At 38.3% G+C, this 72,089-nt stretch overlaps 4 protein-coding genes and 1 long non-coding RNA gene across 5 annotated transcripts; 1 reads left to right on the top strand and 4 right to left on the bottom strand.

Moving 5' to 3' along the window:
- The first annotated feature begins 20,085 nt into the window (after positions 1–20,085).
- LOC149751119 (uncharacterized) lies at positions 20,086–30,367 on the top strand. The gene is made up of 2 exons (XR_016398619.1): positions 20,086–20,523; positions 26,740–30,367. It is a non-coding gene; the product is annotated as an uncharacterized LOC149751119 (long non-coding RNA).
- Positions 21,197–22,701, bottom strand: LOC103695739 (uncharacterized). The gene is made up of 3 exons (XM_008777134.6): positions 22,348–22,701; positions 22,066–22,141; positions 21,197–21,847 (listed from the first exon to the last, which is right to left on the bottom strand). The coding sequence occupies exons 1-3, from the start codon at positions 22,363–22,365 to the stop codon at positions 21,534–21,536; spliced, it is 408 nt and encodes a 135-aa protein (XP_008775356.1). The 5' UTR covers positions 22,366–22,701; the 3' UTR covers positions 21,197–21,533.
- Positions 30,368–38,972: 8,605 nt separating the features above from the next.
- On the bottom strand, positions 38,973–40,591 carry LOC103718948 (F-box protein At3g56470-like). The gene has a single exon (XM_008807965.5). It carries the CDS (start codon positions 40,423–40,425, stop codon positions 39,208–39,210), a length of 1,218 nt encoding a protein of 405 aa, XP_008806187.1. The 5' UTR covers positions 40,426–40,591; the 3' UTR covers positions 38,973–39,207.
- Positions 40,592–49,140: 8,549 nt separating this feature from the next.
- LOC113463529 (Rhodanese/Cell cycle control phosphatase superfamily protein) lies at positions 49,141–56,499 on the bottom strand. Its single transcript, XM_039114764.3, has 6 exons — positions 56,078–56,499; positions 55,825–55,871; positions 55,096–55,188; positions 50,550–50,688; positions 50,341–50,443; positions 49,141–49,476 (listed from the first exon to the last, which is right to left on the bottom strand). The coding sequence occupies exons 1-6, from the start codon at positions 56,259–56,261 to the stop codon at positions 49,359–49,361; spliced, it is 684 nt and encodes a 227-aa protein (XP_038970692.1). The 5' UTR covers positions 56,262–56,499; the 3' UTR covers positions 49,141–49,358.
- Positions 56,500–64,834: 8,335 nt separating this feature from the next.
- LOC103719074 (ras-related protein RABA3) lies at positions 64,835–69,113 on the bottom strand. The gene is made up of 2 exons (XM_008808145.6): positions 68,755–69,113; positions 64,835–65,557 (listed from the first exon to the last, which is right to left on the bottom strand). Exons 1-2 carry the CDS (start codon positions 68,994–68,996, stop codon positions 65,095–65,097), a joined length of 705 nt encoding a protein of 234 aa, XP_008806367.3. The 5' UTR covers positions 68,997–69,113; the 3' UTR covers positions 64,835–65,094.
- Between the last annotated feature and the right edge of the window lie 2,976 nt (positions 69,114–72,089).

Here is a 72,089-nt window from a genome sequence, read left to right as displayed (position 1 = left end):
TAGAGGTTGGTTGGTGAGCCTAGGTTAAAACCAACGTGTAAGGGTTCGATTGTGATCCCGGAAAAACAATCGGGGTGGTTCTAGTTGGTGAGCCAGGAAAAACCGACCGAGTTCGTTGTGAGCTCGTAAAACAACAAGTTTGGTTGTGAGCTTGTAAAACAACCGACTGTAATCCAGGGGGTTATAGTGAATTCCCAAGTGAGACTTGGGGAGTGGACGTAGGAGCAAGGGTTAGCTCCGAACCACTATAAAAACCTTGTGTTTGTGATTGTTTGTTCCTTTCTCTTACTCTCATCTCACTCACAGCACATAGCAACTAACTAATCATCTTGCTAAAGTCTTAATTAGTCTTCCACAAATATTTTAGTTGCAAATTATTTTAAAAACCCAATTCACCCCCCCTCTTGGGTTGTCTATCTGGGCAACAAGTGGTATCAGAGCCTAAACTCTTCTACCCTAAGAGTCAAAGATCAAAATGACAACCCCATTTGGATCTTCCCACATCGAGGGTCAGTCCACCCAACGACCCCCATTCTTTAATGGATCCGACTACTCATATTGGAAGGCTAGGATGAGGATATTTATCCAAGCCCAAGATTATGAGATGTGGACCATCATATTGAATGGACCATACATCCCATCCATCCATGTAGAGGGTGTCACAGTACCCAAACTAGAAAAGAATTGGGATGACCATGACTTTAGGAAGGCACAACTCAATGCCAAAGCAATGAATGTGCTCTATTGTGCACTAGATAGGAATGAATTCAATAGAGTCTCTACTTGCAATTCTGCAAAAGAGATTTGGGATAGACTTGAAGTGACCCATGAGGGCACAAATCAAGTCAAAGAATCCAAAATAAATATATTGGTTCATAAGTATGAACTATTTAAGATGGATTCTAATGAAACAATCACATGCATATTCACTAGATTTACTGACATTGTTAATGGCCTAAAAAGCCTTGGCAAAAACTATACTAACAGTGATCTTATCAGGAAGATTCTTCGCTGCTTACCAAGGTCATGGGAAGCCAAAGTGACAGCAATCCAAGAAGCAAAGGATTTGAACAAGCTTCCTCTTGAGGAGCTTCTTGGATCTCTAATGACGCACGAGCTAACCATGAAGCAACACAACGAAGAAGAGTCCTCCCATAAGAAAAAGGTAATAGCTCTTAAATCTACTTCAACTAATAAAGATTTGTCTTGCAGTAGCAGCAGTGAAGAAGAGGATCATGAGGGAGATGATGATGAGGCTCTTCTCGTGCGCAAATTCAGAAAATTCATCAACCAAAAGAAGACCTTTCATCAAAGGAGAGGCCCCTCAAATTCCTATCGCAAGGATAAAGGTAAGGAAAGGGAAAATTAGGGGACTGGGTGTTATGAGTGCAAGAAGCCGGGGCACATCAGAGCTGAGTGTCCCCTACTGAAGAAGGGGAGCAAGTACAAGAAGAAGAAAGCTCTTGTCACCACCCTATCGGACTCCGACGCATCATCGTCATCATCGGATGAGGAACTAGAAGAAAAGGCCAATTTCTGCTTCATGGCCAATGACAATGAGGTAACATCCGCACCACATTTAGATTTTACTTTCGATGAACTATATGATGCTTTCAATGAATTAATGGATGAATACAAAACAATAAACGTTAAAAACAAAGAACTAAAAGTAACTAACCAAACTCATCTCCGTAAGTATGATTCATTAGTTAAGGATAAAGATGTTCTTATCAAAGAGAATGCAGAACTTAAAATAAGCAACCAAATCTTGGTACAAAAGAATAATACCTTAACTAAAGAAAATGAAAGGCTGAACAAAGAAACATTAGAACCCAAAAACAATAAACATATAAATGAGAGTATCACAAAAGAACTAAATGATCTAAAAGCAGAAAAACAAACACTAACTAAAGAACTTGAAAAATACAAACCCTTGGTTGAAAAATTTACATATAGTTCAGAAAAATTGAATATGATACTTAATAGTCAACGAGCGGTATTCAATAGAGCAGGTTTAGGATATAAACCAAAAAATAAGCAAAAACTTCTTAGTAACTTCTTTGTTAAAGCAGGAGAAAGCAAAACTAAGAAAATAACCTGTTTTTGTTGTGGAACTTTAGGACATAAAGCAAATGTGTGCAATTATAGAAAAGGAAAAACAAAAAGAAAAATTAAAAGGGTATGGGTTCCAAAAGGAACCAACATGACTAACCATGAAGGACCCAAGAAAACTTGGGTACCTAAGATTATATGATTTGCTTGTGTAGGAGTGTCTTGCAGCCAAGGTCAACAAAAATTGCTGGTACTTGGATAGTGGCTGCTCAAGACACATGACGGGTGACAAGGATCAATTCTTCACCCTTGAAGCTAAGAAGGGAGGTGCTGTGACTTTTGGAGACAATAACCAAGGTCACATCATTGGTATAGGTAAAGTTCAAATTACCCCTTCTACTTTTATTGATAATGTTCGATATGTTGATGGTCTTAAGCATAATTTATTAAGCATTAGTCAATTATGTGATAGAGGTTATAATATTATGTTTAAACCATTACTATGCATCATAACAAACCCAAATGACAATAGCTTAGTTTTTAAAGGAATAAGACGTGGAAATGTGTATGTTGTAGACCTTGAGGAGCTTGCCAAACACAACCCGTGTTTAGTTGTTAATGAAACTAAGGATAATGATGCTAGTTGGTTATGGCACCGTAAGTTAGGTCATGCAAGCATGGACACAATATCTAAACTAGTTAAAAGAGATTCTGTGATAGGTTTGCCAAAATTAAAGTTTGAAAAGAATAAAATATGTGAAGCATGTCAATTTGGCAAACAATCAAGGAACTCCTTTAAATCTATAAATTGTGTCTCTACCTCTAGACCTCTAGAACTACTACACATGGACCTATTCAGACCAACTAGAACAACAAGCCTAGGTGGAAATAAATATGGTCTAGTTATTGTAGATGATTATTCTAGATACACTTGGGTCATGTTCTTAGCTCATAAGGATCAAGCTTTTTCAGTTTTTAAGAAATTTCATAAAGAAGTAACCAATGCTAGAGATACTTCAGTAGTAGCTATTAGAAGTGACCATGGTACCGAATTTGAAAATCATTTATTTGATGAGTTTTGTAGTAAAAAGGGGATAACACACAATTTTTCTGCACCTAGGACACCACAACAAAATGGAGTTGTGGAGAGGAAAAATAGAACTCTAGAGGAAATGGCTAGAACTATGTTATGTGAAAGTAACCTCCCTAAGTACTTTTGGGGAGAAGCCATTAATACTTCTTGTCATATATTAAATAGAGTTTTATTGAGACCTATTATAAAGAAAACACCTTATGAACTTTGGAAAAACAGAAAACCAAAGGTAAACTACTTTCATATCTTTGGATGTAGGTGTTTTGTTCATAATAATGGAAAAGATAATCTAGGAAAATTTGATTCTAAATCTGATGAGGGCATATTCTTAGGGTACTCTACAACTAGTAAAGCATATAGAGTCTTTAATAAAAGAACCCTAGTTATAGAAGAATCCATACATGTTGTCTTCGATGATTCTAGTGATATCTCTTCTAGTAAGAGAGTTAATTTTGATGATGATACGGAAATTCTTGAAGAAAAGATTGACGAGATGACATTACAAGATAACAGTCAAAAAGTAATTGAAGATGCATCATCAAGCCAAGAGACTATAGTAGATCATGGGCTAACCAAAGCTTGGAGGTATGCTCATGGGCATCCTAAGAAATTAATTCTAGATGATCCGTCTCAACCTATTAGGACTAGAGCATCCCATAGGAACTTAAACAATCATCTAGCTTTCGTTTCACATTTTGAGCCTAAACGCATAGAAGAAGCTGAAAAAGATGTAAATTGGATAAATGCAATGCAAGAAGAATTAAACCAATTTACTAGAAACAAAGTATGGAATCTAGTTGAAAGACCTTCTGAATATCCAATTATAGGTACCAAATGGATTTATAAAAATAAACTTGATGAAAATGGAATTGTCATAAGGAATAAGGCTAGACTAGTAGCAAAGGGCTATAATCAAGAAGAAGGTATAGATTTTGATGAAATCTTTGCTCCTGTAGCTAGACTTGAGGCTATTAGATTATTATTAGCATATGCATGCTCTAAGGACTTCAAACTATTTCAAATGGATGTAAAAAGTGCATTTTTAAATGGGTATATTAATGAGGAGGTATATGTAGAACAACCTCCTGGTTTTGAAAATCATCAATACCCTAATCATGTATATAAATTGAACAAAGCACTTTATGGTTTGAAACAAGCACCTAGAGCATGGTATGAGAGGCTTAGCAAATTCCTATTAGAACATGAGTTCTCTAGGGGTAATGTAGATACAACACTATTTCTGAAAAAGCAAAACAAAGATATGTTATTAGTGCAGATTTACGTTGATGATATTATTTTCGGTGCTACTAACAATCGCCTCTGCGAAGAATTTGCTGATTTGATGCAGAGTGAATTTGAGATGAGCATGATGGGAGAGCTGAACTACTTCCTCGGGCTTCAAATCAAACAGTCTGAAGGAGGCATCTTCATCAATCAAGCCAAATATTTCAAGGAGATACTTAAAAAGTTTGATATGGAGGGGAACAAGTCAATCAGCACCCCCATGAGCTCTTCATGCAAATTAGACCAAGATGAATCAGGTAAATCTGTAGATCAGAAACTATATAGAGGTATGATAGGATCTTTATTGTATCTTACTGCAAGTAGACCTGATATCATGTTTAGTGTTTGCATGTGTGCTAGATATCAGTCTAATCCTAAGGAATCACATCTAATTGCAGTTAAGAAAATCTTTAAATACCTAATAGGAACTAAGAATATAGGTTTATGGTATTCTAAAGAATCTAGCCTGATCTTAATAGGATATACAGATTCAGACTTTGCTGGATGTAAACATGATAGAAAAAGCACCAGCGGGTCATGTCAATTCCTAGGAGAAAACTTAATATCATGGTTTAGCAAGAAACAAAACTCGGTTGCATTATCTACTGCTGAAGCTGAATATGTTGCAGCCGGGAGTTGTTGTGCTCAAATCTTGTGGATCAAACAACAATTAGAAGATTATGGCATTAAACAAGATAAAATACCCATTAATTGTGATAATACAAGTGCCATTAATCTAACTAAAAATCCAATTCAGCATTCAAGAACTAAACATATTGAGATAAGACATCACTTCATAAGAGATCATGTACTGAATGGTGATGTGACACTACAATTTGTTTGCACTGATGATCAATTAGCTGACATTTTTACAAAACCCCTAAGTGAAGAGAGATTTAGTGTGCTTAGGAGGGGATTAGGAGTGATTGATCCATCCTAGTGGTATTTTCCACTAGTTCATTGATTTTGATGATTAGATCATGGTTAATTTAGAGTTTCTTTACAATGATCATCAAATCAGATCATAACTTAGTGATTTTCCCTCATTCGGCACGAACATAGCATGATTTTTGGGTGCGTGCCAGAGTTCGAGACGACTCGAGCAAGTTTCAGAGTCGGCTCGTAAGGAGGAGTCGACTCGCACATTTACGGAAGTCGACTCGAGAACGATGGCAGCAGAGGGGGAGTCGACTCGCATACAGTCGGGAGTCGACTCGAGGTAAACAGGCGCATAAGGAGAGTCGACTCGCGCATATTTTAGAGTCGACTCGAGGTCGAGTCGACTCGCGACTCAGTGGAGTCGACTCGCAGTCGGGATCCGACTTTTTAACCCTAACTCCATCGTTTAGAAAACACATCTTTTCACCGCCGCCACTGTTCAAAACCCTAGAGTCGACTCCTAGAACGTCTCCGGCCGCCTCTAGGTCCTTTTCCCGTCGATTTTTCATCGTCCATTAGGTTTTCATCCCGTTCTAGGTCAACCATGCCTCGCAAAACCACTGTCCCAAGCCGGAAGAGGCCCCATTCCGCGACCGGTGCCGAGCGGCGTTCCAAGGCCCGGAACGACCCCGTGAGGCCACAACCTCCGGCTCGTTCCCCGCCGAGGGCCGTTCCCTCGAGGCCGTGTGCCGGGAAGGCGGTCTCCACCGGGAGATACGTCGATTTCGACTATCTCTCCCGGGAGGGCTTTACGATAGGAGAGAGGTTGCGAGTCTAGGGACTAGAGTATTTCCTTACCCTAGATCTCCCCACATACCCTGGACTAGTTAGAGAGTTTTATGGTACCGTCCATAGGGGAGATGGGGGTATAGAGGGCACGGTAGCCGGTGTTCCTTTGTTCGTCTCGGAGGATATCATTGCCCAAATCCTCCACCTTCCACAAGTAGGGGTGGCTCCCACACACCCCGAGGATAGGACTGAGGCCCTTACGGCCATTCTAGGTTATCCACCTCAGTCCCCCTTAGTTGAGGTATCCGCTAGCTCACTTCCAGTTGAGGTGCGGATCCTCCTGAGCATCCTGTCTAGGTCCCTCTTCCTGAAGACTGGCCGCTTCGATTTTGTTTCTGAGAGGGACCTCGCCCTTATGTTCTATATTCTCCAGGACACCCCAGTCAACTTCCCAAAACTTATTTATAGATATCTATGTGAGCCACTAGATAGACCTAGGCTCACCCTCCCCTACGGCATGATGTTTACCCTGTTGTTTAGGGAGGCCGAGATCCCTATTCCTGAGGGGGAACCCTCTCGTGCATTGCGATGGACAGATCGCACGCGAACGGGAACCCTGCATAGGATGGGCTTTCGGAAGGTAGAGGGGACATGGGTTAGGAAGTCTTCTACCTCCACACATACCACCAGACATTCTTCTAGTCCAGACCCTGATTCTGATTATCCCACTCAGCCTTCCACTCCAGTACCCTCCACCTCAGCCGGACCCTCCTCCTCAGCTCCACCTACTCAGCCCATGGAGGTCCGGATCGCTCCTGAGCAGCTCCGGGAGTTGCGGCAGGAGATAGTTAGAGATCTCCGGGACGACCTACTTAGGGAGCTCCGGGGTTCAGTGCCTGCTCCTTCTCCTGCACCTTCTTCAGCGTTGGTCCCTTCCCTGTCCGCCGTGGCTGAGATGACGACCCATGTGCGGGAAGAGATCGACAATGTAAGGTTCCTGGTCCAAGCCCAGTTCCATAGCATGAGCGAAGTCTCGAGCACCACTCGGAAGATGCGCGATAACGTCCGACAGGATATGGGCACCACTACCCAGGGGGCCGAGCGCTTGGCGAATGTGCTCATCGACAAGCTGGACACACTTCAGAAGTCGGTGACCGAGCTCGATACGATACATAGCAGGGCCACCTCGGCCATTATCCGACAGCTCGAGCACGTCACCAATGCAGTCACACTACTTGCAGAGCGCATGCCTCGGGGACCCGCATCCTCCTCGAGGAAGCCTTAGATCATTTTGTGTTATTTTGACATGTTTTTTTTTGTTTTACTTATTGTATTCTAAAATGTCTTTACATACAAATCAATACAATGAGTAGACATATTCTCTTCAATTCTGTGCAATTTGATCTATGATTGATTGTGTGTTCTGCTTACCTCCTTTTTGATACGATGACAAAAAGGGGGAGAAATACTTAATAGATATGTAAATGGAATCAACATAAAAAGAATCAAAATGAAATTTGTTCTTAGTGGATTTGGTACCTCGAGGCTCATTATCTCTCTGTTGGGGCTCCTAATGGAGTAATCTCCAGAATCTATTCAAGGGATATTCGAAGATTAGTTGAATCCAACTCAAGAACAAATTGACAGATTTTCCCTCTAAAAACCAAAAATTTCAGTCCAAAAACTTCAATGCATTAAAAGGAAATTCAGAGAACCAAAATAAAGATGAATGCATATGTTGAGGGGGAGAATCTGAATTTTCTTAAGAAAGCTAAATCATTAAATATATATAAGCCAAACAATTGTTTGCATGATATGAAGGCTTATATAATTCCAAATGAAAGGAGGAGCTTTAACTCCAAAATTTATTGTTTCACATCTTTCAAGCTTGGATAAATTAAATAACCAGACACTTGAATTCATTTATGGATTTTATTTTCCTGTTTATTGAGCAATTCACTTTACATATACTCAATGTTTTGTCATCATCAAAAAGGGGGAGATTGTGGAGTGATTGATTAAAACCCTATTTGATTTTGATGAGCTCAAAGCATTTGAGTATATCTTTTGTTTACTAATGAATTCAATTGAGTGTTTCAGTGAAAATCTTGTCTAAGTGTCTCTAGATTTGGTTCAAGATAGTTTGGATAAGTTAAGAAGTCAATTTGAACCAAAATCTGAGACTCGAGTCGACTCCAGAATATTACGAGTCGACTCCAAGCGTATCAGAATCACTGGCACGGGCTCGAGTCGACTCCGGATCATTACGAGTCGACTCCGACTGAGAACAGACAGACGAACAGAAAGCATCAACTCAAAATCTGAAGTGCGCGAGTCGACTCCTGAAGTGCGCGAGTCGACTCCGATGCTTACCGAGTCGACTCCGGAGTAATATGAGTCGACTCCAAGGAGTTACAGACAGAAAAGTCAGAGAGCGATTTTCGACCCTGAGATTCGAGTCGACTCCTGTGAAACGCGAGTCGACTCCGATGGTTGGCAGGTCGACTCCAAAGAAAGCGAGAGTCGACTCTCAGTGGTTCACAAGGCAAAAGTCAGAGAGCAGTTTTCGGACTCTGAGATTCGAGTCGACTCCCGCAATGCGCGAGTCGACTCCGAGACAGCGCGATCCCAAAAAGACAGAAGACCAAATTATTGTCTCTGAGAGCCGAGTCGACTCCCAGACAGTTCGAGTCGACTCCAAGGCAGAAGGGTATGTTTCGGAAACTGAGAGCCGAGTCGACTCCGGAACAGTCCGAGTCGACTCCAAGACTGGACGAGGCGAATGACAGAAGATCGGGAGTTCGGGCTCTGAGCGCCGAGTCGACTCCCAGGACTGTCGAGTCGACTCGAGTGGGCCAAGTTGAAAATTAGCTCCATGGACTTCATGGGATGAGCCGACTCCGAGAATGCCAAGTCAGCTCCAGAAGTTGGCGAGTCGACTCCAGGTTAAGTCGAGTCGACTCCCAGTCGAGGAGTTCACTTTAATTCAAATCCGGAACAGTTGCCGAGCCGACTCCAGAAAAGCATGAGTCGACTCCCGCTACAGCCGAGTCGACTCCAGATCGCGCGAGTCGACTCCGACCCCCAACGGACATATTGTCAGGTTATGCAGAGTGTGCAGAACGGGCAGAAAAAGGTGTCTAACGGCTAGTTTCCGTGGGGGATGGGTTAAATAGCCACAGAGGACTGTAGCAAGGCAGAGAACTACCATTCCATTCAAAAAGATCAAGCATTCATTCTCTGCAAGTGGTTTTTCAACGAAAAGAGGGAAGAGCGCCATTAACTCCTTCCAACCACATCTTCCCAACATTGGAAGAGATCTCCTCTTGCCTTCAAGTCGTCCAGAATTTCAAGAGGAGACCCGAAGTTCAAGAAGCCCTTTCTCTTCTCCAACTTAAATGCGTTTGAGGGCTCTTAACTTTGCTTTTATTAATATTGCTGTATATTTGCTTTTGAGAAGCTCTGTTTTTCTGTTTGTCCTCATTATTAGCATATTGTCTTAGCTTGGTTCAATCGGGAGATTGAATCAAGGGTGTAGAGGTTGGTTGGTGAGCCTAGGTTAAAACCAACGTGTAAGGGTTCAATTGTGATCCCGGAAAAACAATCGGGGTGGTTCTAGTCGGTGAGCTAGGGAAAACCGACCGAGTTCGTTGTGAGCTCGTAAAACAACAAGTTTGGTTGTGAGCTTGTAAAACAACCGACTGTAATCCAGGGGGTTATAGTGAATTTCCAAGTGAGACTTGGGGAGTGGACGTAGGAGCAAGGGTTAGCTCCGAACCACTATAAAAACCTTGTGTTTGTGATTATTTGTTCCTTTCTCTTACTCTCATCTCACTCACAGCACATAGCAACTAACTAATCATCTTGCTAAAGTCTTAATTAGTCTTCCACAAATATTTTAGTTGCAAATTATTTTAAAAACCCAATTCACCCCCCCTCTTGGGTTGTCTATCTGGGCAACAATCATGTTCGACATTTCCCTTAAATGCTGCTTCATATTATTATTAGTGCGTTTCTTATATGTGTCGAACTTGATGGTCAGCTGCCTAAGTTTGGTGACAGAAGTTCCACCAAACTTTTCTTTTAATACTTTCCATATTTCCTTTGCTGTCTCAAAAGGTCTGAACTCTCGCATGATATCATTTTCCATGCTACTCGGCAATGTAATCCGAGCAATTGAGTTCTTCTTTTTCCAGGCAATATATGCCTCCTTATCCTTTATGTGTTGAACCGTTATTCCATCCTCAGGCTCATTCATGGTATGGTTTAAGGCTTCCAGCGCCTCTTGTTCCTCCAATACATATTGGATTTTCATTTGCCATATTTCATAATTTTCACCATTCAATTTCTCACCCTTATTAAGTTCAGCTACTATATTCTTAGATTCTGAAGCCATTGCAGAAAACTAAATTTCTACATAAAGACAAACATGCACAGAATTAATGCCAAGCACAACACATATTTTTCTTTGCCACTAAACACAAATAAAATTAATGCTAATTCACATAATGGCATGGAATTGAAAATTCACTATAAACATTAATTTTGATTCTTAGCAGACAAAGTTCTAGTTTTTAAGACAAATTATATAGTAAGTCTTAGAACTCCCACTTTAAACATGTATACTAAAACATTAAAAATTATATAAATATGGAGACATTTATTATCATAAAAAAAATTTAAATAATTAATACACAAGTAAAGAATATAAGTCATTATAGCTTCGACTAGTTTTCAACTAGTGATTTTGCCATCTAAGAACCCGAACACTCCTTGGAATAGTATCCTCAATTTCTTTTTGAATCATAGTTGATGTTATTTGTTCGATCCAAGGAACCATTATTCTACGAATGGTATGACCTCCAGCTACTGTTAAAATTCCACTAATCTCATGCATTAAGTACTCTTTTATAAATGCTCTCACCAATTAAGCATAACCTCTCACTGCTAAGGAATTCCAAATATCTCTTAGAACTTGTTGCCATGATCCAAATAGAGAATCATACAACACTTGGTACCGTTGATGTTGACATAACGCATGTTCTAGATGAATAATATCTTCCATCATATAATGAATAGTTTGTATATGTAAAATTATGTCATCATTAGGATCCGTCCTTATAACTCGTAATGTGTGCAACAAATCTCTAAGCCTCGCCCTTTGTTCCGGGGTCCTTGCTGCCCTCGGAACCCTCACTAAGAGTGGTACTCGTGGCATTATTTTCTACAACAAATGTGGAAAAAATGCTTAGGCATAACACTGAAATATAATAACACACAATTAAAGGATGCGGAAAGATTCAATTTCAAAATTTCCAAATGTCTCACATACAATCACAGTATGATTGGAAAAATTTCAGAATTTATTTATTTCTTTTACTTAATTCTTTCTCTTTCTTTTCAAAGATCTCTTTAATGAAAGCATTTTCCTCCTTCAGAATCTTCAGTCGTTTTTTATCGGCTTTTCGGAAAGGGCGGGGCGCAAGAACAAGTCTTTCAATCGTCCCACGGCTTCAGATCAGGTAGAGGTCTCTTGTCCTCAACCCTCGAAAGAAAAGATCAAACTCGTCGAATCGAGGATCGGAATCGTACCTTCGGGCAATCTCCGCTCTAGATGGGAAAGGGTGGAAAGCAGCAAGGAGAGCAGCAGGTAATTGATTAAGGAAGCAAGAACTATTAGGCAACGAGGGGCGTAGCGCTTATCGTTTCAAAGGCGATTTCTCTTTCGAGATGCGAAGAAGAGTAAGGGTAAGGCAAGCAAGGAACTGATTGACCTACATATGCACATTCCTATTGGGATTTTCCTATAATTTTAACTCATTTTCGAATATAAAAATAATAAAAAATTATTTTATATTTGAAAAATATTTAAAAAATTATAGAAAATTAGAAAATTAATTATTATTATTTTGAATCCAACGATACAAACTACGTTTCAATATACTTCTCCAAACCACGTTTGAAAATTTTCTCTCCAGAAAAAAATATCACGGATTCCATGACTCTAGAAATAGCCCATATTATTTAAACAAGTGAATGTAATTATTGGTGGGCAATGTGGGACTAAACTCTTTACCCATATCGACCTTTTTGAGAATGGAGGAGATAGTGGGAACACTGCCGTTCCGTTGGTTATACTAAGACCCATGACAACCCATCCCTTCACTCCGACCGCCCAACTTGGAACCGGGAGAACCAGCCTCCTCCCATAGGCCCCACATGCAAGTGATTGGGAAGTCAAAAAGAGAGCCAACCTTCTTTGTTTAAATATTATATTCTTCCCAACGTAACCCATCTCTCCTCCTTTCTCTTCTTCAAGATGTTCGGATGAAAAAACAGTAAGAAGAAGATGAGGAGGGGAGAAAAAAAAGGGTTTGGGGCAGTTGGGCTTCCCTTTTTCATGAGGTGGCCGCGTGGGAGACGCCATCCATGAGCCGTTTAGAGGCTGCGCCAGTGTGCGAAGGGGAGGTCTTCTTCACATGAAACTTTTTTTTTTTTTTCAGAAACAAGCCTGAAATTTTCGGGCCTTGTTTCTCCCTCCATAGTGAACGAAATTGAGTGTATTATATATGGATAGAAAGCCTGTTTCAAGGGCTTTCCATTGATATAAATTTCGTTTCCCAAAACAAACTGTGGAGAAAGTTATCAAGGTTCAAAGTTCCGGGTTTTGATCTTTATAAATTTATATCTCTCAAACCAGTGCACCAAACATCACCAAACTTTCCAGATATCATCTACATATCATATAGTATCTTCATGCAAAAAATCAGAGCCTAACTCTATGTTTAAACAAAACTGCCATTAATGGCCATTCAAGGTGGTGAGTGCGAGAGCAATGGATTTAAGATGTTAAAACATGTAATATACACTCCAAAATATTTCAGAAATCGAACAAACATGCTCTGATACCAATGAAAGATAAACACATTAACATAAGCAAGGATTTCGGATCACTTACAGATTTTTCTCTTTGGTTCGATTCACCGATCAAGGAGTGGATTTTACCAATGAAAATCTAGTGTTTTCCACAACTTAAATGCCCAAGACTCTTGCAGAGAATCTCATTAACCACCCACACTTTTTAAATGAAGCCTTATGCATAACTGTCAATAGACAGTTTTAGGGTTGGAGAGATGTCTATGGAAAGATATTTCTTTTGGACTGAGATCATGTCTTTTGGTTACCGGTTTGGTTGAACCATCATGGGTAGACCAAACCGGTTTTTCCAACAAGCCTCATCATCAATGACCGAAATCCACTAGAGCTTAGGCTAAAATCTACTGTGCAAGAAAAATCTTTAAGAGCAAACATGAGTTGACATACACTCAAGAAAAAGTGAACTTCATTAATATGAAAACAGGGGTACATAGGGGATATTTATAGGCTTTGAGACCTCTTACATTGATAGAGAACAAATGGGTGTCCATAGAGTTTGAGCAAAATTGGAAAATGAAGTCCTAAGACCACTAGGACAAGTAACTTCTTCATAGAGGTGCTTCTAGAAGCAAAATAGATTTGATAGAATGCTTATTGGTGTCCAATTTGATCTGATGGCACACTATTGCTGTTAGATATCTTGCACCTGAATCTGGACTATAGATTGTGATGATGTAGAGGCTTCTAGTACTCAATTTGGATCTGATGGTAGGTTCCCTGCTGATAGAATAATTCAGATAGCATATTAACTACCATCCAATATTGGATGATTCTGTTCTACCCTTGCTATCGGATTCCTGATCCCTGATTGCAGTGAGATTGTTTTGGTGCTTTGCCATAACTTCCTCATCCAAGATTCGATTGAGGAAATTCAAATTGTGTTGGAAAGCTTAACAATGGATGTAATGGAAGTGGCTTGATCTCAAAATGGTATATATTGGACTACACTTAACACTACGACTTGACCTAATTTTACAATATGTTAAGCCATTTAGACACTTGTGAGTCAACTATCACCTTGTATCCTCCTCTTAGCTGGTCTAAGGGTGGTTAGCAGGTTGCCAGGGGGTCTTGTGACCATGAGGGGTGCTGTTTTGGCCTGCATCAACCGAGCGGCTGGCTCTTGTGAACATCAATTTTAAATCCAAAATAGAAACTTTTAAGTAGTATAAGATGATCTTGAGATGATTAATACACTAGGGTTATCGCTGGAGATGATTAATTATGTCATCGATGCACTGAAGACACATTGTTTGCTGTTGTTCGAATAGCGAACCTTTGCCTGAGATGAGACAGTTCTTGACTATGAGTTTAGGAAAAATGACCAAGTTCAGGGTGACAAGAGGCTGCCCTATTTGAGATCTCTTTTGCTATGAATCCTGCATGTTCCTGGTTCCCCATTTAGGAGAATAGCTGATTTAGTGGATTGAAGATAGTGTGATCCAACTTTCCACTTGGAACCAAACCCCTAGCTTCAAGTATATCGAAAAGGAAGCTCTAACTCACTTGGCCAAAAGCTTTCTCAAAATATTGCTTGCTTATGGCTCTAGATCCATGAGATCTCTTGCAACAAACAATTGTTTCCATATCACAACATAGCTATCAAACATTGGTTTGCCTTTGATAATGGCAGATTTGAGTATTGTCCACCAAAACATCCATGAATTGTCCCAGTCAGTTAGAGAACACTTTTGTGATGATCTTTATGATTCCATTGGTTAATCTTTATCGGCCTGAAGTCTTTTACAGTGCACAAGTGAGATTTTTTTGGGTCTGAGAGTCACAAACAAGTAGTTCAGCTTGTTACAGGTGCACATGCCATTATGGATTCCCTTAAACTAGTTGAGGAAATCTTGTTTCATTAAGGTCCAAAAGCATTGATAGAAGGATATGGGGAAGCCTCATGGTCATGGGGCTTTATCCCAGCAACTCCAAATTAAGATGAGAGGTCCAAACTTATTCTCAAGATATATTGCTTTCACAGGTACCCACAAGTTTGTTGAAGAAACTGTAGAAGGCCTACTTTTTTTCATTAGGTTGGTGAATAGCAGCTTCGCCAATCTCTAACTGAATATTGTTCTTGTTACTCATGCATCCATGAAAAACCTCACTTCTGTCACCACTTTTAGGCCATGAAACTCTAGTTCTTTGCTGCTATAGTGTCTCTTCTTGTTAGAGAATTTCCTCGAGCTCTGCTTTGAGATCAGTGAACATTTTAGTCACCTTGATTCCTCCAATATGTCTAACTCATGCAACCAGTTATAGGTACTAATTTTTAGCAGGCCAAATTAGCCTTACCCTGGTTTCTTGAGTTTGGTATGAAGATACCTAAGTTTGAGTTTAAAAGAAGTTAATGAAGTTAATGAAACTAGAGGCCGGCAGGCAGTGCCGGCTCGAGCCTTAGGCGACCGGCCTCGGTCGCCTAAGGCCCCCAGCCCAGGGAAGGCCCCCACCCACGGCCTTTCCTCGGGTCGTCGTTTTCCGGCGTGAAGGTGGAGCTGCAGCAGCTGGTGCTCGCCATCCTCGACGACCCGATCGTCAGCCGGATCTTCGGCGAGACCGGGTTCCGGAGCTGCGACATCAAGCTCGCCGTCCTGCACCCCCCGCTGCCCATCCTCCGGCTATAAGTAAAAGATTTTAGAAGTAAAGTACATCGATCTCCCTTCCACAATCCTCAAAGATCCTTGGGACAATCAAGTCCTCTTGGAACCGGGAGGTGCTGCTGCTGCTATACAAACACTCGTCCCCCCCCCCCCTCGTCTTCCTTCAACCATCCTCAAAGATCCTTGCGACAGTTGATGCACGCCTGAAGCCACTCTTATCTTTCATCCCTTCTCTTTTTTGGTTTTGGTCTTGGTTTGCCTTCCCTCACATTACTCCTGATCCAGCTGGGCCATCGGGAAGAAAGATAGGGGGATTGGAGAGGACTTCTTGGAGGGTGGAGATTCTTTTAATTTTCTCCTCTCGGTTTCTTCTCGCCTCTTGGGTGGTAGAGAGAGAAAAGGAGCGAGAGGGGGTTGAATGGCTGCTGTGCTGTGATGTTGCAGTTGCTGCTTGGGTACTCACTTGAAGAGGAGATGGTGGGATGGGACTTTTATTTATTAGATGGAGTGAATTTTCCATAATGCCCCTACTTTCTCTAATAGAGAGGATCAATTCTTTTCTTTACACCATGAAGTGCCATAGGATGACCCTTTCCTATTCGGCTCTTGGTTGGCATGGTAAACACTATTGCTAAGCATTATCTTAGTTATTTAATCAGTTTCATGGCCCTTCTTTTAGAGTAATTACTTTTATGTGCTTTCATTTAAAAATTACATTAAATTGAAAAAAACTTTTTGCCTATCTTTGTTAGATTTATGTATCTTTGAAATAGTGTACTTGATAACTATCTATTCCTATATCATTTTTTAAATATTTTATATTTATTAAAAATTTTTATTATTAAAAAAAAGAGGCCTCATTTGGATTCGCCTTAGGCCCCCAAATGTATTGGGCCGCCCTTTAAAAGAAGAGTTGTTCGTGTTGAATGCAAACCGAGTAACATTTTTTTTTTTTTTTTGATGATAAAAGGGAGGCTAAAAGAAGCTAGCAGGCATTTACTAATAAAAATAAAAGAATTTACATCTTGGAAAAGAGAACAAGAACGGTTAGAGAGATAAAGAGATGAATAATAAGAACCCCAATGAAAATCAAACAATAGAAAGAGAGTAAGCAATATTCTTAATTTTATTCCAAATTCTCCCGAAAGCTGGTAGCTTTTTTTAATCGCATAGAATAGACCATTTATTGAAATTTTGAAGACCAGCATAAGCAGTAGAAGTGATGGAGGATTTCTTGCTAAGAAAAATCTAAGCATTTCTCTTCTTCCAAACAGCTCAGATCATTGAGGTCATTGATGGAGTAACATTAAAGTTGCCACAAGCCAACCATGCCTACAGCCATCGAGATCTAACAACATTCAGCTCGGCCTTAAACTCATCTCAATAATGGCAGTCATTGAGACAATAGAGGAGTGTCCACAAGTTTTGGATGTGAATTTAGCACTATAGGAGGTAGTTTTTATGATCACATCAACTATTATCCCTTCCAGATATATGTTTGTATCATACAATATATGGCAACAAATGCCTTCAAAACATGCCAATATAGCAAGATGTCAATTTACGAGAAACTATATCCTGCATTGCACCGTGCCAATCATCTTGGTGATTGGCCTACAAGAATGCACTTCAGTGATTGGTGTGGTGTACGACCATATTGGTACATGTGGTACAGAATATATTTTCTCGTTAATTTACTGTAATCCCTATTGATTCATCCTTTCTCACTCTTCCAGATAAAGCTTCAAAAGTGGCTTACTAAACGACCCTCCAAATTACTGAGCTCAAAGGCCCAGTATGGCAAGCGTAGGGGATGGCTAAAAGCCACCGGAATAGAAGTCTTTGGAAGTAGATCAACGCCTCTGCTTTCAGTGGTCAAACTCATCTTTTCAAACGTCAGCCAACTTGTAAGAACGGATGAAAGCTTCGGTGCCCTCTTAACTATTCCAACTACCAAGAAAAATTGAGTTGACCTTCAAGACTTCAGCCTAACATGTGAATATTGACTTTTAGTTTATGAACTTATTTCATATTGCCTCAGAAGTATCATGTCTGAAAGCACTTCTAGTTCATCTGACCAGTCTATTGATACCTGAAGACTTTTATTTCCTATAATATATCACCAATTATTCTTTTAAATGATATCATACATCTAGTTATAGTCATTGGCTTAATTATCTCTTCCTCTCAAAAGAAGATCTGATTTTTTGTTTCTTCTTCCATTGCTATCAATCATTTGATAAAGTAGTAGGTGGAAATTGGGAACGAAGCAACTAGACCAAGGTTCTTTAGTCCAATTCCTTCTCATCTTAATCACCCTAGACCATGTACAAGGTGATCATTGACACTAGGAAAATGGAGAACATAGGCAGATTACTCAATATTCTAATGGACGCATTTTGAATCAAACTATTGTTCTTAATTAATCAATGTGTTCTCCAGTAAAGGCTTATAAAGCAAGACATACCATACCGAGATGCATACCCAACTGCACTATATTGAATCGGTACTAAATTTTTATGCGGTACGAGAAGCGTATCAAGTATCGATATGGTCAACTGGTCTCTATATCGAGCATAATAATAGATTAGTACCAGTGGGGCGATACTAAGACGGCACACTTTGCTGCAAAGCTTTATTCCATGCTCAGAAGAAGATATATGCTCCAACATTGGATTTGGAGGTCAAAATTAAGGCAACAAATGACATTCTAGTGAATATTAATAGATTAAATCATTTAATATGTGAGACATACTTTCCATTGTCCTCGACCTCTTTGTTTTTTTTTTTTTTTTTTTATATAAGCAAGTGATTGGTGATGGACTGATGGTGACGCGGAGCCAAAAAAAAAAACCTGGAAATTAAAGCTAATGGATCTGATCATTTGATATTATACGAAAAGAAAAATAAATATCTACTTTGTAGATGCCGTATGAACTTCATAACAAAGATATAGGCGTGACGTAATCATGACATCCAACCCAAGGCATCCTCCAAGGGCTCATGCTAGTCTTGAATCACAAATAAGGCAAGCTCAAGCTCAGCTAAAATATAAATGCAATCTCAAAAAAAAAAAAAAGCATCCCAGACCAGCTCAATAATTCTAAGCCAATCAATAAAAGTTTTAAGTTATTAGAACCTGATCTATCATTGGCTGTAGCCTTTACCAATTAATAAAAATTTATGATTCTAGGTTGACAATGATATAAACAAATTTAAATAATAAACTAATGTTAATTTCACATGAGCAATAAAAAATATATATCATACTTAACTTAAATCCATAAACAAGTGACACACATAATTCTCATGCTAGGAAAACTATGTTGAGATAGATTGGATCCCAAGAAGATTTACTCAGCAAGCCCATATGAAGTCAATGTCAAGTTGAATGAAAGCTGCCTATAAACAACTCATTTTACTTAATCATGGTGAGAGCCATTACTTGCAACCATCTGCCCATGCTTAGGAGAGCAATTTTCTTGACACCATAAACATTTGTTTCTCTTGCTTTGAGAGTTAGCATCCTGATTAAAATGGTATATTTTGATAGAGACCCCTTTGATGGAGCTTTAGGTCATATCAAGTGAGGTGGAGTTCTCTTACATTCTCAGCTATCAAATGGCTACGTTTCGTTTCGAACACAACTCTCAGACAAGTAACTGTTTATATTGTTTAATTAATTCACTCATTACAAGAATATACTCGATATCAACCATGGTTTTGTATACTTGTATCTAAGAAAAATGGTGCTTACATCAGAGATGAAGGTGACAAATGATGTGAGCCTTGAACCATTTTTTGACATTTTGCATAAGCCGGCGAGAAGGTTGCGTATGGAAACCAATGAGATGTAGCAGTTCCCATCAAATGAATCTACAAGGATAAGACTAAAGAAGCAATTGGGGTTTGCAAGAAGCCACTTGCTAGCAAAACATTAGATGAACGTGTTTGCCTCATGGAATGGCTTTTTGTTTCTTAGGAATGTAGGGCCACCAACAACTAATTTTGTTTTTTAAATACAAAATTATGAATAATTTGCAACGGCGTGCGATTTCATTTAATTGGCATGGACATTGCTTGCAGCAATGAAATGGACAGGAGATGACGATTTTCAGCAATTAGTGGCTAGGGACAGCTTACTTAAATGATTCATATAAAAAAAAATTCTCTTGCATGGATGTGCTTATCTTCAATGATGTCTCTTCCTTCTCTATCTCTTCATTTGGTCAAGGGAGCAGCGATATTATCTTCGATGGAATCTCTTTGACAAATCCATGATTAATTAATTGAGTGGGTGTGAATTATGCAAATTGTTATATCCATTATAACAATTCAAGATAGGTTATGCTATGAATATTTTAAGTTGATTGACAATTATAAGAAGGCATATGTCACAGTGTGAGGTTAAATTTATATGCTATAAAAATTGTGCTAAGCCACATTGCTGGCCGTGGTGACAAATGAGATGCAGCCATTACCTCCTGATTAAAAAAAAAAATCAAACAAAAGAATCAATCAAGTGTTGAAAATTACCTGTTGGAAATGGTCGAGCGCCCATGACGGCATAACCAAGTCCGGTTCGAGCCATGGTTTATATAGGAGTTGCCACATGATGATAACTACTTAGTGTAGTTATCACAACTTCTATAAACTCTCCAAAAATTTTCCAGGAGAGATTAGATAGAAATCTCCTCTGTTCTCTCAAATCTCCCTCCGTCATCCATGAACCCAAAAGACTCTTGGGTTATGGGAAAGAGTTTCCATTCCAACTGTAAATGGATTCCCAATAACAAAGAGGATGTTCAAGAGTACAACAAGAAGTTCAAAGCAATTGTTCCTAACCAAAGAAAAATCCTGAAAATATCGATCATGCAATTCCACAAGGTATGCTACCGATCTTTCTTTCGGTTGGAAGTTTTGATTTCTTTCAGTACCCAATGCCTGGTGAGCCATGCATTCATGATCCAAAAAAAAAAAGAGCTGACATCGATGACAATACATTTCCATTTACCAAAGCATGTTCTTTGATGGTTCAATTACCTTGGAGTTTCTTTGACATGAATTGTTTTATATTAACCTCCTCCATGCTGCTGGAAAGCATAATCTGATGCAACAAAAAAAAAAGGGAAGAAACAAGACGAGGAGTAAAGATGTTTCCTTGCTTTATCTATAACAAAAGAGTTTTTGCACTCTTTCTTTTGGCAAGAAAATTAGAATTCTATTACTTTAGTCTCAAGCTTAAGGAACATAGTTTGCCGTACCAGTCCGAATCGGATAATACAAGGTATACCATACTATATCAGCTCGGTATCGGTACCCAGTACGGATGGCATACCAACATTCGATGTGCTGAAAAGACTCTATACCGATACAATACTAGTATGATATAGATACAGAATTAGGTACCGAAACGGCAGAAAAAACACATTCTTCTGAAATATCAAGAAGAGGTTTGGTTTATGCATGTAGACAAAACACTAATCAAGAAGAGGTTTACTGCCAATTAAAAGGGTAAATCTAGATCATTTGCTTCAAAACTACACACAGTCCAAGAAAGTGAAGGGTAATGGAAGCAAATTTCATCAAAAAGACTCCTAAATAATCACTACCAAAACTCCTTTTACAACCATAGATCCACTCATCTCTATTCACACACTTCCATCTTAGTTCTCACCATCCACTCATCTCTATTCATACATTTCTTCCATCTTAGTTCTCACCATCCACACTACATATCCACTCTAATATTTATAGTCCTTCATTACGCCAGCACGAACTCATCGGCATACTATTTTTTTTTTTTTTTTTTCGCTAAAACAAGCGCCCATACAGTACGGATACGAATACACCCAGCAGATCCGGGCATACATTTCTTTCCACCAGCGAAGCAGCCATTAACAGATCACGCAAGCGTTCGGATTCTCCTCGGCGCTCTGCACAAAGTAGTGTGTGGTCATATGAGGATTGTAAGCCTGGTATGCCTTGACAAGCTCAGAGATTTGCTCGTTCACATCTTTCTTCTTCTCGGGCTCCTTCTTTGGCTCCTCCTTCTTTGGCTCCTCTTTCTTCTTCTCTTCTTTGGCAGGCCCTACCGAAAGGATTTGGGTGTAACATAATTTCCTTAGCTTTCTTACAACATCAACCGGGTCGACAGCTCCGATCACCGTCAATTTCTTATCTTTCATGTCCATGGCAATGGAATCAATCCCTGGTGAGAGAATAGATGCTCACATATTCAGCAACTCTTATTCACACCAAAAGGAAACAAAGAAAGAAAGGGCAAACATTCTTTTTGATACTTCTTTTACTATGATTCTTAACAAGAGAGCCCTTAACAAGACTTATGGCCTTAATCAATTAATTATGAGCTCAAAAAGCTAACTCCTTGGGGCAAATTCACAAAGAACAAGAGAAAGTGATTGATACCTTGAAGGGCGGAGACTGCTTTCATAGCCTTCTTCTTGTCCTTATCATCATGCAGATCCAATTTCAGCACAAGCTTCTGCAATTACACCATATTTTCAATCAAGTCCATTAGTTCCAAGCTCAATAAGAAGAACCAGAATCATCCGCTAAAAGATAGAGATGCAGGAGAATCCAACCAAGAAATATTCTTTGATTCCAAGAGAAAAGATCAAAAGCAAAAAAAAAGAAGAGGAAAAGGACCCATGTCCTCAAAATTGATGATGCGAATGACAAAGACCTCACCTTCATGTCTCCAGCCATCTCAGAAATGGGATCGGAGAGAGAAGAGGATGGCAGAGTAGGAGTCGGAAGACGGGAAGACGAGAAAACTCGAGAGATGATGACCACGATGTCTTGCAAGAAGATAGAAAGGGGGGCTGAGTAATATAGGAGAGGATGGATGGATCTCAAGATTGGTGTTGGAATCGAGGTCTCTGGACTCTACTTGTATGTGGACCGGAACAGCCGAAGGAAGGTGGGTCGATGGCTCGTCCGTCTTGACGCCTTCGTCTCGTGACCTCAAGTCAAGCAGAGGCGCCCGCCAGCCATTCAACTTTTTTTGCACCCAAATGGAAAATGAAACGCGCTTTGATGCATGCAACCTATATAAAGAAAGATTTCCAAATTTTGTATTGGATTCTGCGGGTCCAGTATCGATATTTCTAGCATAAAATTGATTCTACGTACTCATACTTGGTATATTTTTAAGTATATTTATCGAGATTGAAGTATTAGTATTTCTAGCATCGTATCGATGCTCGGTATATTTTAAGTATATATATCGAGATAGAAGTATGGATTTTTTTCGGGCTCTGGAAAGGTCTAGGTTTTTTTGGATTTTTTTTATATATACGAAACATATATAGATATAGATATATGATATGCATGTCAATAGTTGGTTGGCAAATTTTTTGACGATGGCATATTGTGACCATGTTTCGAAAATTGAAATACTTTTAATCTAATATAGTAGGAAATTATTTTATAAATAGGGCATGGTAATTTGTCACGCCCCAAACCCGGATCCGTGACACGGCCGTGCTATTGCCGACTATCGCCCACAGTAGCACGCAGCCTCATACAGGGGTAACAGGTAGCCAAAAGGATTCAAACTTTCATATATTAAAATATTTACAGTACAACCTTGAAGTTCGATACCAAAAATACAGAACTTCTATGCTATTCAAATGTACAAAAGTATATAAGCTTCTCCAAAAATAACGAAGCTCTGTAACAAAATAAAAATATATCTGATAGCGATCACTGGTGAGGATCTGAAAGAAAACGAAGCATAAACAGACGTGAGCTACACGGCTCAGTAAGTAATCCTGCATAATCCTACCGGATCAACTAGTAGGCTAAACATGAATATCAGGGTTTGAGAAGCTGACATGCATATTTATCAGATAATCATCATGGCATAATATGTATGCAAATTAAACAAAGCAGTAGTGCAAGTCACAAAAATTTTCATAAAATATGCATATGAAACCGTGCCCCCGGCATGCCGTGGTCCATTCTCTCGGATGCTCCTGCGAAGTCCATTCGGCCACTGGCGGGGCCAGCTAGTCATTCTCGGCCACTAGCAAGGCCAGCGAAGTTATTCTCGGCCACTAGCAAGGCCAGCTCAGTTGCATTCGATCAGTAGCATCTTTGAGCCCATTATAATAGCGCCTCTTTGCTAGATAGTATTTCATTATACCAACTTGCATGCATGATTAAAATATCAGCATCATCATGTTGCATACATAGCCATAGCTTCTGAGATCATGCAAGTTACTTATGCATTGTAACATCTCATGCATGAAACATATATGCTTAAAATAAATGCTTAGGAAACATTAGTAACATGACATGATCCCTAACAGGATTAGAACAGGTTACTTACAATAAGTAGTATTTCAAGTTCCCTGGGGTTCGGACGACGGGTCTTTGATTCCTAAAATCACATTGCAAGACCCACATTATCCTCTAATCATAAATTTCGTTCATCCTACCATGGACTTGTTTGTATCCTAACCAAGGATTTAGCCCAGTTCAATTCACCCATCTTGAAGCCTTTGGGTTTAATTAAAGTAGATTTGGTTCTACAAGGTCTAATTGGGCCTTTAAAGAAAGGGTTGGGTCGGATGTTAGCTCACCCTTTTTTTTTTAGCCAATTTGGCCTTCTGCCAATATAATTGGGTTTAAATTGGGCCTGATCTATATTCAATTGGGTCTGCTGGATCTAATCCAACTTAATTGGGTTCAAATTTGGCCCAATTTGCTTGATTTGGGTTCATTCAGGCTTGGTCGGGTTCAGACCCAACATCAATTAGGCTTAATTGATCCGTTTAATTCAATTGGGCTTGGATCAACCCTACATTGGGCTCACCCAAACCGATTGAATCATTTGGGCCTAACGGGTTTCGGATCTGGACTTGGATCCGACCCGCTAGCCCGTTAAGGCCCTCCTTTCTCTTTTTTTTTTCTTCTTCCGGGAGCTTCCAGAGGCTTCGGCCTCCCCTTCGCTCGTGTCTCTCCCTCTTCCCCCTTCCTCCGGTTCCCTTCCGCCTCCCGTCTCCTCCCTTTTTTTTTTTTTTTTTGTAGGCGGCCGGGGGAGATGAAGCGCCCTCCGATCTGCCGGCCGGAGTGGTGCTCCTTTCTCGGGGCAGCGGCGGGGGAGGCCGGTCCCCTTTCTCCCCTTCTCCAAAGTGACGCCGGAGAAGAGGGGAAAAGCCGAGAGGGATCGACGCCGGATCTCCTCCGGGGGTCTTTACCGGCTCCGACCACGGCGAGGTAAGGCCGTGGTCCGAGGTAAGTACTTATCCCTCTCTCTCTCTTTTTTTTTTTTTTGTGCGTGTGTGGGAGCCGCGCCGCCATCTCTTCGCCGGCGGAGAGGCGGGGGCTGAGGCTGGCGGCCTTGGGGCCGCGTCTGTCGCCGGCACGGCCAGACCCGGCGCCTCCCCTAGGCTGCCCCTCAGCCCCAGGGCGGCGGCGGCCGCGACTGTCACCCGCAGGCCGAGTCCGGTTGGGCTCGGCCCGGGTGGCAGTTGGGCCTGGGCTTGGGCCTTTCTCAGGCCGGCCCGCGGCCTGTGGGTCCGGCCCGCAGCTCATGGGTCCGGCCCGCAGCCCGTAGGTCCTCCTCTTATTTCTCCCATGCCGGTCTTCTTTGTGCCGGTCTCCTCTGTGTCGGTCTTCTCCCCTCTGCTTCATGGGTGAAGCAAAGGGGAGAACACCCCACAGAGGGGTTTCTCTCCCCCCCATTTTCCTACCTAAACCCTACTTACAGGGCCCTTACCTTGATTCGGTTGACTGGAGTTGGGCAGTATCTCTTCTCGGCAAACTCCTTCCTTCCTCTCCTAGGGCTGCAGGGTCCCTTCCGCCTCCAGCTCCAAGGCTTGGCTCTCTGGTGCAGTAGATCCAGAGGGTTAGACGTTTAGGGAGGGTACATCCAATCCGGGGTTAGCAAATCTTAGGGGTTTTAAATATAGGGCTTATGACTTGACCCCAAAGGAGAGGTGGCGTTCTCTCCTTCCTCACTGCTCCGGGAGCCACCAGCTGCCCCTCCTCCTCAGGCCAGCTCACAGCTCAGTTGCCGAGGGGGAGGAGGTGGCGGGCTCCTGTTTTGCATGCCTATGGGGGTTTCTCCGTTGGCCATCTGGTGGTCCTGTCCTTTCAGCCCTCAGGCGGGAGATCATTGTCATCTTGGGCCAGTGTGGCCTGCTAACCCCTCCCTGGCCCAATACTATTCAACTGGGCCCTACAGTATTGGGCCCGGTCTGTATTGGGCCCGGACATTACATAATTGATTATGTACAATGTGGGGATAAAAAATGCCATAGAAGAGGGGGAAAAGAAAAAGAAAATAAAGAAAATGAAATATCAGACTCGCATTATGAGTGCTACACAAAAAGAGGAAAAGAAGGAAAATACAAAGGGAGTCAAAATTTAAGAGGGTGGATCTGTAATATTACATAATAAGAGAATCTTCAAACTTCTAATTCCTCTCCTGCCTACATCAACATCTAATAAATTCAACACTCTTTAACTTCTTATCAAGTTTGAAAATTATTTTGATAAATAAGGCACAAGATATTATTTGCTTATCTACTTCTTGCATCCGTTGTAGAACCGTAATATGAAGTAGTGCGACAAAAGTAAGGGAAGAAAAGAAAGGGAAAAAAGTCACAAACTCGGGAGTGAAAAAAGAAAAAGACATTAACCACTCTTAAAAGCGGAAGTCAAATTTTTAGAGTGCGTATTTATAAAAATTTTATTGTTATTCAATAAATTCAACATTCTGTCTCCATTTGGTTGTTAAGAAAGTGTAAGAAAAGAAATTAAGTTTTGCTGAAAGATTTTTTTCCATCATTTGGTGGCCAAATGAAAATTTATGAAGAGAACATAAAAGAGAAAATAAAAGATCTTTTAAGAGAATGAAGCATAGACAGAAGACTTAAGATAACTCATCGTACCTTGTTTTCTCAATAATTTTTTTTTTCAAAATTTTCTTACCTTAACCAAACATAAAAATATACTTGATTTTCTTTTTCTTTTCTTTTCCTTTCTCCTGCCGATTTATTTCCCCAAGTTCTATAATATTGACAACTCCTATAAAGTTTTTTGAATACCAACAGAGGTTGCTTTTCTTAGATTGTATGCGAACTCTGGAACCTTGAAAGCAAACAGCCGGTCAAATGAAATGATATTGCCGTGGCTCTGGTCAACGTCCTTATGCACTGAAAAGTCTTTTTCTTGCTGGCCAAACCATTGACTACGTCAACGACTGACTTGTTTGATGAGCAGAAACATAGAAATAAGAAAGCCAAACGGAATTCGACAATACTCGAGCGTATCCCTCTATAGCTTAGCCATATTACTTGGCCAACATTGATGATATGTAACTTGAACTTCAAGAATGCTATGTTATATCCATTTCATTTATATGGAAAGTTTTCTGTAATATGTGTATGAGGAAATTAATTAGCATAATTTGCAAGAATATGATAAACCCAGTTGCTAAGCCGGCATTGTAGAAGTCCAATGAATATTTTATATGTACTAACAAACAGATGCTCCAAAGTATTTTCCTTCTAATCTTGGTAGCAATAGTGATTTGTTAAAGAAAACAACACATTTTTCAGAATTGCGAATGATTAGCTACATAGAAGGCCATTTAATCCGCAACACTATTAGCTTTTTTGTAAATGTGGATAGCCTCAAATGCTGCAATACAAAGCTTGATTCTTCGTATATTAGCTAGTAGAGGATGAGCACTATTGACCTAGGTTGTCGGATCAGTTACATCACTCGAGTCCCTTTCCAATATAATATTGGTTGCTCTCAGAATGATAGTGGATTAGATAAGACCTTCTCATGTCGCTCTCAGCTCTGTCAATAAAGCAGTGAATATCATATAACTCAAAACTACTCATTGTTGCAAAGGATGACCTGAGACTTCTAATTACAAAGCCTGCACTATTAATGGTTCCACCCTCTATAACACTACCATCAAATCTTGAGGAAACTAGGAAGAACTTAAGAGAACTAGATCACATGGTAAAGCATACAAACTACAAGATAAAAGTCTTAGGTTACGCTAGCTGTCAAAGATCTCATGATAGTTAGCTCAGCATGTTTTCATCGTGAGCATTAAACTAAATTTTTTTGTTGGACTTCTAGGGCAAAGTAGGTACTTTGGCCCCAAAGAACACATCAATCCATTATGGTTTGAACCCTCAGCATATAATAATTTTGGAAAGGCCAGTTACATTATACATATTAATAACAAGTATTTAAAGTATAGTTGTATTCGACTTTTTTTGAGAGAAAAAGTTCATATTTGACTGATGTTATAATGACTACTATATCATCAAAAATAAAAGCAGCATTGTAGCAATTGTATTGTTTTTCTAGATAATTTTTTTTTTTTCAATTTTTTTAACCTTTTTGAAAATTAGAGAAAAATATTTTTTTCTAACAAAGAGTGATTTGGACAATAACATCATTTTTTTAAAGAAATCAAAATATCCAACCAAAAGGCAGATCGGTAACATAACTTGTGAAAATGCATGATCAATATTTCCAAAACCTTTCTTTGTTTTGACTCCTCATTGTGTTTTTGAGCATCCTTTTCCTCATTGAAGTACAAATTCACGTTCAGAAATGCATTTACAATTGAAACGGAAACTCTATCCCACAACTCTTTCCCATGTCTCCCATTTCTGATCCCCTTCCTATAATCACTAAGAATTGGAAAAGTTTTTGAAAATTTATGGAGATATGATTACCACACTAAATAGTTATCACCATATAATAATAGTTATCATCATAAAATAACTCCTATGTGAACCAAGCTTGAACAAGGCTTGGACAGGCCCTCATGGGCGCCCAACCATGATTGTCAACATTTTTTATTCTTCAACCATCTGCGTCGTATATCATTAGGGATTGTATTCAGGTAATCTATACAGAAATGATTCCGTTTACATTATCCCAGAATTCTCAAAATCTTGCCCCAGCCAAATATTCCCCCAAAAAAAGAATCACAATATTTGTCGAACACTAATTAACATTTGCTTTTGTACTCTTTTTTGGCACTTCAAATAAGCAGTGCTGCTTGGTACTTTGGAAAAAATCAATACAAGAAATAGGTAACTTCACCTCCGGAAATGTATATTCACAACAGTTGGTTGCATGTATGTCTGCTGGATGGAAAGAGCAGATGGTAAGTTAAGGAACAGGAACGACGAAATTCTCTTTGGCCTGCCATCAGAAACACCAGCCTCAGGTCCTGTACAAAAGAATCAAAGTCTTAATTCACTAAGCAAAGCACCAGATGGATTCTGAAACAGCTTTAATACTCATCACTGAGTCCGTTGTAAAAATGAGTGATGGACATATTGGCACAGTGATGATAATTATGTCTCGAACTCACGTTAGTGTCCGTCAACTAGCAGGCTTATGAAAGTACACAGCAGAAATTGCAAAATAGCATGAAGATTTCAGGTTTTCTTATCAGATTATTTGGGTAAAATGCTCACATTTTGCCGGGCTTTAATAAAGAAAGCAGTAATGACTCCAATGAAAGAGTGAAGAAGCATTGATGGGAATATTCAGGACACATCCATATAATGAAGAACAATAGAGTGGTATCTGTCAGCAAAAATGTATTACGAAATATGAGAAAGCAGTAACTGATGGTTGTTAGAGAAGCTGAACACGAGTGGTAGTTGAAACACAAGCATGAGCAAGTTTACAAAAACAGAAAAGCACAAGCAGGCGCCTCGTACCAGCATAGGATGAAAGAATCAGGTTATACTATTCACAATATTACCTATTAAGGATTCTCCCTAAAACTTTGATCAATTAGTCATCTGAGGTGTACCTGATTTTATCTTGAACTTGAGGACATTCGGTTGCCTCCTTGAGATGACATTTACTCGATGTTCAGTGGAGGATCTATGGCAGTCCATTGCTGAAATCAGCTACAAAAGGACAAAAGCAACTATCGGGTAACCGTTGTAACATAATTGTGACGATAAAAACCACTAAACCTACATGTTAACTATCTCTTACAGAGCCAGACAGAAAAAACTATTCATTATTATAAGCATTATAACAGCGTCAAAAACAAATCTATAACACGAAAGAAATTCCTAGACTTGTGATTTGTACTCTAATTATCTGACAAGCCACATCCCACCTTAGGAGCAGACAGAACTGACACTACATGGATAAAAAAACATGGAACTTAAAATCATAAATGTGGGAGTGTACGTTTTCTGTCAACTCAAAAGTTGGCATAAACTGATTTACTTTTATGGGACTTAGTTTAACCATGAGTTTGAGACAACAAAGTAATACTAATATTGTAATAAAGGGATACCATATACCAAGAAATATCACATCTACAGCAGGTTAACAAACAAGATGATGTCAGGTTCCGATAGAAACTGCATAATTTATGATGTACAATGCTCCAAAATGGTAAAATATGTATACAAACACACATATATATATGCTCATTAAGTAAACTCATCATTTCGATTATATGGTTTACCATGTCTCTCTTAATGACTTCTTCCCATACTCTGAAGATAGCAATTGGTGCTACCATAGCATGTGTAGCAGACAAACGGAGTGATCGTCAACAGAAACATACATATGTTGCATAGCAAAAATTCTACTTAAGTAGATCAAAAATTAGAAGACTATCATTGTCAATTGGACCTAACTATTTACCTAAACTCAACTCAACTAAGCCTTAATCCCAAACTAGTTGGGTTGGCTATACAAATGCTTTTCCTCCATTCCATCTGTTTAGGGCCACACTTTCTAAAAGATGTAGCGATATCAAATCTTTCCTTACCATTTCATCCATGCGATTTACCAAACTATTGACCTATATATTCTTTATTATATTCAACAATGACTGTCCATTAACATGTACAAAAGCAAACAGGAAAGGAATGCATGAAGAGAATAGAACATTGTAAAATCAAACATTTAGCACCTAATAGGGTCATTGAGTGAAGATCAGATGGTAGAATTGATAAACAGGGATTTTACAACAAAAGAATATAAATTTGATATTTAAAAAGAGAACAGAAAAAGATAACCTACATGATACGTGAGTGTGTGTGTGTGTGTGTGTATGCGAATGTCGGGAGGTGGGGCAATAGGTTAGTCGAGTAAGGACAACAACATACAAAACCTCGACCCATATCCAACCTGACCTACGATCAGGTCAAGACCTCTCAACCTATACCCACCCATGGGTCATTTTAGGTCACCCTTTTGTCCCTAACTTTCTGTTTTGCAAGATTCATTCCCTAATAAACCTAAAATTAATCTATCAAATCCAATATTCACAATTCTTACCGGTTAATTTTCACAAAGATTTAAATAACTAGTATCAAGAAAAAGACCTATCACTCAAAAGAATTCTTATTGAAGATCATGACTCAGCCCACCTAAATTATTTCAACCCATATAGAATACTTCCCACATGACCCAAGTCAGGTCAAAGCTTTGATCCATTCCACCATTTAAAGTTCGGATGTAGAAATCTAACCCATACCTGACCCTAACTGAAAAATCTGACATCAACCTGATCCAAATAGGGATGGATCAGGTTGAGATTTTTGGATCCGGTCAATTTTTGCCACCCGTATGTGTTTATTGTTGATGTAAAACGGTAAATTAGGACACGCCTATTTTCATACAATAAAAAAGATGCAAAAAATGCTAAGCATGCCAAACTGATCGGGTTATGAGATTAGTTCAAGATGTGAAGTTTGCAGTAAAGAAAAAATCTCATTGGGAACTGCATTACATAAAATGAACAAAAGAACCTACAAGTATGGTACAAATTGATCTTGTTGACTCAACGAAACAGAACTTCTGGAGGTTTGAAGTATCCCACCACTTCCATTCTTGACTACATAAAGTAATACGTGATTTCCATTGCATATAAGTTGTAAAGTTGTAAATTAATAAATTTCATATCTCATATCAGAGGAACAGAAGCAAAACTAAAAACCCATGGCATTAGTCAAACTTTTAATACTATTTATTAATCTTGACGCTTTTATAAAAACCAATACATATCTGCTATCTAATAAGGTTTAAATACGTTCCACAGTCTTGGGCTGTTTTTAAATTTTAACTTTCTATAGCATTATTTTGTAGGTCATAGATGGACCATAATGATTGTCCACATGTCGTGATCAAGAAGCATTATTGTGAATCTAACTCTATATGGCTTAAGAGAGAATTTTGAAGGGTTAATCTTCTTCTGTCAATTCAGTCTTTCAGCAAAACATTTTTTTCCTGTTCCCAAACAAGGTCTTCACAAGTGTTCCATCAAAAGATTTCCTATTAAACCCCTGATGTTCTATTATTTCAACTCTGAGTGATTGGTAAGAGTATATCGAGTTCCCAACGCCAATAAGGGTGTTTGCATCACCCAACAAACAGATATCTTTTTTCTCTGGTGAAGTTGACAAGCCAAACTTGGGCAAAAAGGGCAGTCTAATTTATCTGCTGTTTGGTCATCTTAAAGTTTCATTAAACCAGATATTTAGGAAACCTGATTTCACATGAAGAAAGTTTTACAGAAAATAAGGGGAGAAAAAGTTAACTTATAAAACTTAATTTGAACAGTTATAACTGTCAGTTCTTTCCAAAATGTGCAACTAAATAAGTTCTTTCATGAAAAGCAACAAAACAAGTTATTTTAAGTTTTGCATATGCCTGCTAAGGCATGTCAAAACACTCCTTGATCCAAAACATATTCTACATGACTTTCAACAAAACTCCTAGATCCCTGTTCTAGGCTGCATAATTCAGTGAGCAATACCATGTCAACATGGAATCTGAAAAATCCCCATCCCTATTCCCCACATTTCCAATGAAAAAGCCTTCACGCAAGAAGGTCAGACACTAAGCCACCTGTTCCTCCTTCCAGTCATGGATTATATATGAACTTATGGGGTTCTGTTCTTTTATTTTTCCAACTAACTGGATGCAGGTAGTGCTCAATAATTTGTCAAACTGGTTTTTAGCTCATAGATTTAAGTATTGATCGGCACAGCATGATGTGCACCATGCCAATGCCTTATCGGATGCAACACTGACACGCCATCATCTGCATTCTAGTACTTGACATGTTGCCGTTCCAATGTGTATCAAGCACTGTGCCAGTACTAGGTCACCATGCCACCACCATGCAATACTTACAATTCTTGGTTTCATATCATTTCTCTAATGCTCTCCTATAACTAAGTTCTTGGTTTGAACAAAGAATCAAATACAAAGCGAGGGAGCCAAAGCTCACCTCCAACTCCCTACTCTTGAGCTGGCGAACATACTCATTGGCACATACGCTTCAGCTTCTTGTCTCTCAATGAGGGAAAGCGCCTCCCTCCCCCAGTCACCCTCTGCAATGCCTCCTCAAGCCTGTCCAAGGGGCCCTGGTTCTCCTCTATCTCCTCGGGAGCTCCTCCTCCAAATCGTCGACCATGCTCAACAACATGTCCTTGGCACACAAGGGTTGCTGCTCCTCCTGCCCCTCGCCATCACCAATGTTGAATCACGACCGGAGGAGGGGTCCGAGATGAGGGGAGGAAGCGATGAAGATAGCAAGAGGAAAGGAGAGGATGAGGTTTGGTTGGTAGCAAGAGTTTGGGGGAAGGTTTATTGGCATTTTGGGTCAGAATGAGAAGGATTTGGGGGAAAGGAGAGTTGGAAGCATCATGCCAAGCAATTCAGCATCAAGCTTTGTTTACAAAGACAAAAGGAAAAAAAAAATGTCAGATTTTGTTGAAATAAATTGCAAAAAATTACATAATAATTAATTTTGAAAGAAAAGGTAGGGTTGATTTTCTTTTCAATTCAGTCCCTCCTGGACCAAAATGTCCTAGCATATAACAGAAAATGTGCCTTCTCGATACGATGCTCCAAAATACTCATGTGTGGCGGCATCATTGGGGAAATCACAGTAGGGCTCGTGGACATCCTAGATGGTGATACAGAAGAGTGTGGGGTCGCAGGGGAGCCCCACAGTACAGGTGTGGAAAAAAGCAGCAAGGAGGGAGGCAATGTTCTCGCTGCCCAAGGGAAGGCCGACCTTGGTGGAGAGAAAGGGGAGGAAGTGTATGGGGTGGTGCACAAGGGTGGGAGAAAGGAGAGGGATGTTAGCAGGGTTGGTGACAAAGGTGGAAGAGAAGCCATGGCCAGACAATAGGGCAGTGATGTTGGCAAAAGGAAGAGGATGATGTAGTCGTATCAGACTCGGCTAGGTAGGGCAAGAAGAAGATGCAGCCATCAACCAGGTAGAAGCATCTAAAATAATCAATATTCATATTCCATATGTTTTAAGATATCTAGATGAAGATACGTTCTTAATTTCATATACCCTATTGTAACTTAGACACTAAACATTTTTTTAATAGTCCTTTTGGAACAACTTGATGCATAATGGATCTTTAAAACATATGATTAGGTTGGTTTTTTGCACAATCTAATTTCACTACTACTAGTAGTCATCAGTGCGACCTTCTCTAGTCACCTCATTCATGGAGCCTTTCCTTGGAGGAGTTCTTTCTCTCCACCAAACAATGGCAATTTCAAGATCCAGTGCCTCAATGTCCCCAAATATGCCACCTCCAATAGCCAAGCGTCCAGGATGTTTTGCCCATTGCCTATCCTTTCTTCCCACCTCTTCCCTCACCACACCTCCTCCACGCTGAACCCTCTTTTCCACAACGTAGTCATCCATGCCACCTTCTCTAGTCACCTCATTCATGTGGCCTTCCCTTGGAGTTCAGCTCTATCCCCCTCTTCTCTCCCTCATCAGCTCATTGCTAGGGCAAGCTACAGATAAGCAGAGCAATGTCAATCAAATCAATTTGTATCTCAAGCCTAACAAACCAAGCCACTTGGTTTTAAGCTATGTTTCCTGATCTCAGCTTGAGCTCAATCGATGAATAGTTCATTATTCAAACAAGCCAACTTGCTTGTACACCACTTATCCGCATAGTTAGAACCATTGATTTTAATTCTCCCCCAGCTCCATAATCTTATTTTAAGTTTGGATCCTCTCCCATTCATGTTTTGCAACCCAGAGGCTGGTGCATATCTAGATAGGTGACACGAAAGCTAATCATGGGCCAGGCTTGGGCACAGAAAATCTCAAATTTTATATAGATCCAGCCTGGCCCATGATTAGCTCTAGTAACACATTTCCATCTTAAAGATGGACGATTGTTGCCCACAACACTAGCATGCCCAAAATGGGTGGCATGCCATACACAGCAGGCTGAGAGATGGGCGACAGTCGTCCATGCATGAGATGGGTGAACTGAGAGATGGGCGACAGCCGTCCATGTATGAGATGGGTGACATGTCCATGCATGAGATGGGTGAACTGAGAGATGGGCAACAGCCGTCCATGTATGAGATGGGTGACATGTCACCCATCTAAACATGCATCGACCTCTAAGGAGCAAAACACACAACCAAGATGATCTCGAATCTCTTATCTTTTGCTCTCACTCCTAATTCACACTCTAAGTTTCCAATCCCTTTTCTATACAATTTATTAATGTTAGTTACTCTATTAATGTTGATCCTTGCATAATTAAGGCTATCTAAAGTTTTCTTTCTTTGCTTTTCTGAATTAATGTACTATGTTTCATCAAAACACATTTAACCATGTAATCATGGGAAAGCAATCATCAACATAACATGGATATATAGAGATTCACCTATTAAAGTGTTTTAAGTGCATTTCCTTTCCTGCAGTAAATGAAATTCGAGCAACTTTAAAAGTTGACTTTATGAACAGAAGAAGCATGGTACAGTGCAAGCTATTTCATTTCATCAAATGACATATGATAAGAATCCTTCTATGCATTTGCAGTTTAAACTAGCACTACGACTTTTGTCATTGTAAATGAACTAAGGTGCATAGTTAGAGCTCCCTTCCTCTTTGTTTTGACAACAAACATTATACATCCCTCGATTCATTTTTACTTGCATAGCATGTGCTGAAATTAGTGCTATGTAAGAACATGGCTAAAACAACCTTTGACTTCCTTCGCTCCTTCCATTTAAGTAGTAATGAAATCATCTATATCTTATAAAAAGTTGTGACAATAGCCAGCAAACCTCTTAACCTGTCTACATGTCGGATTTATGAATAAAAGCAAGATTGAGAATATTTTGCAACTAGTTTTCAATTTGAAGCATTTTCATATGCTGCCAGCAGTTACTAGGCCAATGCAAAATATGCAACTTCGGCAAAACAGGAGCTATACAATACCTAGAAATTAGCTACTATGTAATGAAATGGACATGATCAGTTATGTAGTTAAAGTCAATATGAATGTCATCAAAATTCCCTAAAATCTTGATATACCTATTATAATAAAACATGACAACTATAGGAAGAAAGAAACATTGAAACATCATAACTTGGATCGAGAACTCAAATCTCTTTTTCTACCATCAAATCTTCTACGTTTCTAAGTATTTCAACCTTTTAAGAATTTGTCTAGTCCAGATCTTTGATAGTATAGAAAGCATTCACTGCAAAATATGACAAGTAACTCAATCTTCTTTCTCCTTGATCCACCTTTTCCCCTTGAGTCTTGTATCTAAAATTAAATTAATATTTATTGTTGCAAATGGAGTTAGCATTTTAAAATCTATCTTAGCAGTTGCCTCAAATGAATTTCAGCATATGGACTCATAATTTGTTTGTCCTTTTCCATGTCGACTTCAATGTCACTCCTTGCCATTCTCCAACCAATCATTTCTTCAATTTCTAAACAAAGTCCCAACCCTTTATTATATAACTTTGACCAAACTATCTTCTTGCGCCTACCTTGTTGGAGTTTTCTGCAAGAATTTCTGTATTTCATAGAGATGGGGTTGGTGTGCAGTGTACTCCGTACACCGAAGCAATGAAGGCAAATGTTATGGCTCTATAGCTTCTTTTATATGGAAAAATTCTTTATGAAAATAACTCCTACAAGACCAATGTTACTGGAGCGGAAATTTCTGAGGGGACGTCAATGTCTCCTACTATTGTAGCTGATGGAAATGCTGACGGAAAGGCCAGTTAGATGACCGCGGGTGAGCCACTTGGGCGGAATGGACGGAAACCAAACGTGGAGATTTCCTTTCCGCGAAATCGTTGGTTACGTTCTTTTCTTGCTCGTCTAAATAGAAGATTCCCCCTCCTTCACTTTATCATCGAGGTGCTCCACTCAATTGGAGTCTGACTTCGTACTTTCTGTATAAAAGAAAACAAAATCATCAAAGAAGCGCCGGGTGAGGTGACCTTCTCTCCATTCTCATTAGTGCACTTTAGGACTCGGCAAGGTAGTAGATTTACACGACTTAGCTCCGAGCCCCTCCCCCCTAACCCTATCGCGAAGTGGCCGCCTTTCGCTCAATTTGGGTCAGACCTTGATGCTGCGACTCAGGCATTACCCAATAGAGGTGCAAGGCTTACAGAAGTGCCCAAACAACCACAATATTCACCACAGACCTCGTTGGATACCGCGAAGATTAAGTCTCTTTGCGCAGAAAGCGGAGAGACAGTCAATCTACTTTCCAAAAGGAAGAACATCGATTGCGCCTTTCTTTAAGGTAAGTTAGTATTCATTTTATAGTTAGTTCTTCGATGGTTCCTTTTATCCACAAGCTGTTACCACACGGAATCGGCGATGAAACCTGTATAGCCAAAGGCTGCCATGGAAGGGAAAAAGCTCCCGCGGAGTCCAAATATTGGAAAGCTTTTTAGAATTTAGAGCATAAAGGAGTGACAAAGCATTCCTGGAGCAAGCGAAGAAGAAGGAGTCGTGACCCGACCAATCCAGATCCTCGACCCAGAAGACATGCAGCCAGTTGCTACCAAGACACCAGGGCAAAAGGGAAAAAAAAAAGAAAAATATTCTGCCATCTAATCTAATGACTTCTCCTGGCGAGAGCAGTGGAAAATCTTAAAAAAATACAAAAAGATGCATCTACAACTAAAGGATAGCTATATCAAGCTAAAGCATATATAATGTTTTATACAAATTTAATGAAGTGTCCTAGAAGAAAAGAAATAATACTTGTCATATTGTACTGACAGTCCATTGGAAATAAATATAGATAAGCAGTGCAAAGAATGATTTTTGATAGGACATGCTTCATAATAATCATAACCAAGAATGTCAAGGTTTAAAAGGCATTGAACATAAATTTAAACTTCTGACTGATTGCAAAACTTGAAACATCACTTTCTCACACCAGAAGATTTTCTTGAGACTTTTGTTCTGTTATAATGCAATGAAATAGGACCTGCAGTAGATCAGCCAGGTTCACCTCTAAGACAAAGCATACTCCAATGAGTTCTTGATGGCACCTATATTTTTCTGCACTTACCTCATCTTACCATCCAGCATCTAACAACTTTGCACTTTGTATCAGCATTTTTCCACAACCATGTGTTCAAGTCAAGAAATTGGTTTCCAAGCCAGTTAATGATCTTTGAATTTTCCATTCCTTTCCTTTGGAGCTTCTTCATCCTTCATATCAGCTTTTGATCTGCTCATGATATGAACTTCTGCAGTTTCTGAATATGATGATTAATACTTAAAAAACTATCAAAGTAAGACAACAAGAAAACAGGTACCACCGTGTATTTTTCAGACTACTATAAGCTACAATTATTCAATGACCAGCTAACCTGGAAGCCAATAAAGTATCTTGGTGATCCATCAGGGTTAAACAGTTTAGGCTAAGGTCAAGGGCTACCTCCCACTTTGTGGCCCATAATTGGGCCTCATCTACCAATAAAAGAAAAAAAATAATCCGGGAGCTTGTGAACATTCATAACATAAATGAGTTGGCATCTCTCCCTTTCACACAATGTTAAGGCATGCATAACTTTTGTAAGATCATAACTGATTATACCTACCTAAAGAGCAAATATGGTGAAGCTCTGTGACACAACAGAAATAAATAGTTGCAATAGCCTCAAAGAAGAAAATCATCATCACAAGAGACGAGAAAAAATTAAAAATAAAATCATACCAGCATAAATAACTACCTTTGCTCAGCCAGTCTCCTCACAACTTGAATTCCCAACTCACACAGACCACGCCCATGCAACACTGGTTTACAATGCTCGAGCAACTCATCACGTCAAATCTTACTTACACACAGAAACCTCCTTGCAGACCACATTTAATGTTTACTTGGTCCTTCAACCCAGCAATGAGGTGCAAGTGAAACTCTGCTAAGTTATTGGATAAGGAAAATGAGCACAAATGCAACTTAACATAAAATTTCAGATAACAATTGAACATCCCTCATTTCATGGTGCATTTGCGCAAGAAGTTTAATAATTTAATTAAATACAATAAGAAATACCGCATGACATACAGAAGAAATATTTAGAGTCATATAACAAGATAATTATAGTGAATTACAAGATGAAAAATAACAGAGCAACCCATTGAGTAAATATTTAATTTGTAAAAGACTACTAACTATAACTTTAATAAGTTTTCTTTCTCTCCTTTATTCTCTCAAGATACCGCACACAGCTGCATAAATCAGTCAGCAAAGGCTTGGGAAAACCCAAACAGGCGGCAGCGAAGTCCGACCCCCAAGCAAACCGCATGAAGCAGCAGGCACAAACTCAAGGGACCTATCCTCCAAAGAGAACACAAACCACTGGTCCTTCCAATTCCCTGCGTAATAGATGCAGTTCTCCCGGACTTCGGAGCACATAGGTTCAATAGATGCAGCAAAACCACGGGACCCCATGAACAATGCTTTTCCACCCAGACTGGACACCTCGACCCACCGACCTCTTCCAAGGTCCCAGCGGTAAACATGGAACACCATCTCGATACGCACAAAAACCATCAGCAGCTCGCCGCCACACTCAGCAAGCCACCTCTCGCCATACCCTCTCTTCACGGCCGCCCCGGTTTCAGCTCTCAGCAGGGTCAATTTCGGCAGCGGGAAGAGCTCGACTTCCACGAGCTGCTCGGCACTGGTGAGAGCAAACAGCTTCCCCTTAAAGAAGATCATGTCTTCGATGACCGACCAATCGATCACGCTTGCTCGCGGCGAATTCCGGCAACTTAATTTCCAGAGATGGTCGCCGACATGGCAGTACTGAACGGTAGATCCTGATCTTGAGAACAATATAGCGAGGCAGCCGGGAGAGGAAGGGTTGGAGGAGAGGATGACGCGGTCGAAGGGCTCGGGGGCTTTGGGGAGGCGGATTTTGGCGTCGGTGAAGAGGTTCCAGAGGAGGAGCTTGGGGAGGGGAGGCTGGGTGGTGGTGATGACGAAGCCGTGGGAGTAGCCGATGGAGAAGCGGGAGAAGAGGCGCCAGGGAAGGTGGAGGCTGTAGAGGCGGCGGCTGGCGATGTCGTACAAGGCTTCGGTGCAGCTGTGGCAGCGGGCGAGGAGGATGAGAGGGGGTTGGGAGGCGAGGGCGGCGGAGGAGGGGGCGGCGAGGGAGCGCCAGCCGCGGCAGACGCCGCGGAAGGCGAAGAAGTCCTCGAGGGTGTCGAGGCGGCGGAGGATCGAGTGGAGCAAGGCGTCGGTGAGAGACGACCACTTCCCGAGTTCAGAGCTCTTGAACTCCTCCTGCTCCTGCTCCTCCTGCTCCTGCTCTTCTTCTTCTTCATTATTGGTGGAATTGGAATTGGTTTTGGGGGATATAGAGGCTCTGGTATATGGGGGAATTGGGGATCGGGGATCGTGTTCTCTTACGTCAATTTGATCGGCTAATTTCCGCCTTTGTTTGGCCGGCTCCATCTCCTCCTCCTAATTAGGGTTTTCTTGTTTCCAAGCCTTGAAGAGAGAGAGAGAGAGAGAGAGAGAGGAAGGAAATGGATTTGAGACTATGGATTAAAGGCCTCCATGGAGAAGTAGTGAGGCACTGCGCTCAAACGGGGCGAATGGCGGTAGGATCGTTACAAACAAGCGTAGATGACCCGCAGGGCAGCCCTTTTTATTTATCTATTATTAAAATAAAAATATAACAATATAATAAATATAATGATTAAAAAGATCTAGTTACCTACAGTATTATATGCATAAAATTTTAATGGTTGTTGACCAAAAATTTCTATTATTAATATTAACATCCATATGACAAACAAAAAAAAACTTTAAATCTTTATAACAAAATTTATTATTGATACTAGCATTAGAAATGCCAAATCGTATATATGATTTTTTTTTCTACATTTTTTCTGGCCACTCATAAATGCAATATAATGATATAATAAATTATAATAAATAAAAAAAATTAATAGATAATTTTTTATTATATATAAAATATTAAAATTAAATAATGATCGAGTAGAAATTTTTATTATTAATATCCATATCAATATCTATATATCAAACAGAAAATTCTACATAAGAGTCTTCATATAGAAACTTATGTTATTATTACCAATATTAATAATATCGGCTATACATGGGACACGATTTTTTCCTTCTTTTTTTAGTTTTTTTTAAAATAAAATATAATAATTTGATAAATTATATTAAATAGAAAGTGAGCTCTAATGATATATATAGTAGATGAGCTCTAATAATAGCCGAGCCTATTAATAATTATATTATTAACATATATGATGCATGCTGAGCTCTATTTTAGATATATATAATAAATAAGCTAAATATGAGGAGAAATTTTTTTTCGAAAATCATATTACCTAGAAACTTTTGAAACCACAATATCATGAGTCCACAACCAAATGAAAAATGCTTCGTGTACCCTTCGATGCACTTGTGCCCTTTTTTTTAAGATGCCAAAGGTTAAATAGATAATAAAGCCCTTCGCGAATCAATTAACCTCATGGTTTGGCACTCCTTCAGAGTACACTAGGGGTACACAAAGATACATATATATATATATATATATATATATATATATGCTCAGTTGCCAATTAGTTTTGACTGTCATTTTATGTTAGTCCTATTGATTAACATTATGTGCTGAGTATTTATAAATGGGAGACAAATATTATATATTCAGTTATATTTACTTCTGCACACTTATATTTATTTTACATGTAAACATGTAAATATGAATAGAATTTAGGAAAAATATCTATTAAAATTATGAAGCAAGAATAAAACTTATAATCAGCAATAGTCGACCAAGGGGCGAATTTAATTATCCTAAATAGTTTTTTCTAACAGAAAAGGAAATATATGTGCTAATTGACTAGCATATGCAAGATTAAGTATATTTGTATCATGAACCAGCCATCAATCCATGATTTTACAGGCAGTTGTCATCCACATGAGATGAAAGATATAAGGAGAATAATAAAGGTGGCATAATATGTAGGAGAATAATAATGATGGCAAAAGTTTGTGGGTCCATATATTTTACTGGATCATAAAAAGTTTTCACATCTGATTATCAAAGTTTATTAGTATGCAGGAGGCTCAGAAGGAGTTTTGAATAAGAGAATAGGAATCAGCTACCTCTTGTAAGTGACTGATATCCATATTATTTATATATTTTTTGGGATTTTTTATTCTATTTGATTGACTATAATATAACATAACTTTTAAACATTGGAGTTTTATCTCTTACTAGCACCCAAGCATGTGCAACACACATTTCAAAACATAATAAAGTTTTAAATTATAATATTTATAAATATGAAAAATACTATAAAAAATAATTACATGTTTTATTGTTTATTCATAGATGTTTTATACTTTTTTGTATTTAATTGCCTACTCTCGCGACTATCATAATTAAATATTTTTTATCCATCAAATATTGGTATCTCTATTTTTTTTATTTTATTATGGCAATTTCTCAATTTGTTTGAACATAATTTTATTTTTGTTACTTATATATTTATTTTCACAAAATGTTGGTGAGCGAATGGCAAAAAAGAAAGGGTTTTTGGGTATGTTCTCGCAAAAAGAATATTTTTCATAATTTTTCTTACTTATTTTATCATATTTTTAATGATCTCTCCTTAAATATTTATAACAGGTTTTTTTATTTTTTTTAGCCAAGTTTCTTTTTTTTATTCATTTATTCCTAAAATAATAAAGATAAAATTTGCTTATTTATCTAAAATCACAATTTTAGTTTGTTTCCTTATTTACACATGGCTAGATTGTAGAGGTAATGTATAAAAAGTGAACAGGTATCTTCAATATCAAAAAAATGATAAATGAAATCTTGAAGGAATATTTTTAGATTTGAAAACTTGTATTTTTAATATAATAAAGATCATAGGCCTCTCTAGATTTTTCAAATTTTTAGGTAGTATTTGGCATGAGGTGATGACCTTAAGATCAATGGTAATGTGGGTAGAGAGATGAGATCATCACATTTGGTTGCTCCTGAACGATCCCCAAGTCACCAACAATCCTCCATCCAACCTAGTAATATTAAACTCTTTCTTGAAGATAGATTTCTAAGATCACCTCAATGCAATGATGTTGAGCAAAAATATAGAGATAAAAATGCTCCTCAATCTAGCAGGAGAAATTATCCTCAATCTAGCAAGAAAAATTAAATCCAAAATTATTGATATCCGGAAAAAAAAGTATTCTTTTAGACGGAAAAGTTTTGATAATCCTATATATAAAAAAAACTCTTTCAATTGGGAATTTTGATTACTTATTGAATTGGTCTGGAATGAAATATTTTGATAATTCATGTTCGTGTGCGTTCCTATTCTATTTGAGAACTCTTCACACACTCGTTATTTTTAGTGGAGTTTAATAGATATAGTTCCTAGTTAACTTACAGAAATTATGTTTCTTGATGCTTATGGCTGCCTTTACTCTTATGTAATCTAAGTCAGAGAGTTATATTTCAACCTCCCCCATCCCCCCTCCAAAAAAAAGAAAACACCATGGTAGATGTTTAGCATCAGGCATAGAAGGGAGAGACCTTGAGAAACTAGTACTCTCAAATACAAATAAGTAGATTTTCAATCAACTCGTCCCTTTCCATCTCTCTCTCTCTATATATATATATATTTTAAAAAGTCAAGATTTTAAAATAATTATAGCATGCACTGGTGTCATGTGAAAAGGTAAATCGGATTGATTAGAGAGAAATTTGGCTCCAAAAAAGTCAGACTGTTTATGAAAGAAATTGACATCTTAAGAAACCAAAGTCTCTCAGGGAGAAACATGAATATGGTCAAACTCTTCAGTTAAGAGAAAGCTAGCATCTAGGTGCACTGTGTCTTTTAATCTACATATTTAAATTACATAGGAGCCAAAAAAAAAAGATCGAATGAAGGAATCCCACACACCCATTACTTTATGCTCTCTCCCATGCATCACACACTCACCAAGTTTTAGTTCTGTAAAAAGTTTATTGCATGTATATCCTTATAAATATCTATAATTAAGGAACCATTCATTTCAGCATCTTGCTTTCCAGCACCAATATAGACGCCAAAATTATGAAACATTCCTGTAGTCTGTCTTCCAGAGCTGGCACATTGTAGTTCATGCAAGCATCAGAAGATCTTATCCCAAGCTGGTATGCTGCTGCTACTTGCTACTTCTGCACTAGGGATAGGGGTGGCTGTGAATACAGCATCAAGGGTCGAGATGCAGGCTCCTTCCCCCTTCGATTATGTCTTCTCAATGCGATCTCAAGGATGGAGATCGATGGGAGTTTCCACGTCATGGATGGAGAATTGTGGGAGGTAGGGTAAGAGATCCTGAACACGGTGGGATGGGAGAAGAGTGAGGGTGTTGGGGCTCTTAAAAGAGAGATGGCAAATAAGGTACACAATGTGACAAGTGCAGGCTCGTGGCTAATTTAAAATTACTGTAACAAGTGAGCCCATACACTAGATCTTTTCTCCTTATAGAACATCGAAGTTTCAAAGAGAAGTGGTTTAAGGTACACAATATAAAGGGTGGCCTTCTACCATATGGCTGCAGAGGTTTTTAATAAGTCTGAAAGGTTCGAAGTTTTTTAATGATTTTGCTTGAGGATAATTGATGTTGTTTTTTCACCTATGAGCTTAACAGTAGCAAGAAAGTTTGATTATTGCAATCTATCGTGTACCTTTAAGAGAATTTAATCCTTTTCTATATTCTAATACATACCCTTATATATGCATCTATAATAAAAAATATTAAGCTATGTTTTGATGAAATAAGATATAGTGGTTGTAATAAATGAAGAAGAATAAAGTAGAATAATCCTATGATTAGTGAAAGAACTTTCATAACTTCTTTTATTAGCTAATATCGAATCAATCTTTTTCTTAAGCAATATTTTTATGAAAAATATTGAGGAACAAGCACTAGACAAATGTGAGTGTTAAAATAAATTAAAATAAAAAAAATAAGATTAAAATTTTTTACATGTAAACCCTCATAAATATGTAAAATTGCATTAATACCCTCACAAAGTATTATTTGCATATATATATTCTTATAAATATTTTTTTTGCATATCTACCTATTAAGGATATTTCAGTTAGTTTTAATTTTAAATCACTAATTTTTTGACAACGTTTGATAGTGTGGGCACATATGCAAAAAAAAAGAGGAAGGGTATATATACAAAATAAGTATTTTATAAGAGTATACATGTAAATATCAATTTGGAAGGGTATTCATACAAATTTCAATATTTAGGAGGATATATACGTAAATAAAAAAATTTAATAAAAAAAGAGAGGATTAGTTAACACCTGTCAATCAAATTCAGGTCATTACTATAACAATCATAGAAATTAATACCCTTGGAAACTTTTTTTTACTCATAAATTTTTTATTAAATTGCTTTTACCCTCCATCATTATGTGTGCTGATTTATACACAATTTCCTCCAATGAAGGATTTTTGAGCCCAGAAGTTGCACAGATATTTTTCGAACTCAAATGTTTTTTTATTGAATAGATTTTACCTATGCTAATTTCTATAAGGTTTTTTAGCCAAGTGGTTCACACGGATTTTCTGAACCTAAATAACATTTTCCAAAAGGAAGGGTTACTTCCCACTTGATAAATGGCGTGCATATAGCTTATGGATTTTTGTCATCGAGTACCAAAATTCAATAACTTCACCAATTATAGTAGTTGACAAATATAAAAATTTTATTTGTACGCATAATTTTTTATATTCAACAATATTTACCCACTATTTATAGAGTAAATTAAACAAATCTCTCTAAGATTAGGGTAAATTATATTTATACCTATGCTTATCCTTCTAAGGTTTATTTTTATCCAATACTTTAATCCATAACTTAAGAGAACGTTAAACAAATTATTAAATTTTAATAGGACCCAAATGCCACGTCAGAAAATTTTTTAAACTGACCAAAATAACCTTATGGTGAAATAACAACCACTTAATGATATATGAGTAATTACAAAAAAATCCCTAAGGTTTACATTTATTATACTGGCACGTAATATTTTGTAAAATCTACACTTATACCCAGTTAAATTTATAGTATTAGTGAAACTATATCTATTATAAAAAATTAAAATTACCTTATAAAAAAATAAGGCTCCTCTTTCACTTTTTCGACTTCTGGATCTCTTTGAAGTCTTCCATCTTCAAGAGTCTTCTTCTCTTTAAGATTGCGTGGCTAGAGTTTCTTTCTCGCTTCACTACCTCACCACAAGCGTCTCTTTCCGACAAGCGACCGATGACAAGTTTTCTGCCAAATTGGCATCCGACGACAAGTATCCTTCTCGACCAGCATCTGACAATGAGCGTCCTTCTTGATCAAGTTTTGCTCTCACTTTCCTACCCAACACGTCACAGAGATCGAGGATGCCAGTGTATTTTTTGTTAATTCTAAGTTCTACTTGTCCAATACCATAGATACGATTCTTTAACATTGTCGTTATGGATAAGAATTTCTATGTCTACATATGGAACTATAATAGCTCTGGTACCCTATCATCAAAAAGATTCAAATCAGTATGTGTGTGAGAACTCTTTCTTTTAGAGGGTGTATCAGCTGCAGTTCCATGGCTTGGCTTGGATTATGGACAAGCTGGCTTAAGCGATAACACTCTTGATGCTAGTTTCCTGCAGTAGAAAAATTTAGAGGTATCCACTTGCTTGACACATCTAAATTGCTTTTTTCTTGGCACATCGTTCTTTTCAGATGATTCATCAAGATCAAGCTCTAGACTCATGACGCCTCATGACTATTCTCTTTTTTGAGTAGATGTGATATCATTTAAGGCTAGTTTAGTCATTTTTTAAATTTTTTCTGATGTGACATTTAAGTTTCATTTAAGTTAACGGTTTGGTTAATATTCTATTAAGTTATGGGCTAAAATATTGGATAAAAATAAATCTCAGAAGGATAAGCATAGATTTTTCAAATATTTAGATGTAAGTATAATTTACCATTAATCTTAAGAAATTTTTTGTAATTTACTCATCACTGAGGAGCAATTTTGACTTTTCATATAAGGTAAATGGATTCACTAATACTATTAATTTAACTAGCATAAGTATAGGTTTTACAAACTATTAAGTGTAAGTATAATAAACGTAAATTTTAGAAGAATTTTTATAATTTACTCTTATTTATATGTGCCAATTTCTACATTTTTTTTTGAATGAAGGTTTTATTCATAAATATTTTTATTCCACCGTTCTTTTATTGGATTTCTGCATACTATTTTCTTCGAACCAAAATTTTGCATAATTATTTTTTTGAACCAAAATACCTTTTTTTTCTTAAAGAAAAGGGAAGGACTTTTCTTCTTCTTTTTTTTTTGCTGGAAAATAGGGGTAGGGGGGAGGAAGGGACCAGCCCACCCCCGCGTAGCAGCCCCCACGCACTGGGCCCCCGCCCCGCCAGGAGAATGTTCGATACGGGTGGACACCGTTTTACTCACATCCTCCTCACCCGAAGGTGAGTACGTCACACCTGGCACCACCAAGCTACAGGTGGAAGGAAAGCATAACCGCCAACGAGCCAACCAGGCGTGGAACATCCGGTCCCCGAATTTAATCAACGCCTGCGCGTTTCGAACCCGGGCAACTCGGGCGGAAATATCGCCCCCTTACCACCAGGCTACCACCTTGGTGGCAAAGGGAAGGACTACTCGCCACCTAACCTGCCAAGTATAGGGAAGACTTGAATTCTGGTCATTGAATACCACGGCCTAACAACTTTATCAAGCATAGCAATTGGCATCCATGAAATCCTTTTTTTTATCCATGTTAGTAATTTTCACAAATCATTTATATAAGCCAATTTCTACACATAATTTACCCAAATGAAGAGAAGAAAAATAATAATATAATAATATTTTATGGTGCGGTATTTGGGACAATAGACATTGGGAAGAAAAAATAACAATGTAATGATGATTTATTGAGTGGCATCAAAAGGATAATAATTGACGAGGATGATTAGAGGGCCCATTGCATGGCATTGGACATCTCACTAGATCTATATCCTAAGGCCACTCCATTAGAAGAGGTATAGAGATAAAATTGTGAAAAAAAATTTGTACAGCAAATAAAGGTTAAAATACTTTTATTGAAAAGGCTATTTCCATGGAAGTCACGTTATGGGTAAGCTTTTATGTAATTTACCCCCACAAAAGCCCTTCTTTAAAATTTTCTTAGAGAAATTATGCATGACCGCAGAGATAATTTTGTTTAGGGAAGTAGAAAATATGAAAATATTACTTGTTATCAACAAATAACCGATGTGAGACTAAACATATGCCCGTACAGGTCCTCACATACTCCCCTGTTCAAGTCCTGACATCCTCGTCAGACTAAGAGTTCAAATCTATTTACATCTAATCACAAGCACAATGATAGGCCCGTAGTCAACCTCCATGAACCTGTGCTGCAATGTCCCTTAGTCTATATAGACTATGAGCCGAGTTCGTTCTGATACCATTTATCACAACACAGAACCTTACCCAAAATGGCTAGTTGAAAGATATTATTTAGGTTTCTTGATCCTATATAAGTACCCAAGATCTGCCAGCGGATAACCGATGTAAAACTAAACACACGCCCGCACAGGTCCCCACAATAATAATATCTTCTTTTCAGGTAGGAGGAGGTTGCTAAAACAATGGATTGCATCATGAAGGGTGACTTTCTCAAGCACACCTTACACTCCAAACCTCCCCGAATGCAGGATTTGAACTAGGTCTCTGATATGACAGCCAAAAAAAACTACCAGCAGGACAAACTTTTAACTTGCGCCTTCTATATATAGTATGCCCAAAATCCAGCATACATGAATTTTTTATAGGTTTATGAGCTATTAGGCTTAACATTCTTCTAAATCCATCACATTCAGGAGAAATTACGAAGCCACTCTAAAGGATAATTCTATTTGAACATCAACTAGTTAAAAGGCCTGCAACATTAGAGTAGGATTTGCCAGTAATATGGACATCTTTTATTTAGGTTGCCCAAATTCAACTCAAATTAGGCTCATCCTTGCCCAAGCTAAAGAGTATGCAAATTAATCAACAAAATTTTTAATCTTTGATAGGGTATTGAAAGGCTAGAATCAAGCCATTTTAAGATACTAGACTGATGCATATTCTCTAATGTCATACAACAAAGCTCAAATTGAAAGTGGGGGGAGCGAGAACAAGCTTCCTCATTTGTCATGTAATACATATATATAGCTCTTAAATGTAGAACATAATAAATTATGTAGCTTAGAAACAAAATCTACAGCTAAGAAATTATACTCTAATCTCAGCCTCTCACTCTTCTTCTGCAACAGCAGGTAGCCCTTCTTTGAACCATGAATAGAGCCCTCCATCTAGATGAAATACATTTTTATATCCATTCAGGACCAGCAAGTAGGCTGCTATCAGAGATCTGCCACCAAAATAGATGCATCAACTCAATAAAGTGATGAGATTCAATCCAAAGGAACAGCATATAATATAATACCAATAGCATATAATACAGCAACATGTGTGTTTGTTGCTTTCCAATATTAACCTGCTGATAGTTGAGTACATAAAACACCTTGACACTATACATATTAATGTAAAAGTCAAGAACTTTTGTTCTTTGTAACATTAACTAGCCTTTCATTTGCATTAATCATTTGATGTGTGTGTGTGTTGGGGGGGAGGGGGGTGTTGTTGAGAGAGAGATGGTAAATAAAACAGCCCACTATTCTAGAAGATTGTCTTCACATACTTTTGATTCACAAAAGCCATCATACAGCTTCTGCTTTTATTTTTCAGAAAAACTAGTTTTGATCCAATACCCTGGTTTGCAAAAATTTTGTCGACATTATCATTTTATGAAACCTAAAACATTACCATCATTATTGAAAGACGATAATGAAGAATTGCTAATATTGGTCCCAAGCTAAAACTTAAGATGCCGGACGAGTTGACATCTGATTTACGGCCAATCACAACTATAAAGAGAAGATGCTCAAACCATAAAATGAATCAGTCAGATTTTTATTTTTAATGCTAGATCATTCCCTAAAGACAACCACCACAAACTTCAGTAAAACCAAGGTGAGAAATGCTTTTTTTTTTTTGAAAACACAGATACCTTTATACCATTCTAGTATGAGTACATCCAATAGGTGAGAAATGATTTTCAATGACAGTGGATGTTGTCTTTAACTGGCATGAATAGTGAAGAAGGATTCAGAAATCTGATGTGTATTTGGGATGAGGCAATCTGTTAAAGGTAAAATATTTTGGACAAAATTACCTGGATTGTTGGCCTTCTGGAAGACTTTGTGATGGTCTCGTTGTTCCCCCTGATGAGCATGCTACTATTATTTTTGCATCTTTGTCAAGTTTGGACTCCACACCTGTTTGCAAATCATTCATGGTAAGCCTTGCTAGCTTACTCTGTCAACATTATCTTTAACACATTTGTAGTTATCACATAATTCCAAACAGGCTCTGTCAACTTACTTTGTATGAACTCAGGATTCTCTTCTGTTCCAGAGAATATCCCAAAGAATGCGAATGCAGCACGCCGAGCAATATCCCATGCAGTCCATTCCTTTATAAGTCGATATATTTGTACATTAATAGCACCTGGTGGATGAGACTGTAGAAGTTTGAAAGTCAAATATAGTTTTATACCAAAATGTACAAGAATCCTGCCCATGAAAAACTATAATATCAAAGGAAAGAAATGGCTATCACATATATCATATCCACTATGCTATAAGTTATTCAGTTCTACAGATTCAGCTATCAAGATGATAATCTAAACAAATTGGTTGGACAACAAAAATACAGAGGACTGTCGCAATGCATATCTTGGTTCAGTATCTGACTTTAAAGAAAATAGATGATGCATGTGCAGCTTTAAAGCTAAGTTAAACGGCTGAGAGCAAATAGAAAAGCAAAAAACAAAAAAAAATCTAGTTTTTCCTGACGCAGGAAGGTGGTACCAGAGATACGACAACAGGACTTCACAAGTATATCCTGTTCTAGCTTTTCATATTTTTAATAGAGCTGCTTTACTGCACCTGCATCCACAAACACTCCAGCTTCAAGTAACTAAAACATCGCATGTAGATAGCCTATGTTGTATTTCTCACATATCCTTTACTTCTCTATTGAAAGCTTCTGAACCTACCTCCTCAAAACTCATAAGCTGATACAAGTGAACTATCCATTGATGTTACTATAGATGATGAAGAGATAGAGTTGATGAAGGAAAGATGTAAAAGGTGTAGAAAAACAATATAGAAATCCAAATTGGCACATCGTGCCATTTCAAGAGGTATGCAGTTGAATTAGGGGTGGCAATCAGGTCGGGTCGTATATAAGATCAAAAATCTGTCAACCTAATCCCAGCCTGTTTATTAAATGGTTTAAAAATCCTAACCCAAACTTGACCATTTTATTAAATAAGTAACCTAATCTGACCTACAACAGATTGAATCAAGTTTAAACGGTTAAGCATTGCCACCCCTGAGTTGAATTCCTTCAGCTAAAGCTCATGGAGTAGAATTCCTTCTTCCTTTACCTCATATGATCTTCAAGATTATAGTGACCATCACACAGATAACCATATTCCATGAGTATCTGCTTTTGACTATGGAACATTTTTGGTTCAACATGTAGACGAAGGCTTTGAATCCTAATGAAGTAATGGCTTTGTGAATGCCATAATAATCAGTGATATAAGATAAATGAATTGGAGTGGAAGTTGAGACTGCATATCACATCGTCCAATGTATTATACACACCATGAACCAAATTATTTGTTTTACATCGTGTCAATAGCTTTTTGAAGTATGGTTGATCGCCTTTTACAAATATTTTAAACAGAGTCCAAGTAAAGTAATAAATTGTATAAATCAATAAGCCTTTTTATTTTTATTTTTTATTTGATTTTTTTGATAATTGACATTGGGATACTGTATCAGGTCTTTGAAATAGTTCGAATCATTTCGATAATAACCAGTTTGATCTGTTTTACTGACCAGCAGTGGATCCGTTATATTCAACATCAACTATGTTACAACCTCGAATCGCGATAAGTTATGCCTTTTCGCTTTTTGCCAACATGCCACCTCTTCGCTTTTACAAATGTGTACTTCTCATTGAATTTTTAGCTAAAGTATGAGGTTTACATTCCAACTCTTAAATAGTTGACCACAAAGTTTGCTGAACCAATACACGAGAGCATACCGGTTAGCAACTAGTTTGGCATAGTAGGGATCTTAACCCGCAAGAGAGAGAGAGAGGGAGGGAGAGGGTGAGAGAGAGAGGGAGGAAGGGAGAGAGAGAGGGGGAGGACCGAGGGAAACCCTAAGCTAAGCAATAGAGAAAGGGGATGCTAATTGGTGACGTCAAGATAGGGTGGTGCGGGGGGGGGGGGGGGGGGGGGGGGGGGGGGGGGGGGGGGGACTGTCCTGGTTTCCTGTCGCTTCGGCTCAGTAATGCCTCAAGCCGAATGAATTGGAGCAGTACGATGAACAATGGTTGACCATTTGTTTTGTTATTTCTTCTTTTATAGGATGATTGTTTGCAAAATCATATGCTGATCCTTGTGAGCATGAGTTCTCTGCCCAATGTTCTCTGCTAGAAGGACATAGTTATACTTGGATCTTGGGACATAGAATTTTTGGTGATTGATATATTGATCAATATTGGCATTCTTCTTTAGCATTAATGTTGAGTGAATTATTCCTTGATATCAATGCATGTATCACATGTCATTTGTTTCTAATGTTGCACTTTAATCATCAAATTCAAGGCCGCAATAATGGATGGCAAAACAAACTAGGAGTCTTGACATCACGCTGAAATGATCTAGCATTTAAATTTGGACGGCGATATCTTCCTGCACACAAATGGAGTTTTCAAGTATTATTCATTTTTCTTATTAATAAACTATTAGTGGTTCTTGCATGTTTTACATATAGAATATTTAGAAGAAGATTAGATGTTGATGCTGTCACACTCTAAACTTGGAATACCTAGAGCACAGGGCCACGTTCCACTTCCAGTTGCATCAGTGGCCTTCCTCCTTAACAAATCTGATTGTTTTTACCTCATATGTTCTCTGTGTACTTAGAATGGAACAGCTGGCAGTTTTCATACTCTATATGTCTTAATCTTGTTATCTGTGCATATTTTTACCTCAAATGCTGCCAATAATTTATGTCTTTATGTTAAACTCATGTAAGATGGCATAAAGCTTGGTGTTATGTTTATTTCAATTGCCTTACAGAAACCATGATGACATATTGAATTTAAAATTACAGAGTTACTTCACTGCATCCCTCTTCTAGAAAGCTCATTACAGATTACGAATTCTTCTAAGCATTTTACTGCTAATGACTTATGTTGTACCACAACTTCATCCAAATCACGTTTTAGCTGAAATAATTTTCTGAGCTCCTTTATATCTTTTCCAGATTTGATTAAAAATCTTGTTAAAAAACATCAATTAGTGCTACTTTAAATTTATGATAAAAAAACTAATATCTTATTCATTGTTTTCAGGTTTTCCAACTTCCTATCACTTTTGTAAGATCAATGCTTCCCTCCGTCACACCCAATCCACTGCGTTCACTTTTCCACTTGATGAGAGTATGGTGCAAATAACAATAAAGTTGTGAATCATCCTTTTTATTTTCCTGTGTTCATTTCTGCAAATTACAATTAATGAACCATAAAATCTAATAGGTATAGGCTTGTTTTTAACAGAAATATGTTGTGTGTACATTTAAAACTGATGTTCAGTTCAGTAGATAGAAGTTTTTCTAATATAAGGAACTACTAACGGAATCATATTTCAGGAATGCACCCAAGATATCCATGATGTATGCTTTCTGCACTGGCAAAGGTTCTCGTGGAAACAAATGTAACAACAAAGTTCTGCTTTTACTATGTTTTCTACACAAAGTTGTATGACTCTGACCGTAGTTCTAAAGCTGTGAAACAATATAGTTCATGTCTAACAATTAGGAACATTGTCCTTTTTCAAATTTAATGTGGGATACACCTTATATGATACCTTCCCCTATTTTTTTATGAAAGCACTATTTGTTGGTATCAACAAACTACCCTTTTATTTATGTTTAATGCAAATGATGGATATGATTGATGGGACTGAAAATGGGGTGAATAAAGAGTTGTAAATCAAATAAACCATAAACCAAGGGATGCCGTCTTGGTACCCGGCCCCGTACTGGTTCGGCCTACCGAGTGTCGGTACGCCCCCCTTACAGATACCGATACTGAACCCATACAATACAGTATGCCCCACTATCTGGTTCGGTACGGTATGGTATACCTTGCCATAAACCTAGACTTCATTATTTGCAAAACTAAGATATCAGTACACAAGCCAAACTTTGGTGATAATACAGATAAACCAACAGTGCAGTATAAAGCATGAGGAATGAAGTGCGAGAATGCAGTGATAGTCAAAGATATCATTCAGAAGTTTAAGAGGTTTACAAGTCAGTTCAGCAGCAACTCCATCATTTAAATCAAAATATTGAATGTGAAGGGTATCTATAAACATAATATTTAAATCATAAAGTCAAAGGTGTTGTAGAAATATCCTCTGAAAGAAAAAGGTGTTGCACAAAAAAGAGGGAGAGAGAAAGCAATTAAATAGAATAACGCAAGGGAAACTATTTCTGATGGTTCTACGATTGAGGCATAGAGTAGAAAGTGCCACTAGAAAAGGGACGGGGTGCTTCATGGTAAAGGTTGAAATGTGAAAATGGAAGAGATTAAAAATAGTTAGTTGAAGGCAATGGAAAAGAACTTTTATTAAAGGAACCTGTGGACGAGAACCAATTTCGTAGTGAGATCCACATGGCCAATCCAAACTTATAAGATTCAGGTTGGTGTTTATGCTTTTGTATGCATGTGTCAATGTGTGTAATTATCTCTTGAGCAAATTATATTACTAGAAATATCATAGAGATTTCTTGCGAAGAATAACCCTTAGCTACTTCCAATAGGTAATAAAGAGTACCTCCTTGAATTCTGCTTCAGGGCGAACATCTAGAATAACAAAGTTGTTTTCCTTTTGAAGTCGCAAAGCTTCCTTTACGTCAACACTGCGTACCTGCAACCAAACCATAATTCCATATTGACGGAAATTACGCCATTCCATGCACAGAGAAAATGAAGAATGTTTTACTGTTTGGAGCCAAAGAGTGAGTGAAAGGAGAAGCGTCATTTAAAGCCAAACTAGACCAAGAAATTTCAAACACATTCAAGGTAGAATACTTTTGGTGTATGGTGGATTATTCCTGTGGGACCTGTTTCATGCCCATTTCTTTCTTGATAAAATGTTTCATGCCCACTTCAACCAGTGATTCAGAGAAAGGACATTTATACATATACCATGCATTATCCTCTTTTTGTTAGTATTAGCAGCAAAATGGACTTCAGACACCAAGATTACCATGGAGGTAGTAGAAAGTAGGGAATTTGGATTATATCCACTGCTAGTCACTTGGTACCAGACTTCATTAATGCTAAATCAGCATGAGGAACAGAAGATCGCCACAATTAGTAGGTAAAGTGCATGATTATAAGATGCCATCACGACATTCTAATGCAGTGTCAAGCATGACTTCAGCATATTTTCTACATTTGAGAAAGGAAAACAAAGTACTAAACTTTATCAAATGACATGCAAACAATCTGAAAAGAAGACTAACAAAATGAAAGGAGTTAAACTTGGGACAAGAAGTACCCTTTTCTGAAGTAGATACTCTCGCTTGATCTTCCAGTCTTCTTCAGCTGAGGCAAGAAAACAAATCAACACATATCTGAATGTATGAAAATAAGGAAAACAGATATATATATATATACACACACACAGCAAGTGCAGAAGGAATTCCATTGCTAATAAAACAAGTATATAGCCGATAACTACAATATAGATTAATAAAAACAACAAGAGGTGAAGGTAAAAAAAAAAAAAAAGAGAAACCGGAGGGGCTAACCAGGTGACTTAGCAGGTTTGGTGGCGGCACTTCTGATTCGAAAGGAACGGACCGAGCGCCTGGAATTGAATCTTGTGTTTGCTGAGGGAGAGAAGGGAATGGAGTTGAGGTCCGAAGAGAAGATAATTCCCGAAGAAGAGGGGAGATGAAGCTTGATGGTGGGAGCGGTAGTAGCAGCAAGCATTTTTTTTTTTATTTTTTATCCCTCTTTTGTTTCTCCCAAACAATCAAGAACAGAGGAGGTGATCGCCTTGTTATAATGGAAATATATGATTGAAATAATTTAGGCATGGGAGTCAAGTCATTTGGATTGGTGCTGCCGCAATATCCAAACTGGTGTATCCAAACTGGTGGTGGAGGTTGAGAGTTTCCCTGCTTTCGTGTGGATTTCTTGCCTTCCACTGACCCCACCACTCTCTCTCGTATCTTCTCTCCGAAATAGCATGTTACTATATATCTCATCCTACTTCCAACTGCTCCTGATAAGCGGAATCAAATTGTTATTTTATTCATCTGGATAAGGCCAGAATTGTATGTTTAGAAGGTAATTGCCAGATGCTGCAAACCTTCAATTATAACTCTCTCACAGGGTATGGAATTTGCCTTCAAATTTCAGGCACAACAAGTGACATGGCCATACAAGCTGAATCCTTCTTTCGGGTGATACGTTCTCCTTCACACAAAAGAAGGATTAACCATCCTTTGTGCCTGTCCACTACCGTTGGATCACTTACTACGTAGGTCTCAAAGCATTTTGAACCCGTCATTCATCCACTGAACAAATCTCACAGTGAGCAATAGATGATCCAATGGTGGATGGGTGCAAAGAAGAGTAAATCATTCCCTGCGAAGGATAGTGCTAAGGTCCATTACATTAGATTGTGGTTGCATTCTCGGATGGATTCACTTCACACCTGTCCACCATTGGAACATTTATTACATAAGTCTCAAAGTGCTCCGAACACAGCCTGCAAATATCTCAAAGCAGATAGTAGATGATCTAGCAAGGATACAATAAAGATTCATTCCATTAGATCATAGTTGTATCCTTGGTATAAAAGACAGATTCGCCTTTCTTCGCACCTATCTATTATTGGATTACCTATTATGCAGGTCTAAAAGCACTCCAAACTCTATTATTCATCCACTCGTGCAAATCTCAAAAATGAGCAATGGATGATCCAATGGTGGATGGGTGCGAAGGAAGGTGAATCCTTGTTTTGAGCGAAGGATACAACAATGATCATGTTCGTTGGCCCAATTATAGGTATAGTAATGCGTAATTATTAAACCTATTTAAATTGTCAGATCCGAAATATATTTTTGACCATCTAATAAACAGATAGTATTTAAGTGGATAAATTTTTAATTTATTATGAATCCAACTTAAAACCCAAACCAGTACGATTACCATTTCTACCCAACTATAGCAACCCAATAAATTCTGGGCTGAAGTCCAGCCTAGGACCCAACAAAATAAGCCTATTCCAGTGGGCCGAAATCAGAGTGCCAACGCCTCCACACCGCCGTCTTTTATTTTCACTCTCGCCGTCCCTCTCGCGCTGAGATCCAGCGATCCGGTCTCCCTCGCTCCCTCTACTCCTCATTGTTACCCCTAGAGCGGTAACCCATGGCGGCCGCCGCCTCCTGCTCCACCACCATTGCCGCCGCCAGCCAAAGAAACCCTCTTCTGTTCTCCCCCAAAACCCTAAATCCCCGAAACCCATCTATCATCCTCCTCGAATCCAATCAAACCGTCGCCCGCATCTCCATGACCTCCCAATCTTCCATGAAAAGAGCCTCGTTTCCTCGAATCAGAGCAGCTGCCGCCTCCTTGGATCCCGACCCCGCCCCCCTCTCCCCCGAACCGCGGATCCTCAAGTCCCGCCTCGCCGCCGGCGAGACCCTCTACGGCCTTTTCCTCCTGAGCTCCTCCCCGACCCTCGCCGAGCTCGCCGGCCTCGCCGGCTACGACTACGTGGTCGTTGACATGGAGCACGGCTCCGGCGGCATCGCGGAGGCCCTCCCGTGCCTCCGCGCCCTCGCCGCCGCCCGCACCCCGGCCATCCTCCGCCTTCCGGAGCTCTCCGCCGCCTGGGCCAAGAAGGCCCTCGATCTCGGCCCCCAGGGCCTCATGTTCCCCATGATCGAGTCCCCCGGCGCCGCCGAGCTCGCCGTCTCATTCTGCCGTTTCCCGCCGCGCGGCGTCCGCGGGTCCGCCCACACAGTGGTGCGCGCCTCCGCCTACGGCATCGACGACGGCTACCTGGCGCGGGTGGACGAGGAGCTGCTGGTGATGTGCCAGGTGGAGACGGCGGCGGGGCTGGCGGAGATCGAGGCGATCGCCGGCGTCGAGGGGGTCGACGTGGTGCAGATGGAGCCACTGGATCTGAGCGCGAGCATGGGGTATCTGTGGGATCCTAGGAACCGGAAGGTGAGGGATGCGATGAAGGAGGCGGAGAGGAAGGTGCTGGGGATGAGGAACAAGCTGTCGGCGGCGGAGGGCGGCGGCGCTGGCGAGAAGGGGCCGTATTTGGGGGGGCTTGCGATGCCGCACGATCGGGCGGAGAATATGAAGATGAGAGGATATCATATGGTAACGGGGGCAGTGGATGTGGGGATTTTCCGGCAGGCGGCGGTGGAGGACGTGCGGCGGTGGAGGAGCGCGGAGGTGGACATCGGGGAGGATGACGACGAGGACGAGAAGACGAAGGACGAGGAGTACTGGAGCGAGTGAAGTGAGTTCATTTTACTATTAAAAAAAAAAAAAGAGGAGTGAAGTGAGTTGCAAGCTTTTTTAGGTTCTTGTTTCTTAAAGTTTAGGCCGGAGGAAATGGGATATAATAAGAGGTTATTTATAATAAAAATGAAAATGTTTGTTCATGAGCCCTTGTGCGTCTGTTTGCATTACAACAACCAGAACTTTTTTGGAGAAGAAAATAGAATTTTCCATCAAAATAAACTTCTGGATGACTGAGCTTTATGGTCTTATACTTATTTTCATCTGTTTGTTAACAAAAAAAATAATAAATGTTAAAAATTAACAACATTTACTGCATTCCATTTTCAGTCAAGGGAAGGTACCCATTTTATTAGTGTAGTAATTTTTCTTGATAACTATTTGCTAGGATTTGAAGGGTTGAGATATATTTCAAGCCCATCTGGCAATACTTTTAGGAGGTCAAAAATACAGAATTTTTGGAACAAAAGTTTTACTTGAGATGCATTGGAAACTAGTTTTCGAATGAATGAAAGCTTGTATGAAAGATCCAGATTTGGATCTTAACAATGGAAGATAACTACCATATATAACAATAGCGGCTCATATAGTATAAACCAGCAAAGATAAGTGTCAAAAATTATATAGTGACACTTATCCCACAATGAATAGGAGTCACTTATAAATATCAAATTATAATTTCAAGAAAAGATCTTTGGCCAATCAAACAACTCATCATTATTTTTATCTTTACTTTAATCTATCCTTAAAGTTATTTTTAATTTTTTTGTTTTAGTTCTCTAGTTCAACTCTAGTTTATCCATAGCTGAAGTGCAAAATTGTAACCCAACTACATCCTAACTTCTCCTCTTCTGAAAGACAGTATTTCAGTAGCGAAGGCCTTTAGAGGTCAAAGCATCAGGACTTGCGCTACCAACTATTCATCCTATCTTTTTTCTGGCTATCGATACTAGTGGCATTCTCGTGCACTCGCACTCGAACTCGTTAGGGAATGCTTGCACCATCCATGAGGATTGTTCGATCGGTACATTCTTTTCTGGCACGTTCGATGGGACTGTTCAAGTAGCTATCATCATGCTTCTAGGAAAGAGGATGATGTTTACTCTTCAGGACTACCAAGAAATACATCACATCATGTCAAGAAGTCTTAGAGCTCCTAAGTCGGGCCATCTGGAAAGGTTCTTTCAGTTCCAAAGGAAGTTGAGGTCTTCGGCAACCAAATTAGCTCTACTCCTAGAGAGTCTAGCTTTTAAAGCCATGTTCCATATGTGGAGATGATCCATCCGCTAGCCGGTTCCTTGCAGGATATGATCAAGTGACTGAAGTTCTGTATAAATGAGAATTGGAACGATCTATTAGAAGTAGTCACTTGCCAAGTGACTACTGAATTAAGGTCGCTCATGGAATGACACAAGATATTTTTGGATCTAATGGCAGCAGGTTAAAAGGCTTCTTTTTGTCGTCGAGGGCTAATATCATACGTCGCAGCATACTATAGCGCATACTATGGCGAAATCTGTCGATCCTACCCTTATGGTGGGTAAATTAGCTCATTAATGCTACGATATAAAAATGTCAGAATTCTCAAAAAGTTTGACTTTCGATTTTTGACCTACAAGATGAACAAAGTTGAAGACCATCTTAAAAGAGTCCTTGGGAGTTATGGGTTGAGGTGATAAAAAAGGTCCCTACAAGTTAACATAGGAGGTCAATCTAAACAGCTCTTTACTAATGGCTTGGTCAACATCATTGTCGATAATTGAATGTAAGACGGGTCATGACCATCCTAGTTTGCAAATGGTTGTTAGTAGGAATATTGGTGGAACTACTCCGACATATAGCCTTGTTATTAGAACTAGTTGTCCCCTTAGGGCGAAGGTTTAGGAGGGGATAGCAGCTCTATCTACTTACAGTGCAACTTATCTCCATTTTGAGGGATAGGGGGCAGCTACCAGGTGGGTACGACTATCTTCTAGTTATTAGTAGCATACGTGCCAAATTTATATGCTAGGAAGCAACCTGTTGACCAGCAAATGGTCTACGTTCCTCCAAATCTAAGAGCTAAGGGGAGTCAGCCATATTGGGTACCTTCACCTCCAAATCAGCTGTATCGACCCATAACAATTGGCTGGAGGGCAAGCACGGTGACGAGTCCACCAGATCTTTCATAGTTTCTACCTACTACTCAAATTTCAATCTTGCCTCTACCAGATACTCCATTGTCTATACTTGTTGCTCAAGTTCACCTTTTTTAAGTGGTGAACTTATCAATCTCCATATTGAGTAGAGTGCTTGATGAGTTTGCAAGATCTTTATTGGCTTTTCTTTCAAACCGGTTAAGTTGAATGACTTCTATGTCCAAAATTAGGTCGATGAATGTGGTGTCAAATATATCACATCACCCTTCTGACCATCAGTTGATGGGATATGGAGGATATTGTTTACACCATATCCAGATCGACAACTATGATTCAAAGGCCGATGCACCAAAAAAGATATAGTTTGATACAACAATGGTTCAGGCTTATACACCAAAGGGGCAAACTGATATACCAAAGGTTCAAGTCAATATAGCAAGGATGCAGGCCAATTGATTGTAGTACAGACCAAGAGGGTGCGAGTTATTAACCTAGGATGAGGTCTTTTATGGAGTGGAGGCTTAGAAGTGACTAATAGTAGGTACCACTACTTGGTACATAGGGCTCGTTTGGTTCGCGGGAAAAGAAGGGGGAAAAGTGTGGTCAACGGAAAAGTAATGAGATGCCTCTTGTTTGGTTGGAGTTTTCAAAAGAGAGAGATGGAAAAGTTGTATTCCTATGGGAATATGATTTCCACATTTCATGGGAAAGTCTTTCCCATGAGAAACATGGAAAATTTACTTTCCCATGAGGCGGAAATTACTCTATTTTTACTTTTTTCCAAAAAGACCCTTCAACATTAAAGAAGCATTAAAGAGGCATTAAAGACCTAATTTTTATTAAGGGCATAATAGGAATTATACATAACTTTCTCAGGAAAGTGGATGGCCAACCAAATATAAGCACTTTGGAAATTTGTCACTTTCCTATGGTCAATCAAACATACCAAAAGTACCGTTCTAGGCATCCTCTTACTGGGAATTTGTTTTACATGAATCATATTCCCAGGAAGAAAAATGCTTTCCGCGAACCAAACGAGCCCATAGAGGAATGATAGCGCTATCCAGAATATAGGAGTAGTGGAAGGAAGATGATTTTCAAGCATAACAATAGGGGTCTATGTGGCGCAAACCAATAAAAGTAAGTGTCAAAATTGAATAGTTACACCTATATTACCACTACTTAGAATGCATGAGGAATGGTAGCATCAATGAAAATATCAAAGTATTGGCGGAAAAATAATTATCATCCATTAACAATAGTGACCCATATAACACAAACTAGAAAGGACAGGTGTCGAAAGTTATATAGTGACACATAGCCCAGCAATTAATGGAAGCTACTTATAATATCAAATTAAATCACAAGAAAATGATCTTGAGCCAATCAAACAGCTTATCATTATCTTTATGTTTTTAATTTATCTTTAATTTCTTTACTTTAGTTACCTAGTTCCACTCTAGTTTATCCGTAGCTGTAGTTTAGAATTATAGCCCCAACTAATCCTACCTCCCATTCTGGAAGACGATATTACAGTAGTGCAAGTTCTTGAAGGTTAAGGTACCAACGATGCTACTAACCATTTACTTTATCATTTTTCTCACTATCGATGCCAATGGCACACCTGTGCAACACTCAAACCTGTTAAGGAATGCTTACACCATTCGGAGCATTTTTCAGGCAACAAAGTCATTGACTTTTTTATTCAAAATATCATGCTTGTAACACGAATATTGCAAAATATTAGTGAACATTTATGTTGTTATTATTATTATGGATATATGAAGAATTTTATTGCTATTTTATATCTAGACGAATAAAATCAAGTATTTATGCTGCTATTAGAAACAAGAATGACTAGATTGCAGTTTGGATATTCTTTGTTGCTTAGCAATCATCCTAAAAATAATTACACTATTTATTATGTTATTTAGATTAAAATATAGAAAAATAATTTATTAATTAGCAATAATTTATAATAATAGGTTCTGATAGTATAAGATAATATAATATAATAATATTAAATTATATTATTATCATTATTATTATTATATTATAATAATTATATAATATCATATTATATTATATTAATATTATAATATATTATTTATTTATTATGTAGAGTAAAAGTATCGAATAAAATAATTTATAGATTAAGAATACTTTATAAGAATAGTTTTTGATAGTACAAATAGTTACACAATTGAAAGTATTATACAATATTCTTTATTGTCATTTTCTGATATTAAAAGTATTTTTTAGTTTCTTTTATTTAAAAAAGTATATTTTTAGTTTGGTTACAAAATAGATGTTAAAATTTCTTAATACTTCAAAGATGTAGTTCCTAAACAATACATAGCTTTTCATTAAAAATTTATTAGCGAAAGCTCTACTACCAAATGCTTTATACAGCAATGGCAAACAGGACCTTACAAAAGCTATCCTTCATTGTATTATTCACTACGCACAAGTGTCTTGGAAAGAAAAATGAGTCAAAAACTAATAATTAATAAATATAAATTAATATTTAGATATTTGACTTTTTGTAATTTAGGATTAAATTTAAGGATGGTCCAGCTCTAAATACCATGGAATTGGAGAATCCTAAACTTGAGATTTTGATAGTTGCAGCTAGGGGTGTTAAACGAGCCGAACATGAGCAAGCTAGGTCTTACTCAAACCTGGCTCTTTTTATAATTAAGCTGAGCTAGAGCAGCTGTAACTTTCAACTAGAATACTCTATTAGTTGTGTATTCTTAATTTACCAAATCAAACAAGTTACAGTTCAGTCTAATATGAAAAGATAAGCAATTTTGGAACTTGATAAAGCATCCATTAAATCTTGTATGTGCTAAATCTTTGTTTATCATTCTCTAAGGCACTTCATTTTTTAAAATTTTTCCTCATTTTATCTGATGTATCTTGATAAGGCCAAACCATATTATCAACAAACAAACTCACCAGTCGAGACAATTTTTTATATTAATTGAGAATTAACAAAAATAGAGTCTCATCCTACTGTGAGCAAACCAACTCAGCAAGAAGAAACAACTACAATTTTTGAGAGGAAATTGGGCAAAGCCATCACTTCATCGAGTCTAATTGCAACTTAGGAACCAACACTTGAACCATGCAAATCAAAGAATCAGATAGCTATGCCTCTATCAGCAGTAGAGATTCTAGATTCGAGGATGCGATCATCATGCTAAACCTTTGTATCTCTCATGTTTAGTAACTCAATTACCAATGTTTCTGATATTTTTCACATTTGCTACACACATAAGTGGAGGAATTCTGTCTCACCACTTAGTCCACCTTGCTTTTGCTTTTCAACTCTTCCCACCATCTATACAAGATATCACATAAACAAGAGTATTGCTATCAATCACCTGCCAATGATCACCACTTAGTTCACCTGAGATATAGTAGTCGGCGGTGATTGGTGCCAAACATGATGGGGTTGGTGGTGTCGATAGGGTGCTGCCTGCTCTCAGCTGATCACTGAATTCCATATCCGGTGGTAAACCAAGTGGTGATCAACTGCAGGTGATCTACAGCTCTTTCCCCATAAACAAGGGGCTAAACACCTAAGTTGGCCCTCCATGTATTTCGTATTAGCTTCATTATAACCTGTGGAGCATGGAAGAACTTCAGCATCAATTGATGCATGCTTTCCTCCATCACTAGGTCTCCACTTGCCAGGAGGACATAATAATGTTGTTAACATAATTGATGCGTATCGAGACCGCAACATAATTAATATATGTCAGCAAAGTAGAACAATCAGCTGTATGAAAAGTGGGTGGGTGGGGGGAGGAACATCAACACACATTAGAGCTGCATGGAAATTATAATCTAGCAGCAAATTCATTATGGTAATTATTAGTCATGCTTATCAAACATATCATTGCAGCAAACTAATCTTCATGATATTGTTCATATAAATACAATTTCAGGGGACAAGAAGCACAAACATGCAAGGTATGTTGAAATAAAATTCCCTCTTATCAGTAATTCAATAAAGAACAAGCAGCAATTTTCTTTTCTTTTTAACAAATCTCCATGAATGCATGCATCTTCTCTTTCAAACACTGACCTTTGAAACTAAGTAGACGTACTCGAACAACCATACATCAATGTTACAAACAGGCACACTGTGTTCCTTTTTTTATAGCACTAGTTTCCATCATGGAAGCCTCAGTAAGAACTGACACTTTGTTTCCTTTCAGCATCAAGACATCATTCCCTCCATTCCTTCTTGCTTCATCCAACTCCAAGGCCTTTCTTGAGACCACTCCATAGATTTCTTCTAAAATCCTTAGGAAAGCACTCTCCACATTTTCCCCACTAAGTGCGGATGCCTCTGAAAAGAAAAGCCCTTGTTCCTCAGCAAATTCCACAGCATCTTCAGTAGAGACAGCCCTTCGAGCAGCGAGGTCAGCTTTGTTTCCTATGAGCATGACAACTGTGGATTTGTCAGCATGGGCTCGTAGTTCCTCAACCCACCTTGCAACATGATCAAATGTCTGCCTGTTGGTGATGTCATAAACTAACATGGCACCAAGAGCTCCTCTGTAGTAAGCACTAGTGACTGCTCTATACCTGCATTGAGGAGAGAGAAGGTGATGATCACATAGATACAATATGATCTGTTATTCATCCAACATATTCTTAGTTCTTGTGAACAAGACATGGAGATTTCAAACAATAGGAGCAATGTGCTTAGTGTCAGGTTTCTAACTCTGCCAACTGGTAAGCTGAAGGAAAAGTAAACCATTACTTGAAGGAACTAGAATTGCAGGTTAGGGTAGGAACCTGAACTCAAGCGAGTACTTAAAGGATTTCTTGATAAAAGGCAAATTGGTCTTTCTAGCTAGCAAGGGTAGCTTTTACGTTCGAGGTCAAGTTATCTAATTTTTAAGACCTGCTTAAATTTGCATGGCAAGATCGATAACCAAGTGGATTAGCAGGCTTTTAGTTGGCAACCATACAACACACTGTCCAGAAAAGATTCTCTTGGTAGAGAGAATCATTTAGTTAGGTATCAAGAATTGTTACAATATATCAATCATATTGTCTAAACCATGCTTCATAAGTCTATGCAATCAACTTACCACTTATCCAAAAATAAATGAATAAATGGACAAAACCACCTTACTGGTTTGGTATCAATAGGCTTTACTAGATCGGATAAAGTATACAAAATCTGACTTGCGACCCCAATGACTGCAGGCAGACTAATTCTTGATTCCTCGATCAAGCTATAATGAAGTCTCTAGCCACCAAAATGCAAGGGTAATTACGGACCGGAAATGCTCGGTGAGATCTTGCAATACTTTACTAGAGTCTATGGAAATCACTGAAATCTACAATGCTAAATAACATTTAGGAGCCCTTCATGTGAATAGAACCTGACTTGCAACAAGGTGGCTATAGTTAGTGACACTTAGACCCTCAGTTCTCTATCCACCGAAGTGGCAAGGGTAATCAGCGACCTGCAATAATTAGCTAAATCAGAAACATTTTACTATTCTCCATGGTAATCACCATAGAAATAATGCTTCCCTCCATGACATTGAGGATAGATGACAGACCCTGGCTGGCCTAGATTATGCAAAAGAACACTGCAACAGACATAAATTTCAGGCCCAAATTGAAGTCAGACCTAGCTTGGACCAACCTTGGCATACATTTTACTTAATTTTATATATTTTGCGTGGTTTATATTTGTCTCATTTAATATACTAATCTCTTTTAACATTGCAATAGAAGAAAAGAACATATAAAAATCATTAAGACTTGTTCAGAAACATGGAAAATACCCATCCTCCAACTAAATTGGGTTCATATTACAGATTTCATTTAGCTTGAGTGTGGCAATAGCGACTTCAAGTATTGTTTTCAAAACTTCTCAGAAAAAAAAAAGCTATGGATTTCACAGGTAGTGACAGTGAAAATGTAAGACATTCTCATACCAAGTATGCAGACTAAGATTTGCCTTGATATATCCCTCTGATAAGTTTGACAGAGTTGTCTTAGAGATAATTTAGCATTCTATACTCTTAGCAGAAAAACATAAAAAGTAATTTAGCTTTTTAACTAACATGTTCAATACTACTAAAATTATGAGATGAAAAAAACTCTGTTTTCTGATCAAGCCATAAGTGAGCATTGTTATCTGTCTGCTTTCTTTCTCTTCATGTCATCACTGGCAGTCTGCTATACATATCTCAGATAGCAATGGTGGCACAAGGAAAAGAAGAGAAGGGAAACAATGGGCTTGCATAAGGCCCTTCTTAGGCAGTCTTTATATTTATATTGAAAATTAGGATAAATAGAAACCCTAAAGTGAGAGTAGGATTTTAGCTTTTTGTATCAACAGAAGAAATTTTACCAACTCAAGCAATTGGCTGGTTCTTAATTTATGTTAGGAAAAGCACTTGCCTCATTGATTTGGCTTGTGGTCCATTTTATCTACCATCAGAATTTTCACACATCAATTTAGAGAATAACAGTTAGCTAATTAGCTGGCCGGCTCATCCCCCTATCACTGAAAAGGATCCATGTCATGGTCCTATGAACCCAACAAAGAATTTATTGGCTTTAACAAACCCATATTTTCTTTGTAAAAGCTTTCCACCCGGCCATTAGAGAAGAAGACGGTGATAAAAGCAATATTTATTGATATTGTGTTTACTTTCCACCAAACACATTAAAGATTATGATGACAACATTTGGTAAGTGCACCATTTAGCCGTCTATATATATTTCTAAGTTTTGGGTTACTTTCTTTCACAATTTTAAATATCAGTGAGATGGGAACATCCCAGAATGGATCTCCAAAATCCATCCATATAAAAAAAAATAGAAAAAAAAAACAAAGAAAAAAAAGAAAAAAAAAATCAAGGAAGAAAGAAAAAAAAAGAAAAAGAAAAAAAAAGAAAGGCATAAAAATAAATTGAGGATATCTATCGGATATACTATCCACATAATGCCGGATAGTGGATATCCTGTTCCGCGAAAAAAAAAAGGATCCTTGTCTAATAAAGTTTAAAACCTTTTCTTTTTCGAGTCTCCCATTGTTCTCAACGCAAGTCCCAATTAGTAAGAAGACACAGCACAAAAGGACATGCTGTCCTCTAGTTTGATATCAGTTTCCGTGCGGTCGTTCTTATCTCACACCACAATGCTATGGCTCGAAGCCAAGAAAAAGGATCCAATATTGATGGACAGCGATGTACCATAAAGTATCCAATATTACTGCGTTTCGTGCTGAAGCTTTTTTTTTTTTTGCTAAAGGAACAGGGAGTGGCAGTTTGCTTTCCCTATCCTGAAGCGAGTGGAATGACATCACCCAAAAGAAAGTCATGTAAAGCTGTCCATCATTCACATTATTAATACCAACAACGTAGTTATCATCAGCCAAAGAAAAAAAATCTTCTAATCTATCTTAACTTCAATAATTACTCCAACACTCAAGTTAAAAACTTCTCTAAAGATACTACAATTCTAACTAATACATCAAAAAAAAGTTCAGACATTAGATATACATGAGATTTAGATCATAACCAGGAAGAATATCGCCAATCTAAATTACTAAGAATGTTATCTTTGTTTCAATATATTTTTCAGATTAAGAACCATTATGACAACGGATGGGGCTTTTGCTTTTGGTGAAACATCTTCGGGATATTCTGATGACCGATGTGATTAGGTGTATTTACTCAAAAATTTTATAAGATAGATGATATTCTAACAACAACAACAACAACAACAACAAAAAAGATGGAGCTTTGTACCTCTCTTGGCCAGCAGTATCCCAAATTTGGGCCTTGACGCGCTTGCGGTTGAGCGTTATGGTGCGAGTTTGGAACTCGACACCAATGGTGGACTTGGAGTCGAAGAAGAACTCATCCTTTGTGAACCTCCCTAGTAGCTGTGTCTTCCCCACAGCCGAGTCCCCCACCACCACTATCTTGAACACATAGTCAATCTCCGCCGCTCTCTCGGCTTCCCAATCCTCCTCTTCCCTCGTCAACATCTCTTCTTCCACTCTGTTCTTCTCTACTTGCACCTTGTATGTGTGTGCTTGTATCAATCCAAGGAGAACATAAAAAACTAGCGTGGTTTTGTATTAATATGTATCCATGCAGTTGTTGAGGCAGAGAGGAGGTATAAATAGGTGTTAAAAGAGAGAAACAACAGCCCGGGATTAGGTGGATTCTATTGATGGTGGTGTTTGCTTTTGGAGAGGCGACGTTTTTTTTATGGGGCATGCCTCATCAGAGGCTCCGGCGCTTGCTTTCATTTTATTTATGGGAAGAGTCATGATGGTGCATGGACTCAAACAGGAGCATACCATAAGAGAAGTCTCAACTCTTGACATGAATGTGGGTCCTACGTCTGCCGCAGGCGTGGGCCATGAGTTCTGCCTCTTGTTGCCTTTTGAGTATTGCCTTCCAGTATGTTGGAGTTCAGCTTAAGGGAAAATATGGGACCGTATTGTGGTAGGTAGTTGGCTTAAATCTAGGGCTTATGGAACCATTGATGATCAAATGTCTGAACATGAATTGTGATGCATTAGGTATTCGTGATGTATGCAATGGGAAATAACATGCATTTTATGCATATCGATGTATAATATACGGTGCAAGAACTAGGGATAAAAATACAAATAGGATAATATTCGTCTAGATCCGTTTTCATATCCGAATCTATCTGAATATGAATAGAAATTCAAGTATTCGATTAATATTCGTATTTGTTAAACAAAAATGGATATGGATACGGATACGAATAGATAACTCTTTGATCCGTATCTGAATATCTGATTCTATTTGTAACCCTATTTAATTTTATCTAGCACTTATGATTTTTTAAGAAAAATAAATGACAACACTAACATGCTATTAACTTGCTTTACCTTTTACTTATTAATATCTTTGATTTTGTAGTCATAAAGTTTAATTATTCGACTTATATTCATATTTATATCCATAATTCTAATATCCAATTTATACCCATATCCATTTAAATAAATATGGATATAAATTTTTGTATTTAATTAATATCTATAACCGTATTCATATTTGTCATACAAAATAAATATGGATATGGATAACACCCAATCCAATTTCTTCCTTACAGCTTATATTAGCCCCTCACTCTTTGTTGCTTAATATGGCTTAGGCCCCATTTGGGAGAGCTTTTGGAGGGCCAAAAGGACTTTCTGGCCTCCAAAAGCACTTTTAGATAAAATAGGGATGTTTGGTAAAATTTTCAGAAAGCTATTTTAGCTTTTCTAGAAAGATAAAACGACTTTTTGGGAGCTTCTCTAGAAAAGCACTTTTAGGCTCCATCGAAAAACTGTTTTGAGTTATAATTTTTTTTGGGACCAAAATACCCCTTATAAAATATGATAATTAAAAAAATGATAATATTAATATATAATGATAATAATTTATAATAATTTATACGTTTATTATTGTATTATACTATAAATATAATATTATATTACATTATATTATAATACACTGATATATTAGTGTATTATTATACTATAGTATATAATATTATATTACTATATTATAATAATATTATATTGCATTGCATTAATATTATACTGTATCATATATTTATGTAGTAATACATATTATATTTTATTAGGCTCTATTGTATAATATTATGTAATGTCCTTTATAGTTATTTTGTCATACCAAAAGTACTTTTTCAATTTGTTTACTAAACATATGTTAAAGTTCCATAACACTTTAAAAATGTAGTTATCAAATAGTAAACAACTTTTTATAAAAGCTCTACTTCTAAAAGCTCTACTACCAACAGCTCCCCCAAATAGAGCTTTAAGACCTGCCTTGTTTCATGGAGGATGGAAGGATTTTTTTTTTCTTTGCTACCCCGGATGACTCACACACTTCTAGTATGAATATATCAAAAAAAAATCAAAAAATAACAGGTCGTGAAGCATTTAAGCAACTCCCCCTCACCAACCTATAGGACCTCCAGAGTGGTCCGCCACATACGAGGCCGCCCAATCCACAGCTTTATTAGCCTCTCTATACACATAGTTGGCCTAGCAACCGATGCCTCCACCTACCCTAGCTCGTATATTTTGAAGTAACCGATGCCTCATGGATCCAACCAACCATCGTTACTAAGTCACCCTTAAGCAACAATAACCAATCCAGAGTTCAGGCCTCTAATAATGAAGCCTGTAGCATGTATCCGTCAAGATTGACCTTGAGGAAGAGTTTGTTGCAATAATGTAATGCTATCTAACCGATCATCGGTCAATTTCTTTTTCCACGAATAGTAAATGGAGATAACATATGGACTTATTTAATAATTATTTTTTTCCCATTCATATTACATGGCTGATAATGTTCGATTAGAAAACATAGCAAATCCATGCTTATCTAACCTAATCTATTGTACGGAGTGGACCTCACTAAACAGCCTTCTTTCTTTTATGCCTTCAACCACTGTACGTATGATTAGAGTACGAAACCAAGCCAGGTTCGGTCAGGAGTGCAGTTTTTTTCTCCTTCAGCGAAATGCCCTCAAATCAGTAGTTAACCGAGTGCTCCGCAATCAAGTTAAAGATTTCGAGATCGTAATATATACAGAAATGAGATGGGACCATCAGTTTTGGTATAGATCAAACTTGAAGCCTTGCAACCTGTAAAAAAAAAAAAAATCCACATTATCATTGAGGCTTTAGCACCTATTGGCACCGACAAAAATCACCGTACTAAGGAGAAAAAAAGAAGAGATCTGAAGTGCTAGAGATATGGTACAAATCCAGCCTGCAGTCTTCGCTCCATTCTGTTGCTGTCCTCACGGAGAACTGCTGATCTGTGCGCAAAAATCTCCATCAAACCAGTGCCGGTTCGTGTACGCAGTCCGCTTGCAAACCAATCCAAAGAAAAGAAGCCAGGCTACACTCTTATCCATCCATCTTCTCAGGCAGCTCAACCATTGGACAGTCATTGTTATTTTTTTTTTTGTGTGTGTGTGAAGGAGATAGCAGCATATAAGTTCTGCCATTCCTTGCTTTTATTTATGTTTCTTTCGAAACCAATAAATATTTGATTGAAGAGGTCATACACAGATCTCT

Source organism: Phoenix dactylifera, chromosome 16 (assembly GCF_051530095.1).
Source record: "Phoenix dactylifera cultivar Ajwa chromosome 16, Ajwa_hap1_PhDact_Kaust_v1.1, whole genome shotgun sequence".
Lineage (NCBI taxonomy): Eukaryota > Viridiplantae > Streptophyta > Magnoliopsida > Arecales > Arecaceae > Phoenix > Phoenix dactylifera.
This window is presented reverse-complemented; position numbering and strand designations above follow the sequence as displayed.

Bases quoted from the DNA above. Each gene is read 5' to 3' on its own strand.
- LOC103695739 (XM_008777134.6), bottom strand. The intron at 21,848-22,065 runs GTATCAATCACT...TTCTCTCACCAG, and splicing joins AGCAGTCTCCGCCCTTCAAG to GGATTGATTCCATTGCCATG.
- LOC103718948 (XM_008807965.5), bottom strand. From the start codon at position 40,425: ATGGAGCCGGCCAAACAAAGGCGGAAATTAGCCGATCAAATTGACGTA.
- LOC113463529 (XM_039114764.3), bottom strand. From the start codon at position 56,261: ATGCTTGCTGCTACTACCGCTCCCACCATCAAGCTTCATCTCCCCTCT. The intron at 55,189-55,824 runs GTACTTCTTGTC...GTTTGGTTGCAG, and splicing joins AGTATCTACTTCAGAAAAGG to GTACGCAGTGTTGACGTAAA. The intron at 50,689-55,095 runs GTACTCTTTATT...AAACTTCTACAG, and splicing joins CTGAAGCAGAATTCAAGGAG to TCTCATCCACCAGGTGCTAT.
- LOC103719074 (XM_008808145.6), bottom strand. From the start codon at position 68,996: ATGTTGACGAGGGAAGAGGAGGATTGGGAAGCCGAGAGAGCGGCGGAG. The intron at 65,558-68,754 runs GTACAAAGCTCC...TCCTCAATGCAG, and splicing joins GATACTGCTGGCCAAGAGAG to GTATAGAGCAGTCACTAGTG.